Below are 72,089 nucleotides of genomic sequence, written 5' to 3'. Positions count from 1 at the left end.
AAATAGATTACACTATGTAATGTGCTACTTTATTTTGACTTTGGTATGGGGTGAAAAGTTGTGGCGGTAAAAATGAAAATGTAAATTAAATTCTTGTCTTAAGATTAATATTCATTATGGTATGACTATAGTCAAAACAGTACTATTCGAATTAGGTAATTTCTTTTCCAACCTTCCATACTTTTTAAAGTCTTAATTTTTCCAAATTTTAAAACTCAAACGAGTAAAAAAAGGTGCAATGAACCTTCTTTTTTTCATACGTTGGGATATTAAAGTATGAACAACTAAGAAGGCTTTGAGAAGTGTAGAGTGAAAAAAACAACGGTATTTAAATTAAGAAAAAACTTGAGTAGAATTTTTTAGGTTTTTTTTCGGATGGTTCTTGATTAAAATTACCATAATTTTCTCAAATTCATATTTTTCTCAGAAATTGTTATATTAATTTTTTTTTAATTAAAACAACTATATGAATTTGTCATGTTGGGTTAATCATTTGGGACCACTCATGCAAGAACCCGCCAAAACCAACTAGGTGCTTATTTTAATGCACGGGAGCACTAAAAAAATTTTTTTTGAAACGGCGAAATATTATTCTCGTCGGATAAATGCAAAGACGCAAAAATACTCACGGAAAAAAAACGATAGAATACAATCTGGTGCCGTAAATATACGGAACACCTCTCAAAAGCCAAAGTCCAAAACTACCCAAAATAATGAGGCCGGAGTATACGAACGGGCAATGCACCAACCGCATACCCACGCCTCACAATCCAGAACAATGGCATCTCAGGAAGCCAAAAACCCACCACGGAACCAACTCCCAAGCCTACCTCCAGGTTCCCTCCTAACATAGTAATACTCTACCTTCCCCATTCCTAATAAAATGGAAATAATAAAATACCAAAGAAATAAAGAATGGAATTAAGGATTGGAATTTTAATATCAGATACTTCTAAAAAAAACGTTTGGTTAATATTTATCATATTTTTGCGATTATTTATAAACATAATAAATATGTGTATAGTTACTACATGGTTATTTAAATTTTATATGAAAAATTCGTTATATTTTTAAAGACTAAAAACTTATTTAATCCTAAAACAATTGTTTTAAATCTTAAATGATGAATGTAGCAGATCAACTCTTTTATTGGTACAACCCCATATGAAAATATTTGAACAACTCAAACCAAATAAAATTAATTAAATAATGTGGTAAAAAAATATATTTTAAGGGTTAAATATGATTTTGGTCCCTATAAATATACAAACTTTTCGCTTTAGTCCCTCTAAAATTTTCCTTCAACTTTCAATCACTACTTTTGGTCCCTATTTTTAAGTTCATTTTTGTATTTTTTTTAATGAAATTGTGCAGAAATATGTAGAATATTGTAAAAAAAAATTCCTCAAAAAAATTAGAATTTTTTAACAAAACATAAATTAATAATGAATTTTTAACCGTAAAAAAATATAAAAATTCATATTAAATTCTTGTTTTGTTAAAAAATTCTAATTTTATTTGGAGAGATTCTTATAATATTATGAATTTTTTCTCGCCCGTAGGAACACAAAAGTCATACAATTAGAATATAATCTACCCACCGAGGGAAAAAGGAAAAAGAGTTATTAACCAATGCACAAACATGAGAACGGCCGAGCTACTAACCATGATAACCAAAAACTAAATTGATGTGTTTTACCTTCACCCACACCATGATAACCAAAAACTAAATTGATGTGTTTTACCTTCACCCACGAGTAGGATAGAAACTTAACTTTATCCGCTATATTAGGAATAGAGTCATACTTTTGATTAAAAATCCTATTGTTTTGCTCTTTCCAAACTTCCCGGTAAGGATTTATAAAGATTGATATGATAGTAAGTATATCAATGGATTGAAATGCGGTATTAACGGAATATTGTAATGCGTAAGATTATTTTGATTAACAAAGTATATATAATAAAAAACTATTTTAAAATTTTAATAGATTACGAGACTATCAAGGGTTATTAGTTACACCCTCCGTCACTAATATAAGCAAAAATCTACATTTTAGATTCATTCATTTAATGATGCACATGATCTTTATTATAGACCACATACATCATTAAATGAATGAACCTAAAATGTAGATTTTTACTTATATTAGTGACCGGAGGGTGTACAGGATATTACCACATACGAAAATTGATAATAACCTGCTCTAGATATTATTGTCAACATTGAGCAGCTAGCTGCATCCAAAAAACTCATTTATTCGCGGTTTTATTGGTTACGGGGTTTTAATTTTTTTTTAGGGTTAAATATGTTTTTGGTCCCTATAAATATACTAACTTTTCGTTTTAGTCCCTCTAAAATTTTCCTTCAACTTGTAGTCCCTATAAAATTTTTCAATCACTACTTTTGGTCCCTATTTTTAAGTTAATTTTTGTATTTTTTTATGAAATTGTGCAGAAATGTGTAAAATATTGTAAAAAAATTCCCCCAAAAATTAGAATTTTTTAATAAAACATAAATTAATTATGAATTTTTAACCATCAAACATATAAAAATTCATATTAAATTCATGCTTTGTTAAAAAATTCTAATTTTTTTTGGGAGAGATTCTTATAATATTATGAATTTTTTTGCAAAATTTCATTAAAAAATATGTATTCTACATATGAGTTTACTTTAAAAAAAGGGATCAAAAGTGAAGATGAAAATTTTTTAGGGACTAAAAGTTGAAGAAAATTTTTAGAGGGACTAAAACGAAAAGTTGATATATTTATAAGGGCCAAAAACACATTTAACCCTTTTTTACAACTACAATAAAACCATGAATAAAAAACGTCACTCGGCAGCTCCATCTAAAACAACCAAAACACACTCGGCAGCTCCATCTAAAACAACCAAAACACAAACCGCACAAGATACATTTGAAGATTGCGCGCAATTGATAACAACAACATAGGTTCTTTCTTTCTTTCTGTTTTCCCAATCCCTCAAACTTTTCATTTTTACTTCAATTTTCTCTTTGTTTTGTTTCATTCCTCAACCTGTTTTATCTTCATCTCTCTTTGATTCTAGTTCATAATTCATAATTTCATAACAATCATACTAAAATCAACAACGTTGGTTACTACCAATTATGTTGAATTTCTCATTTCAGTTTCACAATTCTGTTCCTTGTTGTCTTCATAAACATGGTTACTACTCTTTTCTCACTCATCCTAATGTTTGTAATAGATAGCAATAAGTACCTTATCAACAACATTGTTTTCTTCTTAAAACAACCAAATTGTTATGTTTCCACAATTCGGTCATTAGGGTTTCATCTAAAAATATGAATTCTACACATTTAGCTTTACTTTAAATGCAGGTTAGAAAAAAGTGAAGCATTAAATTTTTTTCAAAGAACTAAAACGAAAAGTTAGTATATTCATTGGGACCAAAAACATATTTAACCATTGTTTTAATTGGTTTTAATTTAGTTTGAAATTATATTATTTTTTGATAGGAGCTTGTGACTATAGATAGGGCCGTCTTAACAAATTCATGTTTAGGTTTTAATTTTTATAAGGGATGCAAAAAAATTTAAATTCTAGGCCCCAACAATGACCTCACACTTAACAAAAAGTGGCCACGCCATTTGAAGCAAAATTGTACATACCGAAATAATTCGCTTTTAATATATATATAACCATTATTTTCGTGTCTTACATATAAAAAAATATTTTTAATATATATATAACCATTATTTTCGTGTCTTACATATAAAAAATATTTTGGGCCCCAAAAAATTGGAGGCCCGGTGTCGTCGCCCCGCCTCGACGGGCTATGGGCCGGCCAAAGAGGAATGTAGTCGGTGCGAAACGAGAGGATCCGGATCCCCCGTTGTTTCTCCCGTACAATTTTATGCCGTCTGATTAATCTATCGGGGAGCACCACTGCGAAAGTGGAGGAGCTAGCTAGCAACTTCGGTGGCTGTTCTTCAGGACGACGGTGTGGGTCACCGCACTTTGTCTCTTTGAAAGAGATATTCTGGAAATTAAGAGAAGCAGCGGAATTCATGGCCAACCTTACTCCCATCATTGTTATTGCGAATCATCTATTTCCATCCTTTCTTTCCTTATTAGGTCAGTATTAATTAATTAATTGCTTTTTTTTTTTTTTTTGTTTGAAAGAATTAATTGCTTTCTAAACCTTTCCATTTTTTCTAAAAAACAATCCAAATTTTCTTTATTAATGTAGGAAAAAAGATTTGAATCGAAACTAATTAATGATACGATCCAATCCAAATTTATTCATCCAGATACTATAATATTATTATATCACTGGACCAGATTTTGGACCAAAATATTTCACCTATTTTTGTTTATAAATAAATAGTAAGACATTGTTACAGTGTTGAGTTTGATCAGAGACTCACTAACTTGTCTTTCGCGCCACAAGGGTTTCTTCTATTCTCTACACCTACACACATTCTCTCACCGTTTCGTACTTTGACTTTCGTTAACTTCACTTTCACTACTTCTACTTCTGGTACTTTTTATTTTCTTACTTCTTTTTCGATTCCTACTATTTGCTTGATTTTTTTTTTTTCTATGACGATGCAGTACTCGTTCCCTTCTGTGTACCGTTATTTCTTTTAAAAATTAGTATCAATTGGAGTAGGCTTATGGTATTTTTTTAGTTGATGGTGGATTGTGTATTTGAATACAACTTTATTTTACAATTGTGTTTTAACGGCCAGGGAAGATGAAGGATAACAACCGAGTATGTCTATTTAATTTTTATTGTTTTCCAATATTAGGGGATTGGTCTAGTCTAGGATAGAACTAAATTTCTAAAAAAATTTACATGTATTAATGACTGAAATATTTTACATCTCTATTATATATATTTGCACTATTTTATTTTGATAGTACACATGGCATCCTTATATTGAAAGGTGCATTTAATGTTTTGTGTAATTGGTACATATTATGTGATTTGTGCAAGACTTATGTAATTAACATGATTATGCAAGTTGACTAAAAGGCTTATAATGACAAAAAAATGAATGGAATATTTTATTCAAATTATTTTTGCTATTTAATGTGTTACTAATTTCATTACTAAATTAATGGCATAATTGATGTGACTTACTTGCTTCTTTTTTCCTATAAATATTGTTTGTCCGTCTCAAACATCTTCACATCATTTAGAATTCATACTAAAATTTTTCATACTAAAATTTTAAAATTATTCTCAAAATCTCTCTTTTATTTTATTGAAACTCTTTTCTTCTTAACATATTTTTTTCATCACTCTAATTTCAAAAATTGATTCAATTTATGATATTACTCCACTACATGTTGTATATATCCATGTATTTTGTTCAAATTCACATATTCATCCTATGATACCCTCGAGTTCTAACGGCTTATGACAAGATATGTACCAATTACATGTTGGTACATAATTCTTAATTATCATCCAATCAAATTGTAATCAACACATCATCATATTAAGTTAGCCGGTCTTGAGTTTTTTTCCTATATATAGTCAATTTGTCTTTCATCATTTGTATATGCATCTTCCTTTCGTACAAATTGTTTATAATATCATTTATTTGAAATGCAAATATTTCTACCTCCCCGACCAATTCAATTTTATTGATTTCACTATTATCAAATTGATTTAGGCACCTTTTTTTCCTTCCGAATTTTGATTCCCTTTTATAGGTTTAGTCATTGTCGGCTCTTGCTAATTTTAAGGTTTTCATCCCCATATATATTTACACCTTTTGAAAAAGTTTGCTTCACGTTTTAATGAATTTCATTATTTTTCTATTAATTTGAAGCGACGTAATTGAAAGACGTTTTGAATCGATTTCTTCATTCCAAAACTATTTTTTGCCACTATTAATAATGAGAGATACGTGAAAGGCATGTCAATGTTTTGTTCTTCCAACGTTGAAGTTGTGCATATAAAAGAGAATTCTTCCTTAAAAAAAACAGAGAATTCTCAAGTATTTTTGAGTAACATATTAGTTGATAGTTCTCAAGATATTATATTTTTATCTTACATTTTTGTGGTGCAAACTATTCATGTATGTTGTAGAACAAGACCGACCCCCGCGAAAATGTAGAAAGTTTATTTTAGTTATTTTTTTTCAATGAATTTTATCTAAACCTCACTATTTTCTTTATTATTTTCATTTGCTCCTATTCAAAAGAACTGATTTAATTTATTAAGTTTTTTTCGTTTCTATTGTCAATCACTCATTTTCACTAAACATGGCGTTGATATATACTATTTCACATAAATTATTTTAACATCAAATCTCATCCATTCATTTCATTTGATAAATTAGTTCACATGCATCAAATACTCTTTATCACCTAATCAAGCATTCCATTTTTATCTCCCCATATTTATTTATTTCTGCCATCAACACATACTCAAACTTCTTTGTTAATTTTTTTACAAATTGCATGATAAAACACATACTTATGGTTGTTTGAGTCACTCATCAACATCGATAATATTTATTTGCATTTATTTCATACCCATATTTTTTTATTTATTTTAAAATTATATTAAAAAAAAGACAACAATCTCGGCTAAACTATCAATATCTCTATCCGTATCCTTATCCACATCTACAATCTACATCTACATCTACAATATAAACAAGTGAAACCATTTTCATTCAAAAGTACACGTGGCATGTTATAGTCTCATTCTAATTAATGTCGGGCTAATTAATGCTAGAAAAATTCAAATTTCCATTACATGGTATATGCTTAGCACCTGGTATTTCGGTCTCAACACATACTTCCATATACCGCCTCTATTTTAAGAAATCATTCGATTTATTATTATGATCAAAATGATATCTAGAAATTTAATTGTCCGATATCAAATCAAACAAGAAACCGCCCATAAAAAAATCAAACAAGAAACTATCAACTTCCAATTAATGAAATTAAATTCAAATTATTCAACACTTATAACGAGTCCTAAAAAAGAATGTTGAAAAATTCAAGACTATCGTTGAATTGTTTCTCACCTATTAAAATCAAATTAAAACCAAAATAAAATAGTGAAAGGTAATGATTCTTTTTGTCACAAAAAGGAAATAAAATAGCTCAGATCTTTATCTCCCATCCTATTCTCATCACTATTACTATTTTTCAAAAATGGTTTTGAGAACGGTAAGAAGATCAAGAACACCTTTAGTTCCTACAATTTCATCAAATTTTATTGTTGATTGCATCGTACCGTTCCCCTTCATCATGGTTTGTGGCCATGGTTTAGGATTTTATTGCTAATAGTTGGATTTTTAGTTTGTACAGAGAAAATAAGAGGGAGAATGTTAGTTATCAAATAATTTGTTGAGAAATTGATTTTGAAGCTGAAGAAAGGCATAAACGAAAGGGATCTTGAATCTTCTCTCATGATTTATATTTTGTTCCAAATAATTGTCTACTATATATCATTTTTGAAAATGCTTCATTTGAGACATTATTTTCGTCATATAACGATATGATCTTATTCATTAAATTTCTTTTTCTATTAATGTAACATATTTATTTTCCCATATATTTGTTTGCGGATGACCATATTGCTACTCAATGTTCCTCAAATTTACAAAGAACTTATCGGATTTATAACTAAAGTATATCTCGGTTTAATCGACTTTAATTCCTTCCGGTTTGGTTATGTTTCTTCTAATTGGGAGGAAACTCAACATTATTGAAATTTCTTTTATCGGTTTTGTTTACAACGTGTTCATTATTTTGCGAGAGACCTTTATAATATTGAGAACAAAGTAGTTTCCTATCTTTATAATTGGGAGGAAACTTTAGTTTTTTTGGTAATTTGTCATCTACTCATCTTATACCACGAATCATATGTAATAAGTGTGTATTTTAGTCTTTTAAGGCTTTTGTTTATTTTTCTTCTTTGTGTTGTTTGGATTAGTGTTATATTATAAGAATTTTGAATTAGGGTTTCATTTTTCTTTGTTGCAGCTTCTCTCCGGATTCTTAAGTTTCTTTTTTGACATATTCTAGATTCTTACGTTCCAGAAGTTTTTCGAATTTTATTACTATGATTATTTCTGAATTTTGCTAAAAAAAAATCTAAATTTTTATTGCAACTTTATTTCGAATTATGTGTTCTCACGGAATTTCATATATTTTATTTTCAGTATTAAATGAATACAAACATTTGAAGAAAAAAAAATTCCTCTTTTATTTTTTTGAGGGGATTCCTCTTTTATTTAAATGCAGCTTTGGTCGAACCAAACCGTACACCATCGATTCGAGTTTGGTTCGTTTTCACTTTTAAAAAATGATAAAACCCAAACCTCATTTGACTTTGAAGAGCATGTAAATGGTAATTTAAAAAAATCATTATAACAATCAATATTTTGAATAAAACACGTTTACTCAATAATATAAGTATTGTACTACCTCTCATACAAACAAAGTTGTAAAGAGTGTATATACACATTAATCAAAATATATCTATTTTAAAAGGGGCACTAGCCAACAAATGTGTATTTTTTTTTATGTTAATTTTAAACCGAACCTCCACTAGATAGAACTAGAAAATTAGGTGTAGAACATATACAAGTGGCTAGACCTATGGGTTTTTAGATGCAATATTGCACATGTTAAAGCAACCGAAAGTAATAACTTCTTATTGACAACAACTATTATTTATTAAAAAACTACACATTTAATATAAAATGCACAACAATTATTTATTACTAAGACCCATTTAATATTTTTTGAAGTGTTGAGTTTGAGAGATTTTTTATTTTTTAGTTGAATGGGGTTCAATTATGAACCATTGCATCACTTTATAAATGCATAAATAAAAGGAAACAAGAACAAAAGGAGTTGGGGGATGGACCAAAACCTTCTCAATAAAGCTAAGCAAAAAGCTGAGGGGCAAACACCAAACCAAGAAAAAAGTAAATAACAAGAAAATAAAAAGTAAAGAAAACCAAAAGAAAAATAAAAGGAACGAACTAAGAGAAAGTCCTTAAGTTATTCAGTAACATATATACTCCTAGAGTTTGAAAGATTAAATCTTATTAAGTATTAATTATAAGAGCAAGTGACATGTACATAGAGACTCATTTAAGCAACCAAAAGGAGAGGTCCATTGTGGATGCTCTAACAATCGATTAACTTATTGATGAAAATTTTTGGTCGAAAATAATACAAAATAAATGCTTGCTGAAATTATCAATTTTTAAATATTATTGTTATTATTATTATATTATTATTAATAATAATAAATATTGATTTTTAATGTTTATTAGATATACTAATTAAATGTATCAATTAAGTTTGGTAACTAATTTTATATTTGATATTTTTTCGAGTTATCATGAAATTGGTATAAAGCTTACATCACCGCTTAGCAAAGACTAATCTTAGTTGGAAAACCTGTGGGATACATAAGACGAGTTCTCTCATCTCACTCGAATATTTTCCATACACATGAGGCGTAAATTGAACTGCTATCCACATACTTACGAGGGTCTAATCTATTATCAATTTGACCATTTTTTCCTAGGGTCATAGCTTACATGTTAATTCCAGGTGTTCGTACAACCGGTTCATCCTTCAATATTCCATTGAAAATCAATGAAGCATTGATACATGGATCCGAAAAGAAAATACGAGACCTTAAAATTGATATGAAGGCAGCAGAGAGAATCAAACACGAGACCTTAAAAGTAGTCCCGGGCCAAAACAAGTGGATTAGATCAAACTTATTCATTGTGTTCCCTTATTGACTTTGTTTATCCAAATAATTTGGAAAATATATAGATCTCCAAAAAAATCAAGAGCGAGGGATACTTGCTCAAACTTTGGACCCATTTGAGCACTTTAACAATATTATTCTATCGTTGTTTCCGTAAAACGAGAAGGAAAATATTAGCTTTGATTCGGTTTGTCAATCGGACCAAAATAACAAGCTACAAAGCAAATGATATTCAATTGAGTTCTTGAATGATATTAACAGTTGCATATTTCAAAACCACAAATTAAGATTTAAAGTTGGATGTCCAATAATATTGATGAGGAACATATACCAAGGTATTGTGTTTCAAAATGAGAAACCCCACATCTTCATCCAAAACCTTAAGACAATATGTATATTACTCATCTCATTTATATGTTCATAAATATCAAATCTTGCCGGCAATATAGAATTTTTACTCACACATGACAAATTAGCATTTCTCCCTTAAACGTGAGACTCTCTATGTCTATGATATGATGAAATAGTCAAATAAGCATTTCTCCCTTAAACGTGAGACTCTCTATGTCTATGATATGATGAAATAGTCAAATAAGGCCAGAGGCACAACATGGTAAAAAAGGTGGCTTGGTGGTGGTTTCATAGAGATGTTTTTTTTTCTCTCATTTATTTTATGAGAAGAGAGAAATTAAATTAGAAAAATTATTCGAACTAGAAAGAAATGACAAGGAAAACGAGTGAGTTGTGGGTAGTTTTATGAGTTTGTTGAAGGAGTTGGATATTACCGAGTAATTATTCTACCAAAAATATTAGACTCATTAAAAATGTCACATCAATTTAAAATGTACAATAAACATGTATTTTTCAACTCAGCATAACACATAAACGTTTTTCCTTTGTCATATCCCACTAAAGACTAAAAGTGAAGGAACTTAAAATAATAGAGGTTAAATAAAAAAAAGTTATCGCCTTGACAAATAAAAATTGCATGAAAGCGAACGACTTCCAAAATATAATATTTAACATAAAAAAATTAAACAAATGACATTCAAAAGCTAACAAAACAAATCATCATAATTTCGGGAGTGCAAGTGTAACCTACATTGGGTTGTAGCTTTGCATTAGGCTAAAAGAAACTAGACAAATGATATCGACACCACAATTTCTCCCAAATTATTTAGGCACAAGTTTGTGAGTCATCTCACTTATATCTTATTCAATATCTACTATTCCTTTCATTGTAGTACTTTGACTCTTATTTTACACGATAACATATCTCCCTCAAGTGTGACATTCTCTCGTGTCCGTAATTACGTGACATAGCCAAATAAGGTCAAACCGATGTACAACATGATCAAAAAGGTAGATTAATGGTAATTTACTAAAAGTGTGTTTTTGTTCCTTTATTTCATGAGAAGAGATCAAAGAAATTAGAAGATGAAAAATAAATTTGAGATTGAGAGAACTGATACCGGTTAAAAAAAAATAAGAATTGTGTATTTTGTCCATGAGGTTATAAAGAACGAAGTAAGTTGCAAGTGATTTTATGAAATTGTTGAAGGAGTTGAAGATTTTTGTGTAATTAATTTACCCAAAAAGTTAGATTGCGTTAAAAAAACTAATTTACCAAAAAGTTAGATTCGGGTAAAAAAAACGCAACAACATATAAAGAATTTACTAAGCACATATTTTGTTAACTCAGCATAACACTTAAGTGTTTATCTATGGTTAAATTCCACCAAAGATCAAAGGATAAGGAATTTAATATCTTAGAGATTGATTAAAAAATATTGCATGAAAGTGAACAACACCAAAAAAAATAAATTTGATATAAAAATTAAATAATTGGCATCCCAAAACTAACGAAACCGTTTATCGTAATGTTGAGAGTTCTAAGGGTGTCTACAGTAGGTTGGACTATCACATTAGGCTAAGTGAAACCACACAATTGTGATTGACATCACATCATTATCCAAAACCTTAAGGCATTAGGTGTATTGGCCATCTTACTTATTCTCTACGTCTACTTTGGCATCCAATAATGTGGAACTTTAAGTCACAATTTACACATGAACATATATCTCTAAAGTGTGAGACTCAATGCATCTGTAATTTGTTGATAGTCAAATAAGGTTAGGCGAAGGCACAACATGGTTAAAAAAAATGGATTAATGGTGTTTTTGCGGAGGGAAGTTTGTGTTCCCATCTTTCATGAAACAAGAGAAATAAATTTAGCAACAATAAAATTAAATTAGAATATGAAAAGAAATTTGAACATGAAAGAAATGATAAGGGAAAAAAATAGTGTGTGTTTTGTCCATGGAAGTATCGGAAATATAGCGAGTTACCGACAATTTTATGGGTCGGTTAAAAAGTGTTGGAAATTTAAGAGTAAATATTTCACCAAAAAATAGACTCGGTTAAAAAAACGCCACATCTTTATAAAATGTTTAATAATCATGTACTTTTTCAATTCAGCATAACATATTTGTATTTTTCCATTCGCATGTTCGTTCACCCAAAGACCAAATATGGAGGTATTTGATATAATATTGATTGGATAAAAAATTGTATGAAAGCAAATGACATCCAAAAACTTATACTTGATATAAAAAGTTAAACAAATGAAATTCAAAAACTAAAAAAAAATTAATGTTTAGAGTTCGAGGGAGTCTACAATGGGTTGGACCATCACATTTGACTATGAGAAACTCCACAAGTGATATTGACAACACATCTTCGCGTAAAATCTTAAGACATTAGGTATATTGTTCTTCTCGCTTATACGTTACTCAATGTATATTATTGCACACAAGTTTAACTCACTATAATGTTTAGAGTTCCGAGGAGTCTACAATGGGTTGGACCATCACATTTGACTATGAGAAACTCCACAAGTGAGATTGACATCACATCTTTGCGTAAAATCTTAAGACATTAGGTATATTGTTCTTCTTGCTTATATGTTACTCAATGTATATTATTGCACACAAGTTTAACTCACATATGAAACATAAACATCTCTCCCTTAAGTGTGAGACTATTATGTATGTGATCCGGTGAGATATCACATAAGGTCGAGACACGACATGGTAAAAAAAAGTGGGTTGGCGGCAGCTTTCATAGAGGGGTGTTTGTTTCTTTCTTTCATGAGAAGAGATAAAGTAAATTATAAAAGAAAAGAAGATTAAAAATGAATTTGAACTTGATAGAAATGAAAAGAGAAAAAAAAATAAGGAGTGTGCGTTTTATTCGTGAGAGCATAGGAAACATAATGAATTGCCGGTGATTTTATGGATTTGTTAAAGAAGTTGAATATTACCTTGGGCAATTATGCTACCAAAATATTAGATTTATTGAAAATATGTACATCTATTTAAAATGTCTAACGAATATGTATTTTGTCAACTCATCATACATATACATTTTTCCATTGCAAGTTCCCATGAAATACCATAAGTGAAGGAATTTGAAATGACAAAGGTTATTTTTTTTGTGCATGAAATCTAATCACATTCAAAAACTAAAATTTAAGATGAAAAATTAAACAAATGACACTCAAAAAATAATGAAACAAATCATCACATTAGGCTAGGATCCTACAATGGATTGTATTATCACATTAAGCTAAGATCAATCACAGAAGTGAGATTCACATCCTATCTTCTTTCAAAGTCTTAAGGCATTATGTATATGAGTCATTTCACTTATATGTTTCTCACATCTACTCTTGCATACAATACGGAATTTTAACTTACACTTGAGACATTAACATCTCTCCATTAAGTGTTAGGATCTTTGTGTACGTAGTCCACCACCAAGAACAACTCTCGCTCCCCCACAACGCCGAACACGGATGTGATACCACCGTTGGGCTTTCGTGGGAGCCTACGTTGATGTAGATCGACAATTTGGATAAAGAGAAACCACACAAGTGATAATGATACAACCAAAACTCCATCTAAAATTTTAAGTAACACCTCGATACATCACAATATTCCCTCCATCAAATATAACGACATTCTAGCCCGTGCTTGGCACGGGTGTCCATGCTAGTTAGACTTAAAAATAAATTACCACTTTCTCTCCATTAATATCTTCCCCTCTCTTTTCCGTGTGAATCAAGCCAGAAAAGGGTTATTTTCCATCCTCTCTCAACTTAATTCTCATTAAGTCCATCTTTTCCGTATCACTATTAATGTTGTTAAATAGAGGCTATAGCATAGCAGAATTTAGCGGCGCTATAACACTGTTGTATAGCAGAATTTAAACAAACTTCTGTTTGCCACAATATGTGATTGAATAGAGATAGATTGCTTTTTTTTATTTAGGTACATATATAAAATCTCCTTCTTTCTTCAAAGTTTGAACCTATCAAACCTGATAAGCCATTATTTGAGTAATTGATAAACTTCTAAATATATTCTTTGACATATTACATACATAATTATTTTTCTTTAGAAAACACATGTAGAGTAGAAGACTGTTCTTTGATGTTTTGTACATTATCTTGGTGTTTTGATTTAAAAGCTATTATTTATTTAGGAAGCTACTGGATTATCAAGTTTCTCAAGCTTGATGAGGAAAGAAGAATCCGATCCATCTGGAAGACCTTACTATTTTGTGGTACCTCAAGATGTCAGTGAATCATGTTATGGCTATCTTAATTAATTTTCCCTATGTGCAGTCTGCTTATAGTCATAACTAATATGCTCTATTTTATTTTTATTTCTAGCAACAAACTCCAAACAATCCTATGCTGCCACATTGGGCTTCACCTATGCAGGTTTAAAACATTTTCTGCTTTGTATCAATTTGTGATGGATTTAATGCATATACACTGTGAGTGTACATATTTTTACCTTGTCAACCAATCGTGATCGTCAGATCATTCAAAATGTTTGACTCAAATCACAATTACTTCTAAAACCATACATATGATTGCTTTGTGATTTGTTGGCAGTGTAAAACTTACACTGACAGTGTATTAAAATTAAACTCATTTGTAATGTTATCTTAGCTGTGTAATTTGTGTCTCGTACATTGAGAAAAAACTGACTCATTTTAAATTTTAATTAGGCTTGTTACAATCCCGAGTTTACTCCAAATCCCTATTATAATCATCCACCTGCAGCTGGTTCTTACATGAGTCATCAGTCTGAAGCTGATTCTTACTTGAATCATCAGTATGCAGCTGGTTCTTACTTGAATCATCAGTACATGTGGCAAAATCAGGTAATGATGTACATATTTATGGATTGTATAATAGTTGCTTTCTTAGACCATGGCAAGAACAACACACCTGCTTCATTTTCACATTCTTTGTTTTTCGGTGCAGGAAAACAACACACTGCTTCAATCTAATGCGCTACATGATCCTGTGAAGCTCTCCAATAAATCTCTACTAGCTGAGGTGATCCTAAATATTTCAATGAATATATTTATTGTAATTCATCAACATCTTTTTTCTAATCATAATTTCTATGGAATTCAAGTTTATAGTTAGTATACATTTAGAGGAAATTTCATATTTCTTTAGGTGCGGGGCTGGGGTTAGCAGTTACTAGAGGATGGATTCAATGAACATTTCTCATCTTAAAGCAACTTTCATAATGAATTGTGTATAAGTTTATGTATTCATATACCAATATTTATGCATTTTGGTCAGGATGCTGCAATTGCTTTCTCAGAAATGGTAAGCAGGAATATTGTCAAAAGTAACCCAGATTCCAACCAATTATTTACCAGAAACTCACAACCTGTAAGATTAATAACTGGGGAATCAAGTGAATATGGAAACCAATCCTCAGCACCAAAAATTGATGTTGGAGATGCTGATCGAGTTGTGTTGGTGAACCAGTATTACAACAATTTCTTTGTAGAAAATCCATCTGTGCTGAGTCAAACTTTGGGGACAGGCGTCAAGGAATCTGATGCTGACGCTCGACTAAATAATATGGTATTATCTCTGTCCCAAATTATATGTCCCTTTGACAATTTCACGAAAATTAAGAAGTGTAATTAATGTTGTATGGAGAAGAGAAATTATGAGTTATTTTTCAAAATGTCTTTCATTAATGGTATGAGAAAGATAAATTAAAAGAATTAGAAAACGATAGAAAAATAAACAGCAAATGGCATAATAGAAAAAGAATCATTAATTTTTCATTGATAGTGTAAAATGACATAATTTGGGACAAACATATTTTGCTAAAATGACATATAATTTGGGACGAGGGAGTACTATTAAATGTTATGGGTTTTTGTAGCATGTTTGAAAAGGTTTTATTTGTGGATTAGCTAAAATATAAGAACAATCAATTTTTTATGAAGATAACTTGTAAAATCTCTTTTGAATCATTATGACGAACACTCATATTTGATGTAGTTCTGCTTTTAGACTTTTCTATCTCAAATTTTACAGCATTTAATGCTAATAATCAACTGCATATTCATTGTTAAAATGTAGTAGGAAAGCAACATAAAGAAAGAAAAGATGACATTGACTTGTTCCTCCTTTATGTATCTTCGATACATATTTAAATCCCTTAGGTACATTGTCTCTACATAGGCCATTTATAATTGCCGTAGAAAAAATTACAAGGGTTGAAGAATAATGTAATGTTGATTATTAACACAAGTGATTTAACAACCTTAGCACATACTCTCACTTTAACATGTTCCCTTGTACAAGACCCCTTTTTGGCTTGAAGCATGGGCTATGCATAGGTTCTCTTAGATATTGGAATTAATGGGCTATGCATAGGTTCTCTTAGATATTGGAATTAATGGGCTATGCATAGGCTCTCTTAGATATAGGAATTAACTCAACCTCATAAGAAATGGGTAGTTTATTAAGGCTTTAAAGTGCATCAATTTATTCTTCATTACAGGTCTTATGCTTAAAATCTTTGGCAAAAAGTCTAATTTTATCCTTTCTGTGGCAGGATTTTCCTATATGTAAGAAGCAGAGATCTAAGATGAATGTTGGGGATGGTGAGAACAAGGATTTATCTTTTGGTTGGAAGGAGCAGAAATCTAAGATGACTGTTGAGGATGGTGAGAGTAAGGATTTATCTTTTGGTTGTCTCAATAATGTAAATTCATTTTTATAATCTAAAATTTGAATGCTCAGAAAGGTGACAAGTACCGAAACTTGTATTGCAGTTCATGTAAGTATGTAACTAACAACTTTGCATCTTGTTTCTTTGTAGAAAAACCATCTTGGCTGATTCAGAGTTTGAGGACAGTCGTCAAGGAATCTGATTCTGATGTTGACGCTGATGCTCAACTAAAATATATGGTACTGTAGAATGTTATGGGTTTTCATAGCATGTTTGAAAAGGTTTTATTTATGGATTAGCTAAAATGATACATATTTAATACTAAATGCACAAGTTCCCATGCAAACTTACTTTTTGAACTTAACATGTGCAAATTTGCACATGATAGAAAAACTCATCTTAAATTAGCATTTAATTTAAAATCAACTGCATATTCACTGTTGAAATATAGTAGGAAAGCAACCTAAAGAAAGAAAAGATGACATTGACTTTCTCCTACTTTATATATCTTAGATACAACTTTAAATCCCTTAAAGATACATTGTCTCATACAAGACCCCATTTGTAATCACCGTGGGAGAAAAACACAAGGGTTAAAAAATAATGTAATGTTGATTATATAACACAAGTGATTTAATATCTTTAGCACATTCCCTCACTTTAACATGTTCCCACTTATAAGACCCCTATGGCTTGAAGCATGGGTTATGCATAGGTTCTCGCAGACATTGGAATTAACTCAACCTCACAAGACCGACTCATAAGGTGAGGAACGTCCAAACATTTTAAGCACTTATTAGGCACTATCTGTAGTCAATGTGGGACTTGAGTCTTTTCAAATAGGTTCACACTACCTTGTGTTAGAACATAACTTGATCTAGAATTATAACTATAAAGCACCGACACAATACCGACTCGGTAATAATTTGAGAATGTTGGATACTACGGCACACCCTCGGTCCGAAGTGTCGGTGTAACATAGATTCAGCCTATTATATAAAGTTACACACATGAGATGCCCCATCGACACACTATATATATTGAGCTTTAAATTGTTGGTTTTCCATCTCAAATCTTGTTAGATATTCTTAATTTTGTTGGTTACCATAATTTCACCATCTACCTAGACCCTATAATTCTAGCCATAATTTTGTTAGTTATAATATGTTTTCGTGTGGCAACTGATCTTGTAGGAAGTTACAATTTCAACTTGTCTAAAAAAATTCTCATGTTTTAGTTTGCATTTTTTTCTACACTTCATTCCTATCATTTATAAGCCTTTCATATGAAATGCTATCACCATTTTACAATCCAACATTCTAGCTAGATATGTCTGATGAATACATTTCAGAAAGTAAATCCCTTCCTAAGGTTGCTAAGATTAATTCTTAACTATCTGGCACAATGTCTAGTATTTCCTATTTAGCTGCATTTCTTTTCTCAGGAAGCTGATGATATTAGAAAAGAAAGAAAAAGACAATCAAACAGGGAATCAGCTAAGAGAACAAGGTTAAGGAAAAAGGTACATACTAGACCATGGCTGGTGCAATGCAGCGGGATTCTGTGTTTTCGTTGTAAATTATCCTCATAATTGCAGAAAATATTGAAATATCTATGATTTCGACAATGGTTGCATTTCATTAAAACTGTAAAAAAAAGTCGTGGGTTTATTTCCATTTTTTAATATCATCTTTTAGTCCCCAAAAATTTTTTTTTTCAAGTCCTTATTCTAATTTTCTTTAAATAAATTATTAAATGCTATAATGATCTAATTAAATAGTTGAGATAACATGAAACAATTAGTTTAGTCAAAGATAGGCATTCCAGAACTCTGCCAGCTTAGCTTCACTTTAGACGGATAAAGATAGGTATGATGATAACTAATTAGAACTAGATTGCAAAATATTCAAGAAACAATGTTTTTAGCTTGGTTTGTTGATACACATAGCCAGATAAGTTGATCAGAAGACACATCATATCTTAGTTTCCTTCATTGGTGATCAGTTTCATAGACATGCTTGTGTTAATAATCTAATTTTTCAAAAATGTTAGCTAAAAGTTTCCTTATTATGAACTTATGGTGCTTTCTCAACAAACTTTCCCTTTATTTGGAACATGATTGTAGGTATGATTATGATTATACATGTTAGGGTTTTATGACATCGATTGATCCATGTAATTCAACCCACTGAGTGGAAGAGCAGACTTTTGTTGTTATGATTGTTGTATATTCATCGGATCCTGGCTTTCCAAATTGCCAATTAGTATCTTTGATTACCAATGTGGTAGTTGCAAATTTTACTTTGTGCTTCTCCTTGACTTTGTTTACATCTCTTGTGAGTTTGTCATAGTTTCCTCATGGAAACATATAAACCTTTATCGTTTTCTTGAACTTTGTATTTCATTTGATGTTCTCATTATTTTTTTGCCTTAGCAGCAAGAACGTGAAGATCGTACAAAGATAGACACTCTTAATGAAGAAATTGCTGTCCTAACAAAACAACTAAAAAGTTATTCTGAGGCATGTCTGGAGCTCGCTGATGAAAACGATTCCATCGAGGTTCATCATTTTAACTCCCCTTATTTTTTCAATTTTATATCATTCATTCAACTAAAGTACTTGTTTGGTTTAAGAAAATATTTTCTATTTTCACTTTTTATTACAAAACTGTCTTCTTCTTTTCTAATATTTGTATGAGAAACAATGAAATAAACTAAAAACTAGGTGATGCTTTTGTAATTAAAAAAAGAAATGAAAACAGTTAGGATGTTAGGTGGAGTCCAATGTTAACCCATTGCTTACCAATGTGAGATTGGTATTTGAATTAACAACATATATCTTTTTTTATAGATGACTATTATTTTTATTCAAAGCTTTTGATGTTGGTTTATAAAGAAGTTAATTCTGAGTGTTGTATTGTGGTTCTCAATGCTCTCTTTTCCAAGTTTGCTGCTAATTTGAGTGTGATTGGGTGGTGGAACAGGAAGAGCTAATTAAGGAGTATGGACTAGAATCAATTGCAGATCTATTGTTCATGAAGCCTGCTGCTTGACATTGTAACTGGTGGACTCCCAAACAACAGTTTTAAGATAGAAAACATCTAACAACTGATCAAAATCTATCATTTTTTATTTATTTGGGCTGGACTTCAAGTTCTTTTTTGGTGGTGGTCGGGGTTTGAACCTGACTCCGCATATTTTATGCGTTGTCTATACCAACTGAAGCTGTTTCATGAGGACGGACTTCAAGTACTTAATTAGACAATGATATATTTGTAAATCAACATTAATAGTTAGTATTTTTTTTTTGAGAAAGCAACATTAATTAATAGATAGTATTTAAATCTGTTGAACTATTCCATTTAATATTTTGACCTTTCCTTTATTCCCCGTTTTATTTTTACTGGGTATTACTTTTCCCACCCTATGTCTTTCTTCGCGCGCCCTATTTTTTTCTCAAAATACCCCTAGTCGGATTATATAATCCGAAGTTATTCCGAATATTAAAACCGGATTTATACGACTACTTTGGCACTTCATCCACCCCGATGGATGATGATGCCGCTTATGAAATATTGTTCTGGATTATATAATCCGAATAAGTTAGATAGATTCGGATTATATAATCCGAAACGTGTAAATCACCCCGTTGAAAGTCAACAAAAGTGGGGGTGGTGAATGATGGTTCGGATTACATAATCCGGAATGTACTAAACATGTCTAGATTATAAAATCCGAATGCATCGCACAGAGTGCGAAGCCATCCGTTTTGGCCGAGCCTGTTTTAGAGGCCGATTCAAATAACTTTTTTTTGGCCTTTGACCATATGCAAACCAACAAAGCAAACTATAACATTAAAATTAACAACACAATATAATTTTTAAACTTTAATAAAACATAATTATTCAAATGGTACATAACATAATTATCCAAAATATTCAAACATTAAAATTACATAAAACACAATCGGCCCCTAATAACTACACCCGTACCACCTCCGCCTCTCGCGACCACCTCCGCCACCACCTCTCGCCACCATCGCAGGCCGCCCGACGACGGTAAACTCTTGCATCATGCACCTCTCTCAAGGCATCCTCCAAATGTTGCCATTTCTCACTCCCTTTTGGCACTGCACCGCTTCTCATCACAACATAGATGTGGTCTACGATGCGGCTCATCCTTCCGCTAAGCCGTAAGTACGCAAGGTCTCCATCATCTTGAGCGGCTTGGGCATCAAGGACCTCACGCTCCGGTGGCCTCGCGCCGTGCACGGCATGTTTGGGAGAATCGTGCGTGGATGAGACACTGGTAAAACCACTCAATGTATCCATCCGCTACCTCCACACCATGGACTCAGCCTCTCCCAACTCTTGAGGTGTCGGCGCATAATCAAGTGCACGGCGAAAGCGGTTTGTGATCTCCGCCAAGTTAACATCAACAGGTGCACTCGAACGGGATGTCTCGGTGATGGTCCGAACAAACCCAAACCGGCGAAGCACCCCTCTCCGCGGATATCTCACCATGCGCTCTCCGCATCTCGGCCCATCCAGTAAAGGCCGACCCGCTCAAACGGACGTGCCCGACGGTGTGCGGCATATGGGGCCATGACAACCCCTCGTCAAATCCGGCGCATCTAGATAGTTCTGTTGTAACATCCTGCATCGCTTACGGGATTGCCGACTAACCCCACAAACCAACACGAGTCTTTTCGGCATGCTTTGTCCTCACTCACATGCTTACCGGAAACTTCCCGCAGGTCACCCATCCTAGTACTACTCCAAGCCAAGCACGCTTAACCGTGGAGTTCCTATGGATTGAACTCCCTAAAAGAAGATGCATCTTGTTGATATGGGTAGTACCTAACAATTCTTATAAGCCTTCCTTCAACCATGTAGTCCCATACCTACACGGCCTCCGAATCCCTCTCATTCCGATGTGTTTCGGTTCACTATTGTCGTGGGGCTCCCTTGCGGCTTAAACCGTTCCCCTTAGGTCGGGAACCTTTCGTATCCACCTAGCGGGATATCGAAAGCCACGACGTGGGTGTTACATGCCCACCAGCCTTCCGCCTGGTTCGTCCCCGAACCACACCGTACCGTGATCCGAGAACAAAGAAGCTCTACATTGAATTCTTGCCGACGAGTAGTCCGACATACTATTCAACTTTCCAATGTCAAGCTAAACCCGAAAACATCACCCAAACATAGTGAGCACGAAGACTCGGTAACATAGAATATAAAATGCATTTTTGATGTTTTCGGCCATGCCTTCGGTCTACTAGACATGGAGAAAATCCTCCTCATCGGTATTACTAAATAATAAAATCTTATACCTCGTTATCCATATTACAAAATAAAGATGATTTCTATACATAGGCGTATTTATTCTTAAATTAGTAGTTGTTAAATACTTTAGCCGACACTCGGGATTTGCCTTTCTACCGGATTTCAATTGTTTCCTGTGTTTGCCTGCAGTTGTCATTCATTTTTAATCGAATACTCGGGATTTGCCTTTTAACCGGATTTCCATCGTTTCCTGGAGTTTGCCCTATGATGCTATATCCGAACATTCGGGATTTGCCTTTCTACCGGGGATCCATTGTTACCTGTGTTTGCCCGGCAATGTTATAACTTTATACGAACACTCGGGATTTGCCTTTCTACCGGGGATCCATTGTTACCCGAGGTTTGCCCCGCAGTTGTTATCTTAACGTAATCTAAGAGTACTCTTGATTGATCGGTTAGCATAATCAACTACCGATAATTACCTCGGAATTGTTATTAAAATATTTCCTACTCAATGTAATACATCAGAACCTTTAGCAACTAATGTCTAAATTCCTTTTCTTTGCGTTATTGAGAATGATTTTCAATTCAGGTATAATTCATCTTCAGCATAATAAACAAGAACCACAATTAAAGATTCAACTTATGATCACAATTCTCCATCAATAAAAATTAGGATTTTGGTAAGCTTACCAAAGAGGTATTCTAGTACACATAACCCTCTCAAGGGGATATCATGAAATTCAATTATTCAAATAGGAATAAGGGAACGTGCAGAACCATAGTTAGCTCCCCTTTTGATTCTAAAGACATAAACAAACATATCTAGGCCAATTGTGGAAGATCTTTACACACACCACATAGTATTTTATGCTATAATTAAACTAATTACCAAAACCATAGTCTAGCAAAGATAACAACTTTTGCCAAAAATTGAACATATTCTTCTAGACAAAATACGGGTAATAATAATGAACATCAAAAGATATTTTCTATGATGATAGAAAACCCACGCCCTTTACTATTCTTGTTGGAGTGAAATTGATTCAATTTAATTTCATTTAACTCTTACTAATTCAACATATGTTATTGTTCATACACAATTTCTCATATCTACACATAACATGCAAACATTTATTCATCAAACAAACCATGGCAGTATAAGTAAATATGCAATCCCTAATTAGTAAAATCCTTAAGTACACCCTAGAGAGGTTTAGAGTTTGGGTTAAGACTATGTTACCTTAGATTTTGCACAAAAATGAGATAGTTGAATCCCTAATTTTGACATGATGTTGCAACTTCCATGGTGACTCTAACCTCTAATATGGTGGCTTTATCTTCCTCCTCTTTGTGGATTAAAGCTTCAGCTCCATCCTCTATCTTCTCTAAACCTCGGCATCTTGCTTCTCTCTCACAGCCCCTTGTCTATCTCTCTCGACCTCCCTTTCTCCCTCTCTACCTCACGTTTCTCTCTCTCCTCTCTCTCATATTTTATTCCTGATATTTTTCTCAATGTGTGGTGATAAGGTAAAAGGAAATGGTTTTAACTTTGGTGAGTGAAAGGATTTGTCTAAAGTGCCCTTTGTCTAAAGTGATAATTCCTCATGTATTCTATTTTATATTTTTGGGTCAATTGAAAGTTAGGTTTGGTTCACTCTAATATTCATAAGTCTAATTTTCCAACACTAACCCAACATTAAGAACATATAAGATTTTATAGTGTAAATATTCTTACATTGAAGGATATTAAGTAATAATAGTAACACAATTATTTAGTCATGAAAATTGGGGATGTTACATTCTCCCCACCTTTTAAAAAATTTTGTCCTCAAAATTTGCGCACTCTTCCTAACCAAATAGGATCTGATGGTAAATTAGAAGCATGATTAAAACTATGAATATTCTCATAAAATAAAATTTAAGCTCTGAATTCATCTAGATAAGAGTAATCTAATACCTGATGCAACCCCTTAGTTCTTCTAACATTAACACATATAATACGACAACAATAACACACCCACACTCCATTATATTAGTCAGTATAAATGGAATACATAATTATTAATAGAAACTGCATAATATATATCACACATACTACAATAAGGTAAGCATTGAAAACTTCATACTAAATTCAATATGATCAAATCAACATCACTTACTAAGATATGCTGAAACTTATAGAAGAAGGAAGGGTATAAAATTCATTTACGAACCATGCTTCTACAAAAGACGATTTCAAGCGTTGCATCATCGTACTCTAGAAACTTACAAAATGTTCATTGATAATTGAAAAGTAGACACTCCCCATTTTTTTTTATATAAAAATATATGAAATTAGAGAATATAGTACCTCACATAGAAGGATAAATCAGATGATGCCCAAAAACTGTGAAAAGATTCAATAAATGCAGGTAAATAATCATGTACAGAGAACTGAATCTTATGGAAATATGCATAGGGAGGAAATAAAAAAATTATTTGGTTCTCCCTTATTTGAAATTACATCATGATAAGCTCTTTGATATATATTCATATATGATTGGTGTCATGCTTGTGATTCTTCGTGGAGACCACGACAATAGATGCATAATATTTTCATATATTGATCAAAATTATGTCTTAGCCCAAAATACTTAGTTATTTATGATTCAATTAAAGAAATGGTAAAAAAATATTCATCTATCATATGTGCTAAGAAAAACCCACCACCAAGTCCAAAATCTTGTAATATAGGCATAAGCAAATATATAATGATGCTAGAAGCATAAACCACAAATAAAGGATCAACATCCCCATGAAGTATAAAATTAGTACTCTAGCCACACCAGCAAAATTCTAAGCTGTAAATTAAATTTCTAATACTTTTCAAAATTTAGCGATTTACACTAATTTTACATTTAATTAAAATTGTCAAGAGGTAGAAATCTCTCACCTTAGTAGCATTAACACATATACATGCTACCTTATCACAAAAGATTTAAGATTGGCTGTCCTTATACAAAAGGGAACATTTTATCACACAAATTATCCATAAGAGTAAAAGAAAAAAAATACAAGATGCAAGCATAAGATCAAACAAATGTAGCAACGATAAAATATCAGTGTCAATGTCAGTGAACTCACACAACCTTGCCTATAATTATTCCCATGCCACAAAAGCATGTCGATTCAATAAATTCTTTTTGACAAAAGCCACGAGGAAAAAAAAACTTTTATATATATTTTTGCATAAAAAGCTAAAATCACGAACCAAGCCAGCATGTATAGATTGAAAGGTCTAACATCTATAAAGTTATTCTCACATACTAATGCATGTTTAACTCACCATAAGCAACTCAAAATAATAATTGCCAACAACCTCAATATTAAGGTTTCTAATTAGAGAAATGACTTATCTTTCTTAACTAAATAGAAAATAGTATAATACATCAAGCTTTGGAACACCACATCATAGTTTCGAGGTAGTGAATCAACATCCTTTTAAATACAACTAGTGAACATATGGAGGCATGATAATTTTTTTTTTCTTTCAAAGTTTTGAACTAGTATGTCAAATTACATAAATAAAATAAGCAATATAACTAATAGCAATCCCATAGAACATGATTTGTTTTCTTCCTAATATTATCTTAAAAGTAGTGTTTACATATAGGATAATAATTTAATGGCTAAGAGACAAGGAAAAAGAAGTGAACTATAACAGATATTTAGCTCATTGCCTCATACGCATAATCTAACTTCATTGTTGACTTGGCCTAACAACGATTCTCCTAAGAAGATAGGACTTCATATATAATTTAGAAAAATCTGCAAAAGTGACTAGTGCCTAATCTTCTAGAATCTATTGTCAACTCATTAGATCTTGTTAAAATATTGAACAGAGACAGAACTTGGCTAACAAACCATCTTTAAAAGTTTAATCAGGCTGGTTTACAAAACAAAGTTTACTTGAAAGATTTGCTGGCCAAGCAATGTAGTTTTAATATACAGCTATTGTGTTCCAAAAAGAAAAAAAAAACAAAAACTGAACAGCACTTTAACTTATTATAAGTTTTTTTTTTTATACATCAGAAATCAATGAAAATAGAAAATCTGTGTTCAAGAAGTAGAAATTCAAGTCTAGTTTCCAAGATACAATGATGACATCAAGCTGGGTCCTTTGGAATCAATTATAAGCAGAAGAATGTACATGAGGTTGTTTGGGTGTGTGTGGACATCCACTCATATATCTACTCATTTCGAGTTCTTTCTTTATCTAATTATAAATCATTTAAAAAGAATCATACGCAGGCTTATAATCTTACCACTTAAAGAATGTTAATAAATAAATACCATCATGTCAAAATATACTTACAGTTGAGAACAAATAGTCCAAGGTCTGATAGTATGAAAGAAAATTATAGAAAACAAAGAAATATCAATAAGACAAAAGGAACGTAACTCACTCTTCAAATTTCAACAAAATACCAGTGCAGGCTAAGAGTATAGACATGCTAACGAATTTCTTTGGTTAACATTTGACTCCTACTTCACACAAACATTCATGGAATACCAAGATAAACACCACATCCGCACATAAATTTACTACAACTGAGTGTGTGATAAATAAGATCTTAAATAGTGAATTCATTTACAAGTTAAACTGCTTTCTTTCATACAAAACATAGAAATAGAAATCTCAAATGAAGGGGATTTTTTTTTTTTTTACAAATAATCACTTCAAAATATAAATTCAGTCGATGATCCTTATAGCAACTTGTAAGTTCTCTTTTAAACCAAAATACAAAGGCATAATTAAAACTTACTATGCAGGATGGCAATTATCAAGAAGCAATATGAAACACATTAACAAACATAAATAAAACAAACACATGCAAAGGCTACTCTAGTAACCCATCTTAGTATCATCATTTAAGGCTACAATTCTAACAAGACTTTTAAGAATATCGCAGAGATACAAAACCACATTCTCATATTAAAGTTAGGTTCACTAAACGGTTAACTTTGAACACGTCAAAACCAGGTCACAATTTCCACTTAGGTTCATAGTGGGTGCATAGCAAACATTTTAATTGATTAGCAAACCAATAACACTTAAAATAGCGATTACTAATACCATCACTAAACACAATGAGCTTAGAAGATTTAACTAGATTAATCAGCACAACGCCAAAGAATATCAAATTAAAAGAACTTATAAAAACCAATATGATATAAACAATCCATTATGGAAATTTTTAAGCATTTTTCATTTTAAAAAAAAAATTAGTTTTACTAAAAATATCAACTAGATAAGTGGTTTAGACACAAAATTGATTCTATTGGTTAGTATCATTCTCCATTCCCGCTAGGACTCCATGGGTGGCCTTTCCCATTAAGTCCTACCAAGAATATGAAAATGATATTAAACTTTAGAATCCTACTGATTAGATTCCTAGACCGGATCACATCTAGACTCAAGGCTCAAAACTCAAAGTCCGATTTGGACCGACCGGCTTCCGATACCAAATGTAACATCCTGCATCGCTTACGGGATTGCCGACTAACCCCACAAACCAACACGAGTCTTTTCGGCATGCTTTGTCCTCACTCACATGCTTACCGGAAACTTCCCGTAGGTCACCCATCCTAGTACTACTCCAAGCCAAGCACGCTTAACTGTGGAGTTCCTATGGATTGAGCTCCCGAAAAGAAGATGCATCTTGTTGATATGGGTAGTACCTAACAATTCTTATAAGCCTTCCTTCAACCATGTAGTCCCATACCTACACGCCTCCGAATCCCTCTCATTCCGATGTGTTTCGGTTCCTACTATTGTCGTGGGGCTCCCTTGCGGCTTAAACCGTTCCCCTTAGGTCGGGAACCTTTCCTATCCACCTAGCGGGATATCGAAAGCCACGACGTGGGTGTTACATGCCCACCGGCTTCCGCCCGGTTCGTCCCCGAACCACACCGTACCGGGGAGAGGTACGCTCGATACCAAATGTAACATCTCGAAAGATGTTTGATACTAGAGACTAAGATAAATTCAAATAAAATAGAACGAAAATGAATCTCATAAAATTTGAATCCTTTTCGAACCTTTAATACAACAACTTAATAAAATATAATCAAATCATACGACGAAAAACCATATTCTAGTCTATGACTCAAACTCGTGATCCGAGAACAAAGAAGCTCTACATTGAATTGCCGACGAGTAGTCCGGACATACTATTCAACTTTCCAATGTCAAGCTAAACCCGAAAACATCACCCAAACATAGTGAGCACGAAGACTCGGTAACATAGAATATAAAATGCATTTTTGATGTTTTCAGCCATGCCTGGTCTACTAGACATGGAGAAAATCCTCTCATCAGTATTACTAAATAATAAAATCTTATACCTGTTATCCATATTACAAAATAAAGATGATTTCTATACATAGGCGTATTTATTCTTAAATTAGTAGTTGTTAAATACTTTAGCCGGACACTCGGGATTTGCCTTTCTACCGGATTTCAATTGTTTCCTGTGTTTGCCACTGCGGTGTCATTCATTTTTAAGCGAATACTCGTGGATTTGCCTTTTAACCGGATTTCCATCGTTTCCTGTGTTTGCCCGCAGTACTATATCCGAACATTCGGGATTTGCCTTTCTACCGGGGATCCATTGTTACCTGTGTTTGCCGCAATGTTATAACTTTATCCGAACACTCAGGATTTACCTTTCTACCGGGGATCCATTGTTACCCGAGGTTTGCCCCGCATGATGTTATCTTAACGTAATCTAAGAGTACTCTTGATTGATCGGTTAGCATAATCAACTACCGATAATTACCTCGGAATTGTTATTAAAATATTTCCTACTCAATGTAATACATCAGAACCTTTAGCAACTAATGTCTAAATTCCTTTTCTTTGCGTTATTGAGAATGATTTTCAATTCAGGTATAATTCATCTTCAGCATAATAAACAAGAACCACAATTAAAGATTCAACTTATGATCACAATTCTCCATCAATAAAAATTAGGATTTTGGTAAGCTTACCAAAGAGGTATTCTAGTACACATAACCCTCTCAAGGGGATATCATGAAATTCAATTATTCAAATAGGAATAAGGGAACGTGCAGAACCATAGTTAGCTCCCCTTTTGATTCTAAAGACATAAACAAACATATCTAGGCCAATTGTGGAAGATCTTTACACACACCACATAGTATTTTATGCTATAATTAAACTAATTACCAAAACCATAGTCTAGCAAAGATAACAACTTTTGCCAAAATTGAACATATTCTTCTAGACAAAATACGGGTAATAATAATGAACATCAAAAGATATTTTCTATGATGATAGAAAACCCACGCCCTTTACTATTCTTGTTGGAGTGAAATTGATTCAATTTAATTTCATTTAACTCTTACTAATTCAACATATGTTATTGTTCATACACAATTTCTCATATCTACACATAACATGCAAACATTTATTCATCAAACAAACCATGGCAGTATAAGTAAATATGCAATCCCTAATTAGTAAAATCCTTAAGTACACCCTAGAGAGGTTTAGAGTTTGGGTTAAGACTATGTTACCTTAGATTTTGCACAAAAATGAGATAGTTGAATCCCTAATTTTGACATGATGTTGCAACTTCCATGGTGACTCTAACCTCTAATATGGTGGCTTTATCTTCCTCCTCTTTGTGGATTAAAGCTTCAGCTCCATCCTCTATCTTCTCTAAACCTCGGCATCTTGCTTCTCTCTCACAGCCCCTTGTCTATCTCTCTCGACCTCCCTTTCTCCCTCTCTACCTCACGTTTCTCTCTCTCCTCTCTCTCATATTTTATTCCTGATATTTTTCTCAATGTGTGGTGATAAGGTAAAAGGAAATGGTTTTAACTTTGGTGAGTGAAAGGATTTGTCTAAAGTGCCCTTTGTCTAAAGTGATAATTCCTCATGTATTCTATTTTATATTTTTGGGTTGATTGAAAGTTAGGTTTGGTTCACTCTAATATTCATAAATTAATTTTCCAACACTAACCCAACATTAAGAACATATAAGATTTTATAGTGTAAATATTCTTACATTGAAGGATATTAAGTAATAATAGTAACACAATTATTTAGTCATGAAAATTGGGGATGTTACATCACGTAGTTGTCCACCGTGCCTAAACCATGCGGTGGCACAAAGCATCGCGCGTGGATACAAATTCTCCACATATCCGTCCCGCACATCCTTGCTTCCCATACCTATGAAGTGATGAAACACCCAAGCCCTGCACCAAAGACAACCACATATAAATATACAAACCATATACACTTAAATTAAAAAAAAATAAAACATAGTTCTTAATTTATACCCGCAACAAACTCAGTATCCCGCCACCCGACCGGTGTTCCAATGTGCAACATTGTTGAGCTCCTTATACAACCGAGTTAGTGCCGCAGCCTCCCCATGAAAAACTAGCACAAATATCAAGGTCTCGAAGTACTGGTAGACAACATGGACATTCCACCGACTTTTGTCACCGAAGATCGTGATCCCCACCAAGTATAGCAAATATATGCGGACAGCCCGGTCCCGCAACCTCTCCACCTCCTCGGTCACACCATACTCGTTCGCCAAATCCTCTCGTTCCTTCAAACGCTCCTTGAATATCCTCTCCAAGTAGTTAAATCGCAATGTGCACCTTTGGTCTTCTCGACCTCTTTGAGTGCATCACCCCGTGATCGGACCCCAAGTACTCCACCATCCATTCCACTCGCCCTCGTCCCGTGATATGGACCCGTGGGACGAGAGCATGCCGTCGATGGGGATATGCAAAGAGGGCCACATCATCAAGTGTGGACCGTCATCTCCCCAAACGGAAGGTGGAAGCCGGAAGTTTCCTCGTGCCACCTCTCCATGAACGCGAAATCGGCCCCATGATCAATAATCGTGTAGCTCGTATCCCGGAGCCAACCAAGGCCCGTGCGACGCAATCCGCTCTCCTGCAAAGACCGTGCGGCCATAGCATATAGGTCCGGTGTCATCATCATGCATCGCCTCTATCTTCTTTCCGTTGTTGATGCATTTTAATTTTCCACGCCACCGCAAATATTTAAAATTAATAAAGTGAGTTTAAACTCATGGCTTCACAAACATATTTAACAATAAATAAACCGATCGGATATAAACAAGACATAACCAAGCGATTGAGATATAAAGTGAGCTTCGTATATAAAGTGAGTTTAACAAGACATATCACGCCATCGCCCGCCTTCCCGGCCACGTGCACATGGTACCTCCACAACGAGTCGATGCGGTGTGGGCCACCGGGATAGTCATCTGCTGGCTCGGGGTCCACCACCTTCTCCTTCTTCTTTCGCCTTTCCGTGGCTCGGCATATTCCATGTCCTAGTCCATACCCCGCAGCCTCATCCTCAAGCTCTTGCTCCTCCGTATGCCGCAAATCCACATCGATCCGCTCCTCCTCCATGGGCATATCTTATTCGCTCCGGCCGATCCTCGACATCGTGCTCGACATCGGCACGACGTCCTCTAGCACCTCGACGCCTCGCAGGAACCTCACCTTCGGCCTCCATCCGTTGCCTACGCGCTCTCCTACAGAAGCATGCCCCCGCTCCCTTACGCGCCGAGTATTAGACGTTGAACCTTCGTAACATTCAAAATAGGGTAATCAAACATCACAATCAAACAACACAATCCAAGCAAAACAACATTTCGGGTTTGTCCGATTTCGAAATCCGGATGACCAACAACCTAGTCCAGGAAAACGAAGTCGGATTGCATTCGAACGAATTCAATAAAAAAAAAGCGAACTAATTGAACTTGCATGTGTACAAAAATCGAACTTACCTTCCATGATGTTTGACAAGGGTTGAAATGCGGTGCTTTTGAGCAAGAAAACTCCAAATTTGGACAAGATTTGTGGTGTTCGGAATTTGGGATAATGTAGAGAGAGTGAGTGAATGGGGAAAGTGAACCGTGAACCTGTAAAAATGGGGGCGAAGTTCCTTTTATACTTCGCATTTGTCCGATTCTATATTAGAAAAATGTATACATATTCGGAGTATATAATCCGGAGGGCATGTTGGTAATTCGCATGCGCGCGCGAGGCGCCATAGTGGGTTTTTAAAAGTAAATCTCTTTTTATTTTATTTCACAACAAATGTCAAATGCACATGTTAAATTTGTCCAAAAAAAGGTACGAATATTAACGAGTTATCGTGAGTGACACTGTCCAAGAAATCTTTTTTCTTCTTCTTTTCCCTGTAGAATCCAAGAGAACTCTTTCTCTCATATAAGTCTCTTGACTTGCCTCATGCTCATTCTTGGATTTTTGGCTAAATCAGAAATGAAGTCAATTTTCATTACTCAATCAGCTTGATTTATGTTGTAACTCTTTACTCATTGGATTAATATCTAACCTTGTATAATTGTATGAGCTTCGTTATCCACTTGTGATTCTTAAAAATCATTCTTGTCCACGTTTAGTTAGAAGTAAACCTATGAACAAGACTTACCTAAACAGGAGTAATCGAACATATTACTTCTAACTAAACTTTATAATTAAAAATATATAGCCTTTTGATTTTATTTTTTACTTTGAAAGAAGAAATCCTTTTTGAAATCATTTAAATAGACAAACGCCATCTAGAAAAATCATGTTTGTTTTGCTTATGGCAAGAATTAAGACATTTTATATGGACTTTTTCCTAGCCATAATAAACTTTCCGGAAAGAAGTGCTGTTGGAAAAACATTTTAGAGACCAAACTTTCAGCCACTGTATCACAAAAATGGTTACTAAAACTTTTTTAGTTGGTAGAAGTTCTTAATCCTCAGCAAATTTAATATCGATCAATTTAGTGACCAATTACAGAGACAAAGTACTTTTTTAGTTACATTTTAAACAGTTGATATAGAGATCGATTGTGGAGACCAGTTAAAAACCGACTTTAGAGATTGATTTATTGACTAATTTTATTGGTTAAATTGGTGACAAATATATTGAGTACTCTATGCTCTACTCTACATTACATGATATCTAAACTAAAGGTCGCTATTGCAATGTCTTTTAGGCGTATGGCCTACAACCACCGTTATCATGAATCTAGTAATATACTTCATCCAATTTGGACTATTAGCAACTTCCTTATATTTAAACTTATTTTACAGAATATTCTTAAATTAATTTTGATTCTTTTAAATAATATTTTTAGTGTCATGGAGCAAGTTCTTATAAGAAAGACAATTGCTAAAATACATTTATTATTTTTATTACTTTTAGAAAATTAAACGAGACTAATTCGTCTTCTTAACGGTGTGATTTTTTTCCTTATATATTAGATGGAGGATTACTTAGGGAAAATAAGTTTTTTTGTGAACAAAATTTTTAAGTGTGAAGGTTTTGACGTGAAATTGCAGAAACTTTAAAGATAGAATCTTTGCTGCTTAGAAGTTAACTCCCCTCCTTAGTACATTAAGTTGGTTAAATATCATTTTTGGAGAATTCTATATAGTCTGAATGAAAAAACAAGGATGGCATAGTGTTCTACCAAAAATAAATAAATAAATAAGGGTATAACATAGTGTGGTAGGTGGGTCTAAGAACACAAAAAGAGAAGCCAAACCACTAGTTTGTTCCTACTCAAAAAAGTACCCCTTTAGTTAGATTCACCACGACACTTCCTAGTGATATATGTCATGTTAACAGTCCATTTTAACTAGAAGCCTCAAGACTAAACTTGTCTAGAAATTAACGGGAAAATAATAAAAATAAAATCACTTTTTCTCCTCTTGATTTCTTCATCCAACTACATTATAAATGTTTGAAAGAAAAAAAAGGTAGAATCACCAACATACAAACACAATTAAGTATAGAAGAATATGGCCACTGGAGCATCTCATATGATGCTTAGGTGTGTCTTTGAAGGAAGCATATCATCACATGACAAGGAGGTTGAGCGAAGGCCATACCACAAAAAATGTGGTTGTGCATTGCACAACTTGGAAGAAATTTGTAACAAAGCATGTCCTCAACAAAGATATGTTTCATTCAAGAAGAAAATATCATGGACTCATTGTTCGGTTTATACAACACCTTCCAAGTTTTCTTCCCCTCTTTATAAAATTTGACATGAGTCGCATGACTAAGAGGGAAGTTGTATATGGCTCTGTCATGTAAACAAGAAAATTATTATGTTTCTTAATGATATACTTCGGCATAGCAGAAAACAGTTCGAAAGTGAGAAGCTATTTTGTTATATCTATGTTTGTGTCCGTGCTTTGAGTGATCTAAATGGATTACACTTTGTAATATGTTCATGCATTTTGATTGTTGCTGCCGGCCAGTATGGGGTGAGCAATGTGGGGACAAAAATTATGACAATGTAAAATGTATTCTTGGTTAAACATTCACTCGAGCACTCAATACAAAACTTCCTCTTTGTTTTTTGCAAAACATAAAAATAAAATAAAAACTATTTGGGTTAGTCATGGCACATAATATTTGGATTATAGAAATTTTTTATTCTACCCTCAAACCTTCTTGTGCACCCTATTCAAATTATAAAATTAAAAAAGATGGTGCGTTTTGGAGGGTGCGCAAGAAATCAGTATGATAAGAAAAGAAACAATCTTTAAATTAACCATTAAGTGACTTAGTGAATATTTCGAGTTGGGCTAATCATTTAGAACAACTCATGCCAGACCCAACCCAAACTAGCTGCATTGTTTTTACGAAATTGCTTAGAAGCCCTTCTTAATTGCATAAAATTTCAAGAAAACAACAATGGGAAGTTTGGTTCTAATACACTTCTAGATGGAGTTACGTTCTGATATGTTGAGCAACCCAAGTGCCTTTTGAGCAACCTTGTTGTTTTTAAGGCACAAGAGCGCTAAAAAGTAAACTCATGAATTGTTTATTACTCTCTTAGCTAGGGTGTTCATGGGTCGGGTTGGACCGGTTCGTACTAGAACCGCTATCCGATCCAATCAAGTTTAATTTGTTTGGATTGAGTCATAGTTCGTATTTTTACGTCAAACATGAACCAACCCAATATAGAGATGGACATAATGGGTTGAGTTGGGTCCTTGAGTCCATGAAAATAATTTTGAAAAAAAATCTCAAAAAATAACTAAATAACTTTATTTTTCATGAAAATTCAAATACTTGGTCTAAATTCAACAATTTAAAAGTTTAACATTTGAATGAAATTGAAACATTTTTTTAGTCTTTAGAAGTGAAAATTATCACATAAAACTCACACATACAATTGCAAGGTGCTTTGGTTCGGGGTGACGCTCTTCAACTTAACAATATTGCAATTTTTCAATTGAGTTAAGTCTTAGGTACAAATAATTGAAACATTATTAAATCAACATAAAAAAGTCTTAATTTATTTTAACGACAACTTTAAAAATCTAATTTTTATAAACGGTTGAGTTCACGAGTTCATAATTTAGGAATCAAAAACCCGTTACTCAAACCAAACTCACTTCAAGTTTGAACTAGTTCTGATAAAATACAGGTTATATTGATTTGAATCTTTGGATTGAACCAGTCATCCAAATCATAAACACCCCACTCTCATTCAATGAAAGATTGTCATGTGCATATTTTATTGGATTATTAACAAAAATAAATAAATTAGAATTGTCATAAATACTATGTAAAAAAAGAATCGTCATAGATACTCTCTTTCCTTGGTCTCATATATAAATTGATATTCTTTTTCTTTCTTTTCAATTTTCTTAAATAACTAATGTATTTGATCTATATTATAAATCAAATACGTTAATTCTTAAACGAATCTAAAAAGAAAAAAGAAGTCTTTGTTTATATATACAAGAGTACTGAAATTAGCATATAGGAGGGTATCAAGCCTGAAATCGCATCCATTGGCATATTTGGTATTTTAACACGAGAATTGTATAATTTTCTGACAATTATTAGAACTGACCCATTGTTTAAGATATTGGATCCATTGTTATATTGGAGATGATGATAAGATGATTGTTCAGTAAGTTTTTCAAAATTGTTCACTTAACTATAAAATGTTGATAGAGTTACAACTCAATCGAAATTTACACACAAAAACATCTGATTGCGATTAACGATTCGATCCGGAGCAAAATTGAGCTGATGACGACGGCGACACATGAAGAAGAAGAGTCTACGCATGCAGGCCCCACACCTCCCTGAATGACTTCCCATCCTACGGCCCGCAGTCCGAAATGCAGCAAACACGCATGCAGGTAAGGTACAATACAAGGTTTGTGGTCCAAGAATCCTGAGGTTGACATGTGTTGAATGTGGGAGCTGAAGTCACTATCAGGTTGGGTAGTGGGCAGCCTAAGTTCAGGAACGCCAACTTCGACTGTCGTTTCGTCAGTTGTGGTCCTTGCTCACTCACTGCCACTATTACTCAACACAGCACAAACTTCTTCCCTTCATTAATACGCACTGTTCCTCAGCAACACACATACATCTCTGTACTTCTTCGATTCAAGGGATCATCAACATCATAGATATGGAATCTGGAAAACTACTCCTTACTTCCAACCATAAAAGATTTCCAATGGATATTGCTCCACCAAGTCCTTTTAATAAGAAACAATAATTTGAATGCATTTATGTTATAAATAAGAGAAATAAAATATAATTTTTAACTAATTATGTAAATTTGCATCTTATCTCTATTTTATTTGAACAAAAGATCCACATTTTTTAGAGTCATTCATGAATTATAAGACTTTTGAAGGAGTAGTTCCTCATAAATGTGCTTCTATATTGTCTGTTTGAAAATGACTTAAAATATGTCCTCCTTCCGTTTCAAAACGAAATGTCGTTTTTTGGTGTTTACACACATATTAAGAAATGTAATGATTAAATGAAAGAGAATGTTTATTTTACCAAATTATCCTTATTAACTATTGGTTAGTTCGAAAAGTAATACTTTGAAAATAGTGTCTTGAGTAATAATTGGAGGGTACAATTGAAAAGAAAAAGTTATTATTGTACGAAACCGAAAGTGACATTCATTTTAAACAAATTTTTTTTGGTAAAAGATTTTTGACATCTCACACTCAAAAAGAAAATGAGAAATTGATTTTTTTTTTTTTTTTGCTTTTATTGAATAGAAGTATAGAACACGTTTCTTTGAATGCTTTTATAGAATTGGATTCTATATATGTTACCACTCATAGAGATGGCAATGGGGCAATGAACCATTAAAAAAAAAAATCTATGATAATTGTGAGAAAGGTTATGTTAACCCATGCCCCGAGACATTAAGAAAGTTAAAATAGAAAGTTTTAAATTAAAAATGTCACATTTTATACTTTCAAGACTTTGAATGCATAAATTTCAATATAACATTACTACATTTGACTTCCTTAACTAAGGCCCCATTAACATTTTCCATGTGATAATTATTAGCAAAAAAATTACCTCATACCTCACCAATTGTGCATCTACCTCCATATTTTGGTAATACCCAATATTATTCCCACAACTAATGAAAAATCATTTTTTTAAGTATTTCAAACTTTCATAACTAAAAATAAAGAGGAGTGTTATTTGAACAACCATTTGGTTGACAACTCATGAGACAACCATAATTTACAAAGAAAAAGTAGGTATTTACACGAAAATCAAAGTAATAGAGAGATAAATTAAAAGATAATGTTAGTATGGAGAAAAGTTGTCATAAAACGAATGTTCAAATATCATTTTACAAAAATAAATTGTTCCAAAGACTTTTAAAATTCAAAAGTGCTGATGCAAAATTTTTAGTGTTAAGGAAGTTGTCTAGCTCAACTAATTTCAATTAAGGTTAGAAGAGTTCAAAGTTATAGATTTACACAAAAGCGAAAAAGAAAAACCAATCTAACAGTTAATTACTCACGTCATTGGCCATTCTATTTTTTTTTTTTTTAAAATATGGGCATCATAATATCATTTTGGTAGTGTTATATCGTTCAATTATTATTCTATTGAAAAGTCTAGTTATAAAACTTACTTTAAATCTCCTCAAAATAAATTACTATTAGATTAAAAGTTTATAATATGAATGCATCTAGATTGAACTGGTAGTGTTATATCGTTCAATTATTATTCTATTGAAAAGTCTAGTTATAAAACTTACTTTAAATCTCCTCAAAATAAATTACTATTAGATTAAAAGTTTATAATATGAATGCATCTAGATTGAACCTTTGAAAATGGTCTAAAGACGAATCTTACAATTTTCAGATAATTTAGTTAATTATTGAACATCTTTAGAAAGCAGTACCAAATTTATCTCTAAAAAATCTGAAGTGATCGGGGCTATAATTGTACGTACTTGTAAAGAATTAAAACGTAATAATGGTATAATAATAAAGTATAATTATTATGCGGTGGTTCTCATTGATAAAGAAGGAAATTCAAAAGGAACTCGAATTTTTTCCGCAATAGTCCGAGAATTGAGACAGTTAAATTTTACTAAAATAGTTTCATTAGCACCCGTGGTATTATAATACGAGATCGTGATATAGATATATTATTTAGGACCGGAATGAATAGGAAGGAAATATATTTGAATAGAAGTGAAATAGATGTATGTTTAAGATTTTTTTTAAAAATCATTATGCTTTATTTACGTTTGAGTGTAAGTTTTTTTTTTAAAAAAAATCAAAAATAATTTTTGAAAATCACTATTAAAAAAGCTTACACAGAAACATATCTAAAACATCATTAAGAATCATAAACAAATGGGTCCATTATGGAGTATCCTTTTCTTGGATATAATAATTACTTGGACCCATTATATTTTTAATTATGTTCATTACTTTTTCTAAATTTATACAAACAATGAAATATTTTTCTTTAAAATTACACTTTGATATTTTTCTTCAAAAAAGTTGCACTTGATATTTGTTGTATAAAATCATAATATTTATCTTCTCTTGGATTCAAGTGGTGAATATTTTTAGAATATTCTTTCAAATTTTTTTTTGAAATATAAACATCAAATATGTGTCAAGATAATAAAAATTTAACTATAATTAAATATAGCAAAGCAAGACTTTTATAATTAGTTTAATAAATTCGGAAGGAGTGTGTAACCAAAATACTCCATCCGATCCTATTTATAAGAGGCATTTGGATCAATAAAAGTGGATGCTGACCAATTTTTAACCAGATACATTAATTTTTATAAACCAAAATTTCTTTTATAAATAGAATAGGAAAGAATAGTTTTAAAAAAGAAAACAAACAATATGAAAAGAGGACATTGAATGAAAAACGAGAAATGGACCTCTAAGTTTTTACCTTTAAATATCTGTCCCCATCTAACACTAGAAAAGTCTAGTAATTGAACCTAAGTTTTTGGCTGTCCACATTGCGTTGCTTACCATTCTAGGCCGATCCCTACGAAGCACCAATATTCAATCAATCACCCATTTTTATACCCAAAAGATTGCCTATCCATAATTACCTATTTTTGTCTTTATGCCCAAAGAAAATGAAAAATACCCTCGTGATCCTTTCCTTTTTCCTCCTCCCTCAAACCTCCTCCAAATACAAGTCAACACGTCATCAACAAAATAATAATCTTCATTCTTAATTAATCTTTCTCAACCAGCACTTTGATTCAATTAATTTTCAAATGACATATAGGGGTACCCAATGGACACAATGAATTATTATATACTCTTAATACTAATAAATAATTGAAAAAATTTATTGTCACGTAGCTCCTTTAAACATCACTGGTTTTTTTAAATTATATCATCGATCTAGGTTCGCTCGATGATATTTAATACTAGTAGGCGAGACCTAATACAATTTTAAATATACATGTTTAAGACGAGGGCCTTCGAAGCCTCATCTTTGAGTCGGTTTCATTCTCAACATGTAATTAGAGAAATAGAACCATAATATTTTAATGGGTTAAATATATTTTTAGTCCTTAATTTTAATATGGGTTAAATATGAATCTTTTAAATTGAATCATATTTAATTTGTTTCATGTTAAAAAATTCTAAATTTTAGTAAATGAACATTTCATATTGTTCTAAACTTATCTCAAAAAAATCGTTAAAAAATTTAAAAGTCTAAGGATAATTAACAAACTTTATGTTTTAGCGAGGGACTAAAATTATAAGTATTTTTTTAGTAAGGACTAAAAATGCTATTAAAATTAAGTAGCGACTAAACTTAAAAATTACCAACTTTATACGAACCAAAAACATATTTAACCCTAGTTTAACAAACGACAAGACTTTTTAAGAGATTTAATATTGTTGCAACTAAGAATGAATTTAAACTTGACGAAAGAGATCTAAATCATCTAATGATATTGGGTCAACATCATTGATTCATATCCATGTCTTTGTCTTTATTTACACCAAAATAAAACCTCTTACTCATCACAATTTTCCCACGTTATCACCAATCCCACCGTTGAATTTTCTCCCATTTATTTATAGATCAACGCGTCAACACCTTCCAATAAGTCATTTCCTTAAAAGTGCTTTTCCAAATCTCTTCTTCCTTCGTTCTCACACCACATCAACATTCAACAACTTACCACTCCCTCAAAATTCCCTATTCTCTTCTTAATTTTCTCTCATTTCCTCAAAAGTGTTTCCACTTCACTAAAAATAAATGGCTTTTCACGAGCATCTCCAACAAGAAATAGCTTTCCAGCGTTTCACAGAAGAAGAAGATGAAGAAAGGGCATCCTGGCACAACAACAACAGCAGCAGTGTAAACGCACGTCAACAGAATTTCATGCAAATGGAACCAGAAAGGAGGGAAAAAAGCATGGATCGGAACCACCGGAATGACAACAATTGCGAAACGGAAGAATTAAGAGAATACAAAGCAGAGATATTAGGACATCCACTCTATGATCAATTATTATCTGCTCATGTTTCGTGTCTCAGAATTGCGACACCGGTTGATCAGCTTCCAAGGATTGACGCTCAGCTTCAACAGGCACAACGTGTTCTTCAAAAATATTCTTCTGTTGGAATTGGAAATATGGATCCCAAGGAGCTTGATCACTTTATGGTTTGTCTCTCTTTACCTGTTTTCTAACAAGACAATAAATAATGGCAAAAGTTATTAAAATTGGTCTATTAATTTGACATAGATTTTACTATGTCTCTAAATTTATGGAATTATTTCAACTTTTTTCACTACTAGTGTTCAATTGATTTGTGTATTTTCTCTTAATCCACTTCTTACTATAGTTCAAACTTAAAAAAATTCCTAGTTTAATTCATAGTGTCTTAATTTGCCTCACTGGACTCCCAAGCTTTCTTTCAGTTTTTCAAGACATTATTTTATGGAACTAATTTGTTTTTTTTTTTTTTGCATATCCAATTACGTATTTGTAAAGATATTTTAAAAACAAACATAATAAAATGGTGGCTTAATTACACCACAGGTCCTTTAAGTTTGACGTTTGTAGAATATGAGGTCCCTTTAAGTTCGTTTTGTCAGAATGTATATGCCTTTAAGTTTGATGTTTGTAACATATAGGTCCTTTAAGTTTGTTTTGTAACAGATAGGTCCTTTAACTCTGTAACAGTGTGCAACTAAGTCCTTCGTTAACTCACCGTAAAAAACGCCGACGTGACCGTGAAGTCTGTCAATTTCATCTCCTTTACTACACCCAGCTTTTTTTTTGAAGAATCAGGAGAAGATAACCGAAGGAAAGAAGACAACAGTTCTACCACACGAAATCTAATTGTTGGACTTTATAAGTTCTTGTCCAAGATTACCAAGTACATTGCAAAGGCAATAACTGAGATGATGAAACCGATGATAAATATACTCAACTCTCTATATAAGAAATTGTTATCATCTATCCTGCGTTCTTCCCCGCAATAATGCTGGTATTACACTTGGAAGCCATTGATTTGACGAATTCAAGCTTTGGTATGAATAAAAATGGAATCAGGGTTTGAGAATTGGGGAAATGTAAGGGTAAAGGAGACGAAATTGACGTACTTCACAGCCACGTCGTTGTTTTTTTACGGTGAGTTACCGTAATGACTTAGTTGCACATCGTTACAAAGTTAAAGGACCTATCTCGTTACAAAACAAACTTAAAGGACTCCGTATGTTACAAACGTCAAACTTAAAGGACCTATCTCGTTACAAAACAAACTTAAAGGACCTATATGTTACTAAACTTTCTAAGATATTTTATGAAAGGAATGCAAACAATACATTTTTCAATCCACTCTTTTAATATTTGAGATTCCAATTTATTGCACTAAATTATGTGTGACCTACATATTATAAATTTAAATGGATAAAAGAGTATTTGGTTTCATGGATAAAAGAATAATTCAATTGATAGCTGCGAAGACATCAACATGTAGGGGTTGAGTTCGACTCGAGATTCCTTTATTTCTTCACATTTAAGATGTGTGAGTCTAGTTAGTTAGACTATTTAACAATTAAATAAGGATAGGTTAGAGACTCTAATGCTAGCATATTCTGTGTTGTTATTATTATTATGCTTGCACAAGCTACTTGTAAAATCATAAAAATCAAACCTTTTTATGTCTAAGTGTATACCTTATTTCCCTAATTTTGTGGAGCTTAAGGTTTAAAACAGTATCTAGTACAAATAGAAGATTATGGGATTTGTATTGTGGATATATATTAAAATATAAATAACTAATTCACAAAAAGAATAATAATGAGGATAATGGTAGAAAAATCAGTGGTTTTTCAACTTTTATTATTTTCTGATGGACAGCAGTACGAGGCATTTGGGTTGTAAAAGTGAGTAATCAGTGAATCAGATTTGTCTTGGTGTGTGGCTAGTTCCAATTTAAGGGTTATTATCTTGATGTTGATGCTATACTATACTCCCTTTAATAATGGTACAAAGCATTTAGGAGTGCTTTATAGAATCTTTTCTTTCTGTTAATCTTGTCCCACTTGTTTAGGTGTGTGTTCAGTGTTCTCTTCTTTTCTCTTTTTTGCTGAAACCTTCATGGGGATCAGATTTTGAATTCTTAAGAATATTTTCTGAAACCAAACTTGATTACACTGTTTTTACTCAAACTTTACCCCATCATTGTACATTTTTGTGGTTTGACTAAGTACAATAATGAGAATGTACGTACATCTTGGTATTGATGTGGTATTCATACTAATAGATTATTATAGCCAAATAATGCCAACAAGTACTTGACAAAAAATTTAAATAAAATTTTTTATCTTGAAAATGGTGTATCAAATACATTGAAACTTCATAAAGCTATTCTTTTTACATAAAAAAAATTATTCCCTTTTTTGAATCATTAACAAATGTGGTAACCCTAGATTATATGATAAGCTTGTAAGGTGAATATCACTATTTATAAATTCTTTTCGAATATTATCTTCCTTTTTGCAGTTTGAGTTTTTTTTCAATACACTCATTAAGTTTAATAATATTTGACTTTTGTCCAAACAAAAATTCTTTTGGCTTGACACTCGATGTGATTGAATAGACTTAGATGCGTATTGGGTTTTTAAATCGGGTTTAATCTTATTCTTATAAAACTGACTTCTAAGATTTATTATGTCACAGCTTATCTTTACATTCTAACTTCGAGGTGAAGTTTGTTAGGAGACAAGCGAACATGGTTGTTCATACTTTAGTTAGGACGGCCTCGTTCTTGGGCTAGTCACCATATCTTTGATTCTTATCCTTCTTGTATTGAACATTGGTTGATTAATGATAATAGTTAACTTTGCTTTGGAAAAAAAAATTGTTTCTGGTTTGATATATTCAAATTCAAATAATGATCGGAGGCAGATAAACACATGAGGGAAAGTCTTTCATAGACACAACCCTAAATAAATATTATTTGGACACACTCACATAAAACTAACAAAATTAAATAAAATATATTTAGTCACATCAATTGAGGTTTGGTTTCATAAAATATTTTTCTTAGTATTTTGTGTGTCCAAATATTTTTATTTGAGTTTGTGTCCAACTAAGTGTGCCTCAATAAACACATATATTGAGGCATTATTTAAGCATGGCTAATTGGGTTTTCTCTTTTCGCTCTTTGTTTGTTGTTGTAGACACATTATGTTCTTTTGCTTTGTGCCTTCAAAGAACAGTTGCAACAACATGTCCGTGTTCATGCCATGGAGGCAGTGATGGCTTGTTGGGATCTTGAGCAGTCTCTGCAAAGCTTGACAGGTACTCTGTCACTCAATTCTTTATTCACAAAATAAAATGTTATGTTGAAGTATAAATGCACTAGTTCCCCTTGACAAATGCAGTCTTTACGTGTTATTATGATTAGTTGTATAGGGTGATGGAAGTGGAATGAAGTGAAGTAGAAAGAAATAAAATAGCATCTATTTTTTATAATATAACTTTGCAAAACTGTTTTCTATTTTTATTTTTGAAAATATTTGTTCATTTTAACTTACTAATAATAAGATATGAAACTTTTCCTCTACAAAAAGATATGAAACTCTTAAAGAACCATCATGGTGAAGAGAATGTGAAATCCAACTAGAAACAATGGAAACAAATATGTTGCATTTTCACTGTTTAAAAAGAGGATACAATTGCTCACTTCGAGAATTTAGTATCAAATACCCCGGTTTCTAGTGGAAGCATAAATAAAATATGACAAGAATTGTTTTATCCAAGAATCAAATTCTGGTTTACTAAACCAAATTTTTTCCATGCAACCAAAGGATTGTTTATTATTTTTAAGAAAATGTAAATTAAGATATTTTTATATTTTACTTGATCAACATACTAGTTATATAATAGAAGGAGCTCTTTAAAACGTATGAGGTCTAGGTCTAGGATATAGTCTTAAACAATGTGGCGAATCAATGTTTGAATTTCAGATGAGAGAAGTGTTCATATTAGAGTCTGATCGACAATGTCTCGAATATGATTACATTCATCGAAGGAACCTATGAAGAAAAAAAAAGAGTTTCTTAAATAATGTTGTATTTAAAAAGGTCAATTGCTTTATTAACAATTTGTCTCATTTTGTATTGGGTTAAATATGTTTTTAGAGCCTACAAAATTACAAGCTTTCAAGTTTAGTCCATATTTCCATTTTATATGGATTATTTTAGAGGACTAAAAATATCCCATTCTTTGTAAAAAGTTTTCAAAAGAAAGACTTCTCTTATAAACTACCTTATTATGGACGATTAAAATTACCATTAAAATTTTATATGACTAAACTTGAAAACTCTGATTTTTTAGGAACTAAAAAAACATTTAACCCTTTTTTATTTGAAGAACTTTTTTATGCCGTACATTTAATGTTTATAATTTTTAAATGATTATATACATATATACTATTGTTTTTCAAACTAAATATATATAAGTCTAATGTGTTCACCATAGAAAGTAGTAATTGCCAACCCCCTCAGATTTTGCCTCTTTGTATAGTAATGCTGTAAAATATTTCAAAAGTGCACTACATTTATGTACTGAACAAATTAGTGATGTTTGTGTCTAAGATCAATGAAACTATTGGTGCATCATTATGAGCAGGTGTATCTTCGGGTGAAGGAACAGGAGCAACAATGTCAGACGATGAAGATGAGCAGGCAGAGAGTAACGCTAGGTTATACAACGAAGGAAGCAGCCTTGATGGCGTCGATACTCTTGGCTTTGGTCCTCTTGTCCCCACAGAGACTGAAAGGTCTTTGATGGAACGAGTTAGGCTTGAGTTGAAGCATGAACTCAAACAAGGTTACAAGGAGAAGATTGTAGATGTAAGAGAAGAAATTCTACGAAAGAGAAGAGCTGGGAAACTCCCTGGGGACACCACATCCCTTTTGAAAGCTTGGTGGCAATCACATTCTAAATGGCCCTATCCAACTGTAAGATATCATTAATATTAATTATTTGCATATCTCTATGTTGGCTATGTTCATTTCATATATACTTTGTGTTGCACTCGTGAATATATATGAATTGTTTTATAGGAGGAAGATAAGGCTAGATTGGTGCAGGAAACAGGCTTGCAATTAAAGCAAATAAATAACTGGTTTATCAATCAAAGGAAAAGGAACTGGCATGCTAACTCCCCATCCTCTAGTAGCTCCAAAACCAAGCGCAAGAGGTAGTACCATAAACCATTTTATGTTAGTTATGACTTCAGTGATTCAATATTTAGTGCATACTTATATTATCAGATTTCATCATTGATCAATGAAAACTATAGAACTATGAGACGAAGTAATTACGATGCACATATAATGATACATTTTATTTTTTATGATAGCAGTGCAGGCGATAGCAGTAACCAGAGCTTCATGTGAAAAATATATTCACATATATATATTTTGAGCAAAGTATTCTTCTTCATTTAATCTGCACTTGCTCATGAATGTGAAAATAATGGAATACGGATGTAGAAGGGGAAATGTTTATATGATGAAATCGTTGTTAAGAAATAGTATTCGTGAAATTACATAAAGTCCTTGCATTGTTAAATATGAGGTTGCTCACTACCAAAAAAATATGAGGTTGCTGCTTGATATCTGATATCGGAGGATAAGGCTCTATCTATTAAATTTAATTGGTAGCATGGTGATTGTTGATAACATATATGTATTTCCCTACTTGAAAAAAATAGATAGATAAATGAATCTTCAATAAATTTATTATTTGTACATAGAATTAAATACAGCAGAGGAGAAATGTAGAGATTTGATCATTTGAAATGAATGATAAGGAGAACACATTTCCTCCTCTCAAAAAAAAAAAAAATCCTCACATTACCTCTCTTTTTCTTAAAAACAATCATAAGCTGTGAGACTCATTTTGAATTCTTATTATTCAAGGTATTAAAAAAAGAGAACAATCATAAGGAGATAGTGACAAGAGATATATTTTAAAAATAGAATACTATATATCTGTAGGATATTATATCATAAAAATACTAGCCTAAGAAACATCAAATAATTGGTTTTCTGTAGAAAAAGCCTCATTTGTCCACAACATTATGAACATAGAAACAAGTTTGTGTTATATTGTAGTCTTGGAAGCCTTTCTAGCAAGTATGAACCAACAAAGCAAACGATAGAACACAAAGAATCCAAACATTATCCCCACATTCATCCACCTATTATCCTTTTCAATTCCTCTACTCTTCAAGACATCAAATCCAGTAACCAAACACATTGAAGAAGAGCCTTGTGAGAAACACTCATTTCCAACATTCCAATACTCATTTGTGAGTAATGCATCCAAAGGGTACCTATAAAGTGACACATAATACATAAAAAGCCAATATTTTGGAATACTCTCTTTTGGAATGAAGTATCCAGAGAATAGAAAAAAGGCTCCAAGAACTGTGCATATGAGTGAATTTCCTGAAATGAAATCAGGAGACACAGAACTCAAGAAGAGAACTAACGAACTTGCCATCAGCACAATGAGCCAAACAACAAAAGTGAAGAAAGTGAAGGCACTGAGTGAAGGATTGAGTCCAACAATCCAATAAACAGGAACGGCAAAAAGTAAAGATACTACAAACAAAAAAGGAAGAAAAACAAAAGTGTTAGCTATCAAGTAAGAAGAGATTCTGTAAGCTCCTCTTGATGCTTCTTTCATTAGAACAGTTCTCTCTTGAAGATATATTGGAAGTGCTTCAACTGTTGAAGACAAGAGAAAACTGAGACTAAATGCAAACAGACCTAACCTTTCTGCAATTCCATCTTCATCTTTTCTTACTTTTATATAAACACTTGCTAAACCAAATCCACCAACTAATGCTTGCATTGTTCTAGCTAAAAAAAGTTGCTTTGTTCTATAAATAATCTTCCAAAATCTTGAACACAGAAATAGTATCTCCATCATGTTTACATAACAAAGATATCCAAAACTTTCTTTTTCATATTGTGATTGGAAAACTTCACTTCCAATATTTTCTTCCTCTGGCGCCCACATGGAACTTGGAAAAGAAGCTTCGTTTTCGTGGACGATGGAACTACTAGAATTATCTTCTAAACTTTGTATAATTTCCATTGAAAATTCAAGGGCATTAAGTTGCAATGGAATTTGAAATCCCAAACTAGATATTCTTTCCTCTAGTGATTCCAAACTACCATTATGAACTACTGAACCATGAGAAAGGATCAAGAACTTAGAAATATATTGCAATATTCTATAGCTAGGTTGATGAATTGAAAGTATCACTATCCTTTGCTTTGATTTAACCATTGAAGAAAGAAGCTCAATAACATGAAGAGCTGAGGTACTATCAAGTCCTGATGTTGGTTCATCCAAGACTAAAATTGGTGGATTGTGAATCATATCAACACCAATTGATACCCTTTTTCTTTCACCACCAGAGACACCTCTATTCTCTTCATCACCAACAAAACTATGTGCTACATGAAAAAGTCCCAACTCTTGCATTAAGTTTTCTACTCTTAATTCTCTTTCTTTTGGTGTCATTTCTTTTAGCCTAAACTTTGCACCAAATAGCAAAGTTTCTTTCACTGTTAGAAGTGGAAGCAAGTTGTCTTCTTGTGAAACAAAGCCACATATTTTTCTCAACTGAGATGGAGTACTCATAGGGTGATCATTGATTGAGATAGTTTTGGGATTGAAATCTTTGTCTTTTACTCGCCCCGCGATTATTCTAAGAAGGGTGGATTTGCCTGTGCCACTAGGTCCGACAACTGCGACAATTTCGGAAGTTCTGGCAACAAAAGAAACAGATTTGAGTATGTTTACAGGATGTGGTTTTTGAGTAAGGTTATGAAATGAAAAAGGAATGGTTTTATAAGGGTGCAAAGTATAGGTGAGGTTTTTAATAGAAAGTTTGTATGAAGTTGGTGGTGGTGAATGATGGAAAGAGGAGGAAGAAGGACTAATGGAAGAATTAGAAGTTGAAAAGAGTATGACAGAATCATCTTCATTGCTGCTTTGTGGTTTCAAGCAAGATGCCATTGTGTAGATTTGATTATTCTTGGTTCATGATGAGTGAGTGAGTTTAAGAAGGAAGAACTTTGTTCAAATTGAGAAGAAATATGGAAGTTGAAACAACCAAGTTGACTATTGTAGGTATGTGCATGACATGTTTGGTAGAGGTAGTTTATCTGAGATAATTGTTTTACTCAATTTTGGTTCATATGACTTTACTACATAAAAGAGTGGGAATATTTATTGTTGATTTCTTTTTATTTCACCAACTTTGTAACCAATTTCCTAGCTAGAATTCCAAACTCACATCAACTTGGAAATTCTATCAAATCTGAACTATTGAATAAAGATACAATAGAAAAAAAGTTAAGCAAAAGTTGCAATAATCAGTGATTGATCTATATTATATTATTTTTTTGATTGAGATTTCCTCTTGGTTTAGTTAGGTGACTTGCCATTGTAGAAGATTGTGGCATGTATGCAGTATGCAGTATGCTTATAGGGAAGTTTTTAGATCATGAATTCAAATAAGCTATTTTCTTACATTCATTACGAAAAGTTTTTAATCGTCCATTACTTGCAAAATTGAAATTTTACGCGGAGATCCTCACTAATATCTTTTTATGCTATTTTTTTATTTAAAATTGAAAGTTTTTTATGCTATTTTTTTTATTTATTTTTGGGAGTTTTATATTTAATTTATGTTTATAGTAAAAGTATTGTTTATATTTCTTGACATTTACAACACTCTTCCTGGTATCAGAACTCTTTTTGAACACTCAAAAGTAAATTACAACATTAATCCATTAAAATAGTTACAACAAGGTGTTCAAAACCGAATCAATCCAATAGAAAACCGCAAACCGAACCAACATAAACCGAAACAACAAAAAAACGTATTTGATTTGGATGTATTCAAATCACTTTTTTACTCAACGACATTGTTGTTGTAAGTTGTAACCAAATCAAAATTTTATTATGATATTTTTGTTGTGAATTGAATAATTTAGCTCTTTCATTTTATATTATACTCCCTCCGGTCCTATTTATAAGGAAATTTTGACTTTTTAAATTTATTGAGTAATTGATGTATATTGTCTAAAATATAGACCAAATACATCGTTTATGCAATGAATTAAAAAAGTCAAATATTTCTTATAAATAGGAAAACTCGCATTTTTTATCGACGTACATGTGCCTTAATTATTTTAAAAAATTGTTGTATTTTCGTACCCGTACTCTTGTTGCAATGTGTTTCTTTTTCCACCTTCCACGCCCGTTTCGGATTATGAAATCCAAAATATCATAGTGTTGGAGGTGTTTTTAACGTGGTATTACATTGTTCTATCTATATAGTTTGAAATGTTGTAGGGAGCGCAAGAAACCCGAACGTGGGAAAAGAAAATCTCAATAGTTTTCTTTTCTTTGGAAATTTGATTGAAGGTGAAGGATGATTGATGGATTATAAATCAAAGATATTTATTTACACCCTTTAGGAATAGAAAATTGCTTTTTTGACATAGAATACTTCCTATTGACTAGGGATGGGAATAGGAGCCAAAGCCAGCTGATAGGCCCGAGCCCGGCCTACGAAAATTTGGAGCGCCTAAGCTCGGCCTATGGCCTATCATAGGCCGTTTTTCTTGGTCGCCCGGCCTATTTAAAAGCCTCGGACCGGCCCGAAAGCCTACTTACATGCCTACTTTATATTAAGGCCATCAAATAGTTCATTTAGCCTACTAAATAAGCTAAACAAGCCTTAAAGCCTACTTAAAAGCCTATTTAACAACAAGTAAATTTTAACTAGATTAAAGCCTACTTAAAAGTCTATAACAACAAAGCCTATTATGGGACTACTAGATAGAGAAAAAGATATTTATATTTTTAATATATGCAATTATTTTAATATAAAAAAACATTTTTTAATAAATAGTATTAATAGGCCGGCCTATTAGGCTTAACAGTTTTCAAGCCTAAGCCTCGGCCTATTTAACTAAATGCTTTTTAAAAAGCCTAAGCCTAGGCCTATCTACTAAACAAAGCCAGTTGAGCCAAAAAGTGCTGCAGCCGTAGGCCCTCGTAGGCCGGCTGGCCTATTCCCAACCCTACTATCGACACAAGTAAAATACTAAAATGCCCCCAACGGCAGCTAACGACCGTTGGATAAAGCGCCGGTAGTTAACAACCGCCGGCTTCCAGCCGCAGTTAACTACGGCTAGAAAATTGTTTTTCAGTTTGCAATTCACGCATGGTCCCTTGTTCAGCCACCAACTACAACTTTTTAATTAATTAATAATAATTAATGTTCTTCCCTCTCTTGTTCACGCATGCCTTTATCATACCATTGCTTGGTGCATTTTTGTTGTTTTGTTTGAATCTGCATATTAGATAAACCATCTCAGCAACTGCAATTGAATTCCCATGTTTGTATACTTTTTTATTCCTAAATTCAATATTTATATTTTTTTGTGTGTGAACCTCTTCAACTCTGTTTTGTTACTTCCATCAAATGATTAGGGAAGACATGATTGTGATGGTGATGTTGATAATCAAAATTATGAGAAATACCTCAGAGTTTCATCATCTTCATAACACAAAAAATCAATAATACACTGCTAAATTACTCATGAATTTGTTGATTTGTTGAAAAACAACTTCCAAACACAACTAAATTACTCATGAATTTATCAATTTCTCAAAAATGTTTTTCATCTTTGTTGATTTGTTGAAAAACAATCATAAATCAATTACTCAAAAACTTATGTTATTTACTTGGCAATGGAGAAAGAGGCAATTCTTCAACAGATTGATGAGGAAAAAAATTGGTGAAGAAATTGCTTTTCCAACAGTATTGATTAATTTAAATAGTTTACGTTTGGTTTTTTCTTAGAGAAGATGGGGAAGAATTGAAGAAAAGCAACAAAGATGGAGAAGAAGAAAAGAAGACAGAGAAAGTGGAATGACAGACTTGAATAAATGAATTCAGCGGTAGTTAACTACTTATTCCTCAATCTGGGTAGTTAACAACCGCTGTTAAAGGGTATTTTAAGATTTTACTTCAATGCCAATAGGAAACTTTCATTGTTGGAAAAGCAATTCTCTCTTAGGAATATACACAAGTTGCAAGAGGACAACTTCAATTGCCTAAGGAATTACGAGTGAAAATAATTTGTCCTAAGGCAAAGGTAACGAATAATTTGTGTCTTGAAATCCTTACTTTATTTACGTGTTTATCGGTTCAAATAAACATAGAATTATATACGAACATGGTAACAAATTCAGGCAATCAATTAAATTTAAATCTTTGTAAAATACAAGAACATTACATATATATCATGTTTCATTCTGGCGACGTGCATCTGGAAAAGGATTAGAAAACCTTGTGGAAAAACTTGGAGGCAAATATTCTTCATCTTCACTTTGAGCCCCACTATTGAAATTAAGAGCATAACTATGTGCATCATATTGAAACCTATGCTTTTGTTTTTTCCCATACCCACTAATTTTCCTAAGAAACGTTTTCCACTTAGGACCAGCAATCACTTCTGAAGTCTCCTTCATCTTCCTCAACTTGTCCATCATCCATGTCTCTTCTCCTCTATTTCCTTCACTATTTTCATTAAGTAGATGCTTACCTTCTTCGTCGTGGCGTTGCCACGATTTCAAGGTGAATATTTGTAACCATCCGCACCCGCATCCATACCCGTTGGTCTCTTCGAAATCTTGTTTGCTTTCCATTTCCATCACCAATGGTCTTCCCTCATAGGCAGCCATGTTGTTTTTTAAGATGTTAGTTAATAGAGGTTTTGATTATTGAGAAAGCATTTATAGGTGATAGAAGGAAAGGAAGAAAAGTCAAAGAAACCGTATGACAAATTTGAATTTTCATTATATATATGGAAGGTTCTAAGCAAATATCCTCGTGTGTTAGTTTCCCTTATATTATATACGCTTTCGACGCTGACAATACTCAACAATAACATATTATATTAGCATAAAAATAATGGGAAAAGTTATAGAAGATGAGAAGTGAAGCAATACTAATTAATATTTTTTTGTCAAAGAGCTCACACATTTAAATGTGAAGAAGTGGAGTATCCGAGTTCGAACCTCGACCTCTACATATAATTACGCAATATTCCAACCAATGAGCTAAGCTCACGGAGATTATTTTAGTTTTGTATATACTCCCTCCGTCCCGAATAACCGACCCATTTTCTAAAAAAAGTGTCCCAAAATAACTAACTCATTTCAATTTTCAATACAACTTTCATCATTCCCAATACAATATAACACTAAATAATACTACTTTTATCATTCCCAATACAATATATTCCACTTTCCCCTTTATTTATACACTTTTCTTAATCTGCGCGAAAAACCAAAGTAGGCCAATTATATCGGGACGGAGGGAGTATTAGGATAGGATTAAATTTCATTTCATGTTGACCCACCATGGTCCAAAGTTTCAAACCGTGTCATGCTTTAATTGCTTATTTTTATTGGGTGGGAGCCATTCCACGCACGGTACACGAAAATAAACAAACTAGTGGAAAGTTCAATGAATGAACAAAAACAATTATCATCACGGATAAGAAAAAATATTCTGTCATAAACAAGGATCATAAGAAAATATGGAGTACTACTATTAATTAATTAACAATGCATATGCGTGAAAATGGTAAAACATTTTAGAATATCCAGTTAAACAAGTTACTACTATCAAAATATGAACAAAATGTTTTGTTCTCTTCTTTTTACCCCCTATGAAATGAAACATCTCATGATTTCATAGGTTACCAATATATTATATTATATGAACATATACAAACCTAACCTTCCCCATCTCAATGATACGTACTGCAAAATGCATTGGTGAGTCAAATGGATGAAAAACACCACAGAGAGAAATCTGATGTTAAAGCATCATGCTGTACAGTTGTGGCAAAATGAATTGGGAAGCAAGAAGAACTTCCTTCATTAAAAAGCAAATCCGGGAAGTGTTTTTTGCTCCTGTTTTGCTTCAATAAGAAACTAAAACAAACATAATAAAAATCATTTGTTGAGTTGTGTGTGCAAAGAAGAGGGTTGTAGCTGTTGATTTTGGCGTTTAGTTGACATGGACATAGAACGCAATTCATCAGCAATGTCTGTGAAGGTGGGTCTCTCTGATGGCTCTGAGGACCAACATCTCTCCATCAGCAAACTCCATTCTGGATCACAAGATTCAGGAATTGGAGGGCGCAAAGTGTTGCTCACAATACCACCTGAATTATATTCGGAAAACCAACATGAAACTGTTCAATAACTCAAAGACATGTAGTTAAATTGTAAATTTAATCACCATTTTAGTTATCTAAATTGCAAGGATTAAACAATTTTGGTCTCTTAAATTGTCTTAAATTGAAGAATGTCACTCAATTTAGTCCCTTCGCAAAAATATCCATTTAGGAAACATCCATCAAAACCAATAAAAACCTACATATTGCCTTGAATCCTCTCTTACAGGCATCAAGACAAACACAAAACCTTTAGAATATCGGTCTTATTTTTAAAAAAAATGACTAAATTAGCCAATGTTATTTAATTTAATGGACTAAATTGTCCTTCATATATTAGAAAGACTAAATTACTTGACCTTTACCATGAATTCAAGAATTCAACCATGGATTACCTATAATAGCACCATAGTGCAAATCAGCGTATGGCTCTTGTCCAGTTAAGAGTTCCCACATCACAATACCATATGAAAAGACATCAACCTACAACAAAAACAAGTTTAAACAGTGACAAAATATGAAAGAAAAACATATCAGAAAAAAATTCATGAACCTTTCAGGTTAAGTAAAAGCATAGACCTTCTCTGATACAAGGCTACTGCTTCCATTCAGGAGTTCCGGAGCCATCCATGGTAGAGTTCCTCTCACACCTCCAGAGATCAGTGTCTGACATTTTACTTTGGATAGACCCAAGTCACCAACCTGATATCAAAAGCAAGCAAATATGTAAACTGTAAACAAATTGTTCTGGGATCTATACATGATAACTCCGTGCTCAAATTATAGCAGTTTTGTTGACCAGAACTATATATGATAACTCCATGCTAAAACTACTCAAAGGAAAAATTGAGGGAAAAATATATGGACCTTGTTTTGTTTCTGATGTTTATGTCATTTTATGAGTTTTCTGATTTCTGTACAAAATAGGCTTGGGTTTTTTATGTACCATTCTAAGCTAAAAACACAATCAAACAGTCCAATCAAATCCAAAATAAGTTTGAATTGCTTTGATATAAACATTAACCAACGCAGCTGGTTTTCAAATTATAGAAACTGAATGGTTTAGCTGGGGTTTCTAGCTCCTACGTCTTACAGTCAATCTTAATTGGACCACAAACACTTCTTACTTATGACAAGTAATGAAAAGTTTGCAAGTTTATAACAACTAAAACAATGAAACATATGTAAGGTTGGATGGCAAACAAAAAACATAACAAAGATTTCACTAGCAAAAGATTCTTGTATGAAGCTCCAGTAAACTAAATAAGATGCTACACTAGCCAAGAGCAAATTATAAATTCCTTCGTAAAAAGAACAGGCTGGGAATTAAAGGCTGTGTCATGGTTCAATCACCAAAGGACACTAGAGAGAAGCATTCCAAAGAATTTTCCAAAAATAAGCATATGCAATTATCTACTACTTATTATGGGAAGCCTGATAACATAAGATGATCCTACAAAGTAATCAACAGGTCGAATTTTCAGTGACTTTGGAGGGACTTACATTTAGTCAATGCATCAATGACTATAACAACAGAAATTAAAATTACTTTAGGTATAAAATTTCAGTCACAATTTTTTCAAATAGTATGTGAGATGTAACATATTAAAATTTTCATAGAGTTTTCCATCAGTTTCATGCCCTGAATATACCAGAATAAGACAGTTCTTATGTGCACCACCAAAAAAATTCTGAAGCAAATCTTCGAGATTCTTATTACCATGCATATAACCAATACTAGCTTGACATAAATTGCAGAATTTTTTTAAAAGAGAGTCTGAGCTAAAGAAGAAATATAGCGAGAAATTAAATTAGAACAAAAAATAGGCAAGAAAGAGAGTGAGAGCTTAAACAAGAGGAAACAAATTTATTTTGACATTCCATGATTAAAGCCTGATAATGTAGGCCGGCTTTCAAACTTTTTGACTCTAAGATGATCAAAGCCCTTTGCTTTCTGAGTAATGATTAAATGTGTTCAAACTTCAAAGTATGAAATAAGCCTTATAGAGTCAGAGCATGAAGCTGGAAGCATTCTCAACAAAAGAAAAGGTAGATAATTTAGTTTTTAGATGAAAATTCAGTAAGTAATGGTGTGAATGACATCAACATTAACACAATTTATTCACTGTTTCAAAAGATTGTAAACATATTCACAAATAACAGCGTTCAAATAAAAAGAGTCGGCAAAAATAACAACAACATAAAACTCACTCAAAGAAAAACAAATAAAGTAGAGAGGAGGAGTCTGATTTTCAATGGTAAACCACTTGTTAATGAGAAACAAAGTGAATGTGGATCTATTAGTGAAATCATATCTCCACAATGTGTATAGAAGAACCATAATCCAATTTGTGAAGTGATGAAAGAATTGCATACCAGATTTTTACTTTTGTCATCTATACATTATAGAAAGTTCGTGCAAGCTAAACATTAAATCCAACTTAAAATTATGACCTTGTGGGTACGAAATTATGGGTGCTTCCTAACTAGAGTCGGATAGATAACCTTATGTTATGTGCGATCCAGTCCTACACATTCATAGGTGTGATTTTTCTGTGTTTAGCGGGTATGTATCAGCATCTTCATCAGTCTATGACTCATCCTTCAAATGAATAACCATTAATTTCTGTTTTGTGTCTATGTTCCCATATATCCACTTTAGTGAAAATTTGGTCACCCAACAAAACCTTTGCTGTAGCATATAAGCAACGATTCTAAATTTCTAACCAATATATGACTATACCCTTTTGCATATAAATTTTCACTTGCATCATCACAATCACATGTAGCCTAACCAAAACCTTAAGCACAGACATTATTAAAATATCAAATGATGTATCTAATACAGCACACGTTGTATTTTAGTGATTTTCACGGCTTGGATTCCCTTAATCAGTGTAATCAGGAACGTGATCAATCTATCCTATTAGGTGCTTTACAGGGAACCCCCGTCAGTGCATTCCAAAGACATTATTCATCTGCTCAATTTCAGCAGCACAGAAGTATGTCACATAGTTACTTGAATTAATAAGAAACTAACATGTATGGATCACAATGTACTAAGTGGTCATCAGTATCAAACATTTAAACCTTGCATATTGGGCGGTGTGGATCTCGGAGATTCACAAGCAAGTTGTCGCTTTTCAAGTCAAAGTGTACTATGTTTTTTCCATGCAGGTATTCCATTCCAAATGCCACATCCATTGCAATCAAAAGACGTCTGCGCTTGTCTAGATTCCTGATATGATCGTATTAGCATCATGATTTTATCATTTTAGAAACAGTAACTTAAATAAGGGTAATGAAAAGGAACTAAGAGACAAACATGCACATACACATTCTAATAAATGTATGCATACATTACCTCTCACTCTTTTGCAATGCAGTTCTGAGAGAACCATTAGTCATATACTCAGTTACTGTTGCCACAGAATCTCCTGGGCCGTCAAGCACAACACCATAGAAAGCAACCACATTTGGATGGTGCAAGTCAGCAAGCTTGATTGCCTCATTCCAGAAGTCATCTCTCTATTTGATGCATAAATAGAGAATCAACGAAAGTTAGTTTCTCGATCACTGACGAGATAAGGAAAAAATGCAAATCGTAATCATTAGTGATAAAATACAGACCATGCGCTCTTGCTCTGAAGGCTTTCCAGCAAAACATCTATCAGTTATTCGCTTGATTGCAACATCAGTTCCCCTCCATTTTCCATGATAAACAGTTCCAAAGGTACCAGAACCCAATTCTGTCAGCTCTTCAAGGTCACAGTTCTTTATAATCTTGTAAAGTTCCAACAAAAAGGTGTTAGCTCAGGTCTGCTGATTTTAAAAAAATCATAGAAGAGAAAACATGAAAGACATTCAACCTGCAGACGTCCAACACCAGATGTCGGAAAGCCAAAGTTTCCCTTCTCTGGTGGGTTGCTTTTGACATCCTAAATGGGAAAAATAACATAATATTTATAACAATACTAACAAAATAGCATTGAAGGGGAGAACGGGATAAAAAATATTGAGAAATTTATAAACAAAATCACCTGAGTTATATCTCTACACTTCGCATCTATTAGATTATTTTGAACATCACCTTCCTCGATGTTTTCGTGACGGGAAACATCTCCAGCTTGCAAGCTAGGATTTGAAGGAGCACATGGGTGCAGAACAGAAGCTGCTACATCTTCAGCAACAACTTTAAGTTGTTGGTCTTCTTTTGAGCCTTTAATAAACAAAGCAAAACAAAATGAATATGTGCTTCGAGCTACACAATCATCTATAACTAGTTACATATTTTAGACTTTAACAATTTGTGAACCTTTGTCACACCAACCATTTTCAAAATTTAAATTCTGTTTGAATGACTCGTAGAGGTCGCCATCCAATTGTGCATCTAAATTTGATTTCTTGTAGGTTCCTGGATTTTCACCAAAGTAATCCTTATAAGAATAGGTTTCTTTCTCCAATGTAGGTTTGCTCGGTACATAAGGTGGAAAGAAGGTACCTTGTTGTATATTCCAAAGATCCTGATAGCCGAAAACTGAGTTTGGAGAATCCTGCATATCCCCAAACATGTAAGATGGTGATGATGTAGATGATGTTGAATCATCCTTGTGATGATGGTTTACAATCTTTGATTGAGTAATATCCAACACAGGTGGTTGTGCAACATCAATGCATTCCCCTGTCCTGGAACTGTGCCTGGATGAAATTTCCTTAGAATAACATGGCTGCACACCTATCATCTTAATTTTATTTGCGTCAACTATCAATTTTGATGTGCCAAAGTTGTTATCCAGAATCACCTCTTCCTCCGCAGCAATCTGAGTGTTGTCTTCTAAAGGTTTATCAATTGGAAGCATGCATTGTTCATTACTTACATAACCTTCTGCCATGTGAATCTTGAGTGTGTCATTCCCTCCATCAACAGATCTAAGATATCCCTGTCTAATCCAACTATCTACTGCATCTGATTTAGAAACAACACCAGTAAGCTCATTAGTGTATTCTTTGGGAGATGCTTGAGCAATGCACTCCGAAGTATGTATAGCCGTTCCATCAACTATAGGTATATCATTATTGACATGTCTATTCACAAGCTCATCTTGTTTAACCCAGGTTTCACCCGGTGCCATATGCTGGTGGCCAACATCACCTGGATACGATGGTGGTGTTGTTCCCATGGTCCCAAGCCCATCCCCAGAAGAATGTTTTTCACCTATCCTACCAATCGTTTCTTGGATACATGAATTCATGGTATGATCAAATTCTTTTGGATTTTGTATAAAAATCCTCCCACCTTCATGTTGAGGCTCAAAATTATTAGAAATCCTAGTATTATCAGTAGAAGGTCTTACTCCATTATGAGCTTCCAATTTGCTAATGGCACCTGGTATTGTGCTAAAACCTTGTTCAACAACGCCTTCCTTTAAGGGTGATGCCACCATAGGCTCAACCCTCTTTGTTGCTTGTGCTTTTATGTTGTCCTCCATCGGAAAACTATTGTAGCTTGGGATTGAATCGGGAACTGGACTCGAACTGCCATCGTGTTGATCCTGAACCACTGGATCTGAATGGGCATGAGGCAGCTTTTTCTGACACATAGAACAGCCCTCAGCTCTGTGGATTTGCTCAGGGGTAATAACTTGTTGTTGAGGTAATAACCCATCAGAGAAAACAACATTCTCTTGTGGAGGAACCTGAACCCAACTGCAATTACCCCCAACTATGACAGATGGAACTTGATTCACTGGAACCTGATATGTATTGTAGTTGTGTTCTGCAGGTAGCTGGACTATCCTTATGCCTGATGTGTTTTCATCACTATATTGGTTCAGATGATTGTGCTGCGGTTGCATAAATGGTTGTGGCTGGATGACATTTGATCTTATACCAAGACGAGAAGAAGGTTGAGTCATTGTCATTTGTGCTGCGGGGATGGCCTGATGGAAAGCTAAACCGGAAGCATTATTATGAAACTGTTGTTGGGTGAAAACAGGCCCCGTCTTCCCTAAAAGCTGATGATTTGGGAACCCCATCTGGGGAGGCAGCTGAACATACTCTGTGTGGTTCAGATAAGGTGAGGGAGGTGGGATTTCCATTCTAGATTCTGCGTGGTTCAGATAAGGGGAGGGAGGTGGGATTTCCATTCTAGATTCTGCGTGGTTCAGATAAGGGGAGGGAGGAGGGATTTCCATTCTAGATTGGTGCAACTCATATGGTTGCTGCGATAAAGCAACAGGCACAGACTTTTCTAATTCAACCTCATTATGAATATATGGATTGTGATTTGGACCAGTCTTAGCCACAGAAACAGGCGAAGCACCTGAGTAAACTGGTGGACAAGACTCGGAAACCAAAAAATTTTGCACTTGTGTCCGGAGAACCAGCCACATTCTCTCTAGGTGATAACACATAAGGCGTCGAATCCCCTTGACCGACAACTGGGCTATCAATAGAATCTATCCCACTCAAATCAGAATTTTGTGTTGAAGCCGCACTAGTAACACTCTCCTTACTCTTGAACCCACCACAAACCACCCCATTCCCATCAACAAGACCATTCACAGCATCAAAATACTTCTGCCCCGTATCCTGCAAATCCCCAAGCTGCGCTCCACCGGAAACATCAACCTCCGAAATCGGGAACAAGAAAACCCTCAATTTAGCAGAACCATCGGGAGATCTCTCAACCAATTTCCCATACTCCTCCATCATATTCTCAACATCATCAGGACAAGCAATCGAAACCAAAGCATCCAGATCCTCCTCGGGCAGCTGATACTTAATAGCCACAGGTTGTCCATAAGTATCAACCATTTTCTGCACCAAATCATTAAAACTCATGTCTTTCTTAACACTAATTATCCTTGTTTGCCCTCCAACATATCTCAACACTCCATCACTAGGCCTAGGCAAAATCTTCCCACCAAAACTACACAAAAACTTAACCTTCCTACCCGAATTTGAATCATCGCTGGTCTCGTCAACAGCCCTAGTTCCACCATTACCACCATAAGTATAACCATTTACATTCACAGGTACACCATCATTAACCACCTTATGCAAACTATTATTATTGTGATTATTACTACTAGCACCCCCTACCCAATTTCCTAAATTCAAAGCATTCCCAGCAACAACACGGTTACCAAAACTAGAGCCATAGTTTAATCCTATGGAAGGTGAATTCACAATGGGACGAACGCACCAGGTTCCTGAAGAGGCCGCGGCCGAGACAGACGGTTGATAGAAATAATCGGAAACTGAATCTGGAGTCGGCGGCGAGGTGACGCTTGCCGGAGAAATGAGTGGCTCCTCCACCATTATCGGAGCAACGTTCAATACACGTAGATCTTTTGGAACGGAATTTTGATCAAACGCCATGGATGCATAAAACTATTGATTGAGAATCTGAGATTTGAGATCAAACGAAGCAATGTGAAATTATGATGATGATTAAATGTGGAAAGTGTAATTAAAATGAAATAAAGATTGAAAACGAAGAATGATTGTGATGTAAAAGAATTGATTATGAATGTGATGCTAAAAATAGGGATTGATTTTAGTATTATCAGTGATGAAGGATTATTTCTTTCCTTCCATTAACAGTGCCGATATTTCTCTCCAAATAACCAATGGAATCAAATCTTTCTTTTATTCATTTTTCAAAAATCAGAGAGAAGAAGAAAAAAGGGGCATCGTTAATATTTTCCTGGGAAAGTGGTGCGTCTAAAATGCCACCGCGGGAATCAGTTTACACGTGTTTTTATTCTTTCTTTGAATTAGTTTACACAGGACTTCATTTAATTTTTTTTTACAATATTTTTTTTAATAGTTTGTTAGATTAATAATTAATCCGTTGTAGGCTTTGAACTCAAAATCCGTAACTCATTTTTTCATTTGTTCACAAAAATTTCGATTAGATTTACTCAAAATATATATCATGATATGATCGATTAAGCAACTTGAAATACTTATTGAGCGATCACCCAACTTAGAATAATTAGCTACAATTGTTTTGGATTGACTAACAAACGATATTGAACGAATTCAACACACGTTATCATATGCATTACATCGCTAAGGCCTACTTCTAGTCATTAAAAAAATATCAAATGATCAAGTTTTTTTTATATATTATTAGAATATGAAGATTGTACCTTGACTGAAAAAAGAACATGAAGATTGTATAAATGTATCCTAAGGGACGCTTAAGAACGTATATTGTAAGAACAAATGTATCATGAATGATACATAATGATACATCATTCATGATAGTACCACATCGTAAAAAATAGTGGGGACCAAAAAAATCCTAAGATTTAATCAGTAACGGGAACAAAAAACATGTTTTAAAAATAGGGGGTTAAAACTTTATTTTTGTAAAAATAGGGGGATCAAAAGTGCATTTAAGTCTATTTTATTCCTATTTTCTCCGTCCCTATATGTAAATACCCTTTCATTAGAGGGAAATGGTGCTTACATATAGGGACGGATGAATTATTTCATTTCATATTGTATTTATTATATGTTATCTTCAAAATGTGGTGTATTTTTTGTTTTTTAATCGTTGTAAATTGTTTTCTCATGTATTTGAAAGAGAAAAAAAATTCAAGGGACTACAATGATATTTAAGCCAATTATTTACTAAAATAAAATTATTTTGACATGAAGTTTCTCACATTGTATTTATAAGGTATTGTCCATTAATTTAGGTCTATATAACCCTAACAATTTTGTCATTTGTTAAAGGCATATTTTTTTACCAAAGCATATTGGTGGGATGAGAAGTATATATACTATTCTTAGTCCTTATTCCTAAGCATCATGAGACTTCTTTAGTGCATTATATTAGTCTTTATAATCCAGGTTAAAGGGTTTGGATATCTAAAGATACTTCAAAATGGATGATGTACCGTATCCCATGCGTATCATGCACCGATACTTGTCCGATACTTTCCGATATGTATCGGGAGAGTATTCGAAGATTAAATTTTATTTTTTTTAAAACAATTATACGATACTTTTCGGATACATTTGAGATACGAGGAATAGGCGGTGGAAAACCGATATGTGCGGGCTACCCGATGTTCTCTATTATATTTGGTATATATGTAATTGACTAATTAATGATGTTTTCTATTTAGGATATATCATATATGTAATTGATTAATTGTCGCTTTCTTTATTATCAATATTATTTACATTTATTTCTATTGTTGTCGTCGTCCGTTTTGTATCTCTTTGTTTGTTTGAGAACGATGCTATTGTTGATTGTTGTGTGAAGGCAATTTCATTGTTGTGCCTTATCGTTTTTCTATAAGTTTGGCACCAATTTTTTTGCTTGAGTTTTAGTCCATATTTTATATTTTGAGTTTTAATATGTAGTATAAATTTAATTTTTATTTAAGTATCCCAACCGTATCGTATCTTGAATTTTACCTAAGTCAACACATCATATGTCAAAAATATTGTTAGCATTGGATGTTATATAAACTCTCAAAATTTTATTCTTTATAAAATACTTCCCTATATGACGATTATTATTATAAATGTTTATAAACTACTTATCCTCTATTTCTAACTTTTTTTTGTTTAAGGAGTCCTCTACTTCTAACTAACGAGTGACTTTTATGTGATTGGAACAAAAGAATATAAAGTATACCAATTAACACTTGTTGGTTTTCTCGGTGTGTTACACCATCAAGATATAAGGTTTATCACATTTTGGTAAAAATCGTCAACATAATTTGTTCATATTGGATTGAAAAATTAGAGGATTTTTATCACAACAAATCAAAATAGTGATAGAATAATTTTTTAATATTGACCATGAAGTTCTAAGATAAGTGGAAATGTTCTTGAATTCCAAGATTAAAATATTTGCAGTACCAAGGTCACTAAGAGCATCTCGATAGCCCTTACTTAACAAGCGACCACTAAGATTCAAGGACCTCTCCATTGGAGGAAGAAAAATTGAGTCCCCGTTAAGGAACGAGCAACTATATAAGGACCCTCTCTCTCCTGAGTAACTAACGGGTCCCACGTTTAAAAGTAATAAAATGTGTACTACTTGGTCCCACTTGCGTAAAGAAGTAATAAAATGTGTACTACTTGGTCCACTTGTATAAAGAAGTAATAAAATGTACTACTTGGTCCCACGTGTAAAAATGAGTAATAGATAAATTATTTTTGTTTAATATGTAAAGATAGTGGGACATATTTAAATATTTTTCATTGAAATTCTTATTAGTGTATTGCCATTGAAGTCATTAGTCTTAATAGATGCTTTTATTAAAAAATTATAAATAAGTGATGTGTCGCCATTTAAGGAGTCACTTGTTAGTGAACTACTATCATGGATGCTCTAAGAGCATGACAAAATACATGAATAAAGTCGTCATGTGTCAGAGTTTCAGTTAGCATTACCAATCCATCACTACTTACATCTCCCAATTTAAATCTCGAAAATCCAAAAGTAACAACTAACAAACAAACAATGAAGGAACACTACCAAGAAGAGAGTAAAAATCACTACCATCGTCGTTTTCCACTTTTATCCTTTTTTTCCTTCCTAATTCTTATTCATTTCGTTTGAATTCCATAAACATTCATATTGGTGGTTGCATCTAACAACGACGCTATTATCTACAATAAAATGAAAAAGAAAAATGACATAAAAACAAATAACAAAATCCAAAAAACTGTTCTAAAACGTCACCGGATCGGAGTTTTGATCCCATGCCTGCACCTGCATTGCACAATTCTAGATCTGCGGTTACATTTTAGATCAACTAATAGCGGCGATTTTCTCGGTATCATTAACTGCCGCTTTCGGCGATAACGGCGGAGAAGCCGGTAATCTCGCCGAAAAACTTCTGAGATCGTTAACAGACTTCTCGTCGTTGGCATCGTCTTCGAAATTCAACGCGTAACTGAGAGCGTCGTAGTGGAAATCGGCAGAATGGCGGCGGCGGTGGTGAACGATCCGGGAGATGAAATTGGTGCATTTTTCCTTTAAATGCGGGAAATCAATTGAGCGAGAGTTGTTGTTGTGATTGCGATTGTGAGTTCGAAGCGATGAACTTCGAACGATTCTCGGTTTCACGCGATGGTGAGAGAAACAACATGAAAAACAGAGAGAGGATTTGAAGTTTGTATTTGAGAGAATGTGGTGATTCGAGAGTTGAATCTTCTTCTTCCGCCATGAATGAAAATTGTTGAAGGTTTTTGGATTGGGAATGGTAGGAGGAGAAAGATGAAAGCGAGAGAAAGACAAAGAAAAAGAGTGTGTAGTAGTAAATAGAGGAATGAGAGAGGAAATGACGATAAAGGGTACGGAGGTTGGATCGTGGGCGGAAAGGGGGCATCGTATTCTATGAAAGGGTATTTGCGTCAATTGGAATAAAATATTGTTCCATTCAGATAATAAAGTAACGGCTTGTATATGCGTAAGCCAAACGTAGTGTAGTGATGCCCTATCAATCCAACCAACCTCCTTTACTTCTCACAAACAAAAACAAAAAAAAATCTTCACCTTTTTTACTATTTTCTACTGATTTTCCTTTTCAACCAAAATACTTTTTTCCTTTTCTCAACAGAAAATTGTTCTCTTTATGTCTATTTTTAATTTTTTTTTTTTTTTTGCAACAGCATTAGTGCTAGGTTTTAAAAGTCTATAATTTTTAGTCAAAAAGTTCAAATTATATTTGGTCAGAAACAAATTAAAGCATATAGACATAAATGTAGTCATGATCTTCCTATTTTTAAAACAAAGAAGCTTTAGTCCTTTATTTTAAAACAAAAATTCAATTATAAAGTGTATTCTTTGCGAATCGTTTACACAATTTAAGACCACAGTCATTTTCATGATGATTATTTAATAGAATAAAAATAGTCCACCCGCATACAAAATATCTCATATCGACAAAAGAATTCTTGAAACCCATCTGCTTCCAAGACATTGTAGTTAAAACTTCACCATTAGTATCTCTACATGTAGCTCCCAAACCTCATGTATAATACTCTTATGATAGATTTGCATATGTGTCAACTATAACCGTTCCTGCTATGGGTTTTTCCCAAAACTGTTGTTTGATGTGTTTATCGCATTGCATGTACTCAAAAATGGTCTTCTTGTTGTTTATTATAGTATCTAAAATAGTAATGTTTTTACTTTCAAAAATCAGATAGTACCTCGCAAACCATATATTATACATTAGCGACCCTATGTATTTAATGACCTCATCATCCAAACTGCCAATAACATTTCTCGACTAGTCTATGAAATCACACATAATGATGTTTAGGAATTGAATGCCAAAGGTAGATCCAAACCAAGTCTTCACAACAAAATCACCTTTCACGTAAAATGGTTCACAGTTTCCATTTTATTGGCGCATCTGGGGCAGAAAATGTCCCCGATCAAGCCTCTATTTTGGTGTTGAGCTGGCTAATTTCATTAAAGTGGCATGCATGGTCGTCCTTGGAGGAGTGCAATCAGCTCTACAAAATCAGACCTCCAAAATATTGGGGCCTCAAAAAAATTAATATACTTGTAGGCTCAATGACTATCACCCAATGTATTATTGAGAATTGCTCTTTAGACACTTAGTAATTGCTTACATACTCCTCAAACTACCCAAAATACCTCAAACGACAAATAATTAGTGTTCATATAATTTTATTTCTTATTTCTTATTTTCTATTTTCTAATTAATTATTATTTTTTGCTAATTGTTAATTTAGAATTTTATTTGTTAAATTTCTAATTATCTCTTAAATTTATTTACCGATTCAACTTCAATGCTATGAAATTGACCAAGAACAAACCAAAATTTTTATTTTTTTTTGACAAAGAAATTTTTATGTTATTGATTGTAATATGAATAATTTTTTGTTTTAGTTATAATGATAATTATTTTTTATGTTTATGAATGTTTATGAATGTTATTTATGATATAAATAAAAGATTGATCTAAATTTTATAGATGTTTTCTTTTTTTATGTTTACGAGAGTCGCGCCTTCGTTGGGACATCTGCTTGTGAACATGGACACTGCATTTTTTTAATTAAAAAAAAAAAGGCAATGTGTCCTACGCCTATTCTTCTTCCACCTCCACAACAATTCCTTCATTTTATGGAAAAACAAACACACACAAAAAAAAGCAATATGTGTCATCTAGGCCTGAAAAAGGTTTCTCCAATTCTTTGAAGCCTCATTGGAGAATCTCATCCAACCTCGTCGCCCAAGCATTAAAAACCTCTTCATCCCCTCTCCCAACATTACCTCCTCGATTTCACGCCGCCTCCACTCATAATAGCCTTTTTAAAACCCCATGGTCCGTCTCTCGCATTTGTAGATTTAGGATGTGTTTGTTTCGGCTTTGAAAAAATAGATTTTTTGTTAAAAGTGTTCGATAATAAAGTATTGAGCTTAAGTTATTGGACCTTTATATTAGTAAGTTAAGGTTCATTATGTTTTATTATATATATGTTCTCTTATAGCATTTTGTAATGTTAAGCTATTGTAATATCATTGAAACCTTATCCGTCTCTTTTATTATGGTGAGTCGAGTGCTTGCATTTTGGTTGTTTGGTGAGTTAAATACTCACAATTTGGTTTCTTTTCCCCACTTTTGATTTTTTGATGGATCGCATCGCTCCCTATTGATTCTTTCAATTGATTGCATTACACTTCTCCCTTTTGATTCTTCTTATTGATTGCACTTATCCTTTTTGATTTTTCTAGTTGATTGCACTTCTCCCTATGGATTCTTCGATTGATTGCATTGAACTTCTTCGCCTTTTCATTCTTCGATTGATTGCACTTATCCCCCTATGGGTTCTTCGATTAATTGCATTGTACTCCTCCCTATTGATTCTTGTTTGGTGGCTCCTCTATATCGGTTCTTATGAATGGTTGTTTCTCTCTGTGGTTCTTTTGTTTGGTTTGATTTGACTTTGTTCTTCTCTTTGGATGATTCTCTCTTTGCACCGGTTGATGGTGATGATTCTTGATGCTTTCTCTACGATGATAACTCATTTTTATCGTCGCTTTCCACTAGTTTCGCAAACACTTGATTTAGTTTATTTTTTCGGGTTAATTTGTAACAAGTTTAAAGCTTAGTAAGCTTCATCTTGAGGGGTAGTGTTAGAACTTTATATTATTTAGTATGTTTTTTGTACTTTGTTTGACAAATTCACAATGATTCTTGCTTATGCATCATGAGTTTGAGGGTATGCGTTAAATAAACAATGATTCTTCTTTGATGCATCATGAGTTTGAGGGTATGCGTTAAATAACGAGTATTTAAGATATTGGACCTTTATATTAGTAAGTTAGAGTACATTATGTTTTATTATATATTCTCTTATAACCTTTTGTAAGGTTAAACTATTGTAATATCTTTGAAATCATAGACATCTCTTTTATTATTCTCTATTGAAACCATATAATTGTTGACAAAAAGAAAACAAAGATATTTTTTTAAAAGATTTTTAAAAAAAGGATTAAATATGGAAATGGTCCTCGCAAATATTCGGCGTTTTGGTTTTAGTCCCTGTAAAAATATTTTTTGATTTTAGTCCCCGCAAATATAGAATATTTGGTTTTGGTCATTGGTATTTTGTTTTAATCCGTGTAAAATCATTTCATATTGAAATTGGTCCCTATAATATTCATTTTAGTCCTCATTTTGAGGGACTAAAATCAAATATTCTACATATTACAAGGACCAAATCCAATATGAATCAATTTTACAAGGACTAAATCAAAATACCAAGGACCAAAACCAAATTTTTTATATTTGCGGGGACTAAAACGAAAAAAATATTTTTACAGGACTAAAACCAAAATGTCGTATATTTGCAGGGACTATTTTCATATTTAAGCCTTAAAAAATCTGAAGCTATTTTTGTTTGTTTACTATCATAAAATCATTTTTTTTTTAATATTTGCCGCTCTAACACTTAAGTTCCTTGTTTTTTTAGTAAACTGCTAAAAAACTACTAGAAATTCTTAAAAAAAAAAAAAAACTACTAGAAATAACTTTTCATTTTGAAACTAAAATTAGAGATTATGGATGGGAATAGGCTAGGCCGAGCCGGGCTTTACAAGGCCTAAGCTCGACTCGCCATATTTTTTTAAGCCTAAGCTCAGTCTCTGTGACCTATCATAGGCCTACTTTTAAGGCCCGAGCTTGACCTTCCGAAAGCCTAATACGACATGCCGACATGTTTAAAAACCTATATCTTATGAACATCTTTAAGTAAGCAATGTGATCTAAGTTTAAATGGACTAGCGAACTAATAGTTCAATTAGATTAAACTCTCTTTTGACAATCAACACGAGGTTTTAGGGAATTCGACAATATATTGTATCATATTTCTCTTCTAGTTTATAATAATACATTTATATATGCAAAAACTTAATGTATACTAATAAAGCTTAAATTATTGAAAAAGTTTACAAATTTATATTTTAATTCAAAGTACAAAATATAATATAACAATAAATAATATTATTCATATTACTTAAATAGGCCGTCCTAATAGGCTTAAGAGGCTTTTGAGAGGCCTCTAGTCGACCTTTTAACTTAAATAATACACTTAAAAAAAGCCTAGGCCTTCTCTATTTAAGAAAAAGTCCGTCCGACTTGGCCTGTCGTAGGCTAGGCCGTAGGCCCTGTAGGCCGGTCGACCTATTCCCATCCCTATTAAAGATTAATAACAACACCACCTAGTTTTCATTGAAATTCTCATTGAAAATCATATTAATGATGGATTAATGTCAAAATTAGAGATTAGTAACAACACCATCTAGTTCTATTCAATTCCACCCTACTTTTGTACGAACCTCAACTTCGTTAATTGTTTATTTCTTGTTTTCATAGCTAAGGTTTGGTCATTTTTGTTTATTTTTTTTAAACGAAATAAAAATCAATCTCAGGAACGAAATGCAGAATGTGTGTACAATATTAACAGAAAGCTTCCAAATAGAACATGTGGGATAATACTCGGGTGACATTGTGGTTGGTGATATTGGTGACATTGATTGACTACAATGTCACAAATGTACTAAAAAACAAAAAAACATTGTGAAAGGGAAAATAAAAGTTACTTGTGACATTGTGGTTGACCAATGTCACCACCACAATATCACCTAAGTGTTACCCGAACACGCGACCTTCTCCTTCTTTTTTCGTTTTGTTATTAAAAAATATAGGGTAAATTACACCGACCTCCCACTGAGGTTTACTTATACGACGCAAACACCCCCTCTAGTTTTCTAAATTCACTTGCCTCCCTTCTTTTTTAACGATGTCAAACTTCGTCTAAGAAACCGCCTGCCGCCGCTAACAAGTACAAACTACGAAATTACAAATTACAACCAATGGCTCCCAATTAGTTCTTTGTTAATTCTTTTTCTCCACCATCAGTTTCATGTACTCACCGTCCCATTTTCATGTACAACAACCCTTCCCATTTTCTTTATCTCCTTATTATTTACTCCCCCAAATTGAAATTTTATACGTTAATTTTAATTCAATTTCTTACTGATACGATCATAAATATTTCTACTTGTGTATTTTGCATTACTTGTACCACTTCAGAAGAACTACGGGAGGCTTGGAATTAGAGCAACAAGACAATATTGATGGGTTCATGATCCCAATTTTATAATGGAAAACAGGGCAATGATTATAATGGAAAACAGGACAATGATCCAAATTTTAGCGTCCTTTAAACTGCCCAGAAACTTTCTCTAAATAATCCCTAGTTGATCGATGGGTTCATAAAATTAACCGTGAAAAAGAAAAAAAATGTTAACGGAAAATTAACGGTGTTAACATGGTAGGGAGGTGTTAGTCTATATGATGATAACTTAAGGGAGGTTATTGTATGTTTTAAAACTAGAAGGGATGTTAGTGTTATTTTAATAAACCTCGGGGAGGTGAGTGTAATTATCCCAAAAATATAATATCCACTTTGACAAACATATGACATGTGATTGTGACACCATTAAAATTAGCCATGTCAAACACCAAAATATGTTCGGGGATAAAATATTAGAAGTGGTAAAGTTGCAGGTCAAATTCGTACGTCTTAAAATTTGAAAAATGCTTATCAAGTGTCATCACTTGTTAAGAAATTAAATGTGTAAACATTATCTTAAAAATTATATATTTAACACGTTGAATAAAAAAAATAACTTTTTTTACATAAAATTTATAAATTATTTTTATTTTTGAATCTTTAAGAAATGACATAAGGGCAAATGATCTAAGAACACTTGGTAATATGATCCTTTAAATTTACGGTCAAAATTGCACAATTGTAAAATTTAAGGAGGCCAAAATTACAATCAACTATAATTTAAATACACTTGAAATTTAATAACTACATTTTTTTTTTTTTGGGTAGGACAACAACTATAATAATTTAATGCTTTATTATCGTTTATTTAAGGTATGTTTGGTAAGACCCGCTTTTGAGTTTATAACTTATGTCTTATAAACTCATTTTACTAAAAAAGATATGTTTGATAACAATCACTTTCTCGCAAATTTATAACTTATTTTTATGAGCTTATAGCGGTTTGTGGTAAGCTAATTCAAGTAGCTTAAAGCTTATAGCTTACCATTTTTTATCTCAAACATTTACCCTTGCAATCTTAGCTAAATAAATAAATATTAATTAAATATACTTTTTTTTCTTTGCATAAATGCATGACTTCATAACTTTTAAAAGTTACGGTTTTGGAACCCTAA

The 72,089-nt window shown here is 32.9% G+C and overlaps 4 protein-coding genes and 2 pseudogenes across 19 annotated transcripts; 2 read left to right on the top strand and 4 right to left on the bottom strand.

The window, feature by feature from the left end:
* The first annotated feature begins 3,833 nt into the window (after window positions 1–3,833).
* LOC146902385 (uncharacterized) lies at window positions 3,834–20,206 on the top strand. Of its 13 annotated transcripts, none has more exons than XM_085739206.1 (11): window positions 3,834–4,119; window positions 14,303–14,395; window positions 14,493–14,543; window positions 14,837–14,992; window positions 15,096–15,170; window positions 15,426–15,716; window positions 16,705–16,816; window positions 16,972–17,060; window positions 18,266–18,343; window positions 19,259–19,381; window positions 19,806–20,206. In XM_085739206.1, the coding sequence occupies exons 2-11, from the start codon at window positions 14,336–14,338 to the stop codon at window positions 19,872–19,874; spliced, it is 1,104 nt and encodes a 367-aa protein (XP_085595332.1). In that variant the 5' UTR covers window positions 3,834–4,119; window positions 14,303–14,335; the 3' UTR covers window positions 19,875–20,206. The 13 variants fall into 13 exon arrangements, with proteins under 13 accessions (XP_085595332.1, XP_085595330.1, XP_085595328.1 ...); XM_085739204.1 differs by having other exon boundaries at window positions 19,256–19,381; XM_085739202.1 differs by having other exon boundaries at window positions 16,705–16,822.
* A 20,401-nt stretch (window positions 20,207–40,607) lies between these two features.
* LOC146902384 (homeobox protein knotted-1-like 4) lies at window positions 40,608–46,766 on the top strand. 2 transcript variants are annotated; one of them, XM_085739194.1, is made up of 5 exons: window positions 40,608–41,169; window positions 44,200–44,320; window positions 45,653–45,984; window positions 46,090–46,226; window positions 46,392–46,766. In XM_085739194.1, the coding sequence occupies exons 1-5, from the start codon at window positions 40,762–40,764 to the stop codon at window positions 46,423–46,425; spliced, it is 1,032 nt and encodes a 343-aa protein (XP_085595320.1). In that variant the 5' UTR covers window positions 40,608–40,761; the 3' UTR covers window positions 46,426–46,766. The 2 variants fall into 2 exon arrangements, with proteins under 2 accessions (XP_085595320.1, XP_085595319.1); XM_085739193.1 differs by having other exon boundaries at window positions 46,389–46,766.
* A 151-nt stretch (window positions 46,767–46,917) lies between these two features.
* On the bottom strand, window positions 46,918–49,083 carry LOC146902383 (ABC transporter G family member 23 pseudogene; annotated as a pseudogene). The gene has a single exon (XR_015024145.1). The product of XR_015024145.1 is annotated as an ABC transporter G family member 23 pseudogene (transcript).
* Window positions 49,084–52,309: 3,226 nt separating this feature from the next.
* On the bottom strand, window positions 52,310–52,846 carry LOC146902382 (uncharacterized). Its single transcript, XM_085739192.1, has one exon. The coding sequence runs from the start codon at window positions 52,811–52,813 to the stop codon at window positions 52,373–52,375; it is 441 nt and encodes a 146-aa protein (XP_085595318.1). The 5' UTR covers window positions 52,814–52,846; the 3' UTR covers window positions 52,310–52,372.
* An 862-nt stretch (window positions 52,847–53,708) lies between these two features.
* LOC146902381 (RAF-like serine/threonine-protein kinase 20) lies at window positions 53,709–61,824 on the bottom strand (annotated as a pseudogene). Its single transcript, XR_015024144.1, has 9 exons — window positions 58,634–61,824; window positions 58,359–58,537; window positions 58,188–58,256; window positions 57,949–58,101; window positions 57,683–57,846; window positions 57,409–57,556; window positions 54,898–55,020; window positions 54,714–54,801; window positions 53,709–54,306 (listed from the first exon to the last, which is right to left on the bottom strand). The product of XR_015024144.1 is annotated as an RAF-like serine/threonine-protein kinase 20 (transcript).
* Window positions 61,825–64,707: 2,883 nt separating this feature from the next.
* On the bottom strand, window positions 64,708–65,594 carry LOC146902380 (uncharacterized). The gene is given in 2 exon segments (XM_085733812.1): window positions 64,708–65,467; window positions 65,469–65,594. Coding segments are annotated over 2 exon segments (417 nt in total). The 5' UTR covers window positions 65,526–65,594; the 3' UTR covers window positions 64,708–65,107.
* Window positions 65,595–72,089: the final 6,495 nt, after the last annotated feature.

This window comes from Medicago sativa, chromosome 8, assembly GCF_051527215.1.
Source record: "Medicago sativa cultivar Bolivia chromosome 8, Bolivia_mono, whole genome shotgun sequence".
In the NCBI taxonomy this organism is placed as follows: domain Eukaryota; kingdom Viridiplantae; phylum Streptophyta; class Magnoliopsida; order Fabales; family Fabaceae; genus Medicago; species Medicago sativa.
The sequence above is the reverse complement of the archived record's forward strand: the minus strand, read 5'-3'. Positions and strand labels throughout refer to the sequence as shown.

Excerpts from the sequence above, each read along its gene's own strand:
- LOC146902385 (XM_085739195.1), top strand. The coding sequence starts at position 4,053 with ATGGCCAACCTTACTCCCATCATTGTTATTGCGAATCATCTATTTCCA. Across the intron at positions 15,171-15,425 it reads ATAAATCTCTACTAGCTGAG|GATGCTGCAATTGCTTTCTC; the intron begins GTGATCCTAAAT and ends CATTTTGGTCAG. Across the intron at positions 17,061-18,265 it reads ATGCTCAACTAAAATATATG|GAAGCTGATGATATTAGAAA; the intron begins GTACTGTAGAAT and ends TTCTTTTCTCAG.
- LOC146902384 (XM_085739193.1), top strand. The coding sequence starts at position 40,762 with ATGGCTTTTCACGAGCATCTCCAACAAGAAATAGCTTTCCAGCGTTTC. Across the intron at positions 41,170-44,199 it reads AGGAGCTTGATCACTTTATG|ACACATTATGTTCTTTTGCT; the intron begins GTTTGTCTCTCT and ends TTGTTGTTGTAG. Across the intron at positions 46,227-46,388 it reads TCCAAAACCAAGCGCAAGAG|CAGTGCAGGCGATAGCAGTA; the intron begins GTAGTACCATAA and ends TTTTTATGATAG.
- LOC146902382 (XM_085739192.1), bottom strand. The coding sequence starts at position 52,813 with ATGGCTGCCTATGAGGGAAGACCATTGGTGATGGAAATGGAAAGCAAA.